The sequence below is a fragment of the Haliotis rubra genome, unplaced genomic scaffold, assembly GCF_003918875.1.
Source record: "Haliotis rubra isolate DU_JTF1 unplaced genomic scaffold, ASM391887v1 Scf867, whole genome shotgun sequence".
NCBI classification, from domain to species: domain Eukaryota; kingdom Metazoa; phylum Mollusca; class Gastropoda; order Lepetellida; family Haliotidae; genus Haliotis; species Haliotis rubra.
The window spans coordinates 1-72,020 of record NW_025767598.1 but is presented as its reverse complement, the minus strand read 5'-3'; the positions used below and the strand labels follow the sequence as shown (position 1 = coordinate 72,020).

The 72,020-nt window shown below is 43.1% G+C and overlaps 6 protein-coding genes across 7 annotated transcripts; 3 read left to right on the top strand and 3 right to left on the bottom strand.

The window, feature by feature from the left end:
- Window positions 1–1,337: 1,337 nt before the first annotated feature.
- On the bottom strand, window positions 1,338–6,277 carry LOC124263062 (N-sulphoglucosamine sulphohydrolase-like). The gene is made up of 7 exons (XM_046697676.1): window positions 6,144–6,277; window positions 5,203–5,335; window positions 4,809–4,942; window positions 4,554–4,704; window positions 4,034–4,269; window positions 3,564–3,739; window positions 1,338–2,095 (listed from the first exon to the last, which is right to left on the bottom strand). Exons 1-7 carry the CDS (start codon window positions 6,244–6,246, stop codon window positions 1,469–1,471), a joined length of 1,560 nt encoding a protein of 519 aa, XP_046553632.1. The 5' UTR covers window positions 6,247–6,277; the 3' UTR covers window positions 1,338–1,468.
- Window positions 6,278–24,202: 17,925 nt separating this feature from the next.
- On the bottom strand, window positions 24,203–30,251 carry LOC124263045 (N-sulphoglucosamine sulphohydrolase-like). The gene is made up of 7 exons (XM_046697660.1): window positions 30,104–30,251; window positions 28,710–28,842; window positions 27,757–27,890; window positions 27,501–27,651; window positions 26,594–26,829; window positions 25,873–26,048; window positions 24,203–24,967 (listed from the first exon to the last, which is right to left on the bottom strand). The coding sequence occupies exons 1-7, from the start codon at window positions 30,204–30,206 to the stop codon at window positions 24,326–24,328; spliced, it is 1,575 nt and encodes a 524-aa protein (XP_046553616.1). The 5' UTR covers window positions 30,207–30,251; the 3' UTR covers window positions 24,203–24,325.
- Window positions 30,252–34,059: 3,808 nt separating this feature from the next.
- LOC124263047 (interleukin 17-like protein) lies at window positions 34,060–34,659 on the bottom strand. The gene has a single exon (XM_046697663.1). It carries the CDS (start codon window positions 34,657–34,659, stop codon window positions 34,060–34,062), a length of 600 nt encoding a protein of 199 aa, XP_046553619.1.
- Window positions 34,660–41,173: 6,514 nt separating this feature from the next.
- LOC124263046 (interleukin 17-like protein) lies at window positions 41,174–41,911 on the top strand. The gene has a single exon (XM_046697662.1). The coding sequence runs from the start codon at window positions 41,174–41,176 to the stop codon at window positions 41,909–41,911; it is 738 nt and encodes a 245-aa protein (XP_046553618.1).
- Window positions 41,912–46,093: 4,182 nt separating this feature from the next.
- On the top strand, window positions 46,094–52,176 carry LOC124263061. Of its 2 annotated transcripts, none has more exons than XM_046697674.1 (4): window positions 46,094–46,146; window positions 46,378–46,488; window positions 47,671–47,704; window positions 48,727–52,176. In XM_046697674.1, the coding sequence occupies exons 3-4, from the start codon at window positions 47,686–47,688 to the stop codon at window positions 52,170–52,172; spliced, it is 3,465 nt and encodes a 1,154-aa protein (XP_046553630.1). In that variant the 5' UTR covers window positions 46,094–46,146; window positions 46,378–46,488; window positions 47,671–47,685; the 3' UTR covers window positions 52,173–52,176. The 2 variants fall into 2 exon arrangements, with proteins under 2 accessions (XP_046553630.1, XP_046553631.1); XM_046697675.1 differs by having other exon boundaries at window positions 46,113–46,203.
- Window positions 52,177–52,247: 71 nt separating this feature from the next.
- On the top strand, window positions 52,248–53,907 carry LOC124263052 (serine/threonine-protein phosphatase 6 regulatory ankyrin repeat subunit C-like). The gene has a single exon (XM_046697668.1). The coding sequence runs from the start codon at window positions 52,552–52,554 to the stop codon at window positions 53,467–53,469; it is 918 nt and encodes a 305-aa protein (XP_046553624.1). The 5' UTR covers window positions 52,248–52,551; the 3' UTR covers window positions 53,470–53,907.
- The last annotated feature ends 18,113 nt before the right edge of the window (window positions 53,908–72,020 follow it).

The window sequence follows — 72,020 nt, the reverse complement described above, 5'->3', positions numbered from 1 at the left end:
CGCCGGCAGTCACACATGTAACTGATCACGCCATCATACCTGTAATATGATTAACAACACTTACTGTAGTGTAACTTGAAAATATCAATATTTGGAGGTAGACATATAACACGATGTAGAACCACAGAGCATATACTTTTGTTTGTTCGTAATCGCGGAATGCTAAGTTCTGTTTAGTTGTATGTTGTGTGGCATGACGAAGATATAGTAGTTATTCGGTTAGGGCAGCGGGTGAAATCGATAGTGGAGTATATGTTTTTGACGCTGGAAGCGGTTCTGGTGGTAGACATAATACATCATGGAATATGCCTGTGTTCCCCGAGGCAGTCGTCACAGCTGACATACCAACTGGAGTAGAGGTATGTCGAGTTGAAATGATGTCCTTCATTTTACCGATGTCTTGATCGTGCAATGTGTCCTAAACAGAGAAAGGACTAATGCTCGATCACTTAAGGGTCTCAGTAATATAGACGGAATTTAGCGTGATTACGGCGACAATAACCACTTGTTTTCACTTCTCCATTAGGCATATTCCTGTCAAACTCACAGACCACCCTTCATATGGGGGCGCGGTGGACGAGCTGGGCGTGCCGTCTAAGGCGCCAGGCAAGTGTGATCCAGCGAGCTTGAGGTGCCGGAATCGAGCCCACCTATGACCGGGTGTAAAAACCTTTGAGTCAACTTTAATTTGTGTGCAGACTCTTTCAGTGTTGTCACAACCCCTATTGTACGGTACTCAACCCTGTGCACTTAAAAGAACACACCAATCTGTTGGTAAATGACCAGATGGTGGACACATGAATACGTGCAAACACCTAGTTGCGGGTACAGCAACGTGCAGTGAACTTGGACAGAGTACTGTGACTATGTGTCCCAGTCCACCCAGCTGTGAATGGGTACCTCGTAAGGATGGGAAAACTGCAATAACTCGGTGCGCCTATTGGCTGCAAGAGCTGTATGATCCCCAGGGAGTTGAGATTGACAATACGATTTGCCGTTTGAGATTGACATCATACGATCGAGGGAACAACAAAGCGCCTTTGAACAAATGAGCTGGATACTAGCGCTATATAAATATTAGCATAATAATATCATCTCTGCAGACTCAGTATTCGGGGCTGAATATTATACGTCCGCATCGCAATACATCTCTGTGACAGGCTCCCTTCATCAACACGGTTCATTTACACAACTGTTGGAGTGTGTAAAATAATCTATACCCCTGTTGATTTTATCTTTAATTCGAAAAACATAATCTAACCGTTTAACACTTACTTCAGATAGGTTTCTATTTAGTAGAGAAGGTTATCTCCCTTGCGTAAATTCAGTAGCACAAGTTACACCAAAAAACATTATTTATTGAAGTATGTCTCAGTAAGTGGATCACATCATACCAGCAGTATAATTCAGTTCCATTCTCGGCAACATGGATACAAACACAAGACATTGTTCCAGATCAACTTCCGGGTCATAGATTCTGAGTGCACGATCTCTCCCGACCAAACGCTTTAGCGCTATTAAACAACGTCATGCACGTCTGGCCTTCCAGCACCCCCGTCGGGGAACAGATCCAGGGATCGTTGGTGACGTTCAGCCAGGTGAGTAACGTTGTCTGCATCTTGGTGAACACACCCGAGTGCTCAGAAGTATAAGCCAGGTTGTTCAGCTCCATAGGGTCACTCTCAATGTTGAACAGTTCCCACTGGTCCCTGTAGTAGTAGTGTTCCAAATCTTTGAACCATCCTGTTTTCTGCCCAGCCATGGTCTTGTTGATGATTTCCAGGTAGGAAGGGGCCTGGTAACAGTCGGAAGCTATTGGGTACGGAGCCTCGAAGTTTAAGTTGTGGATGAGTTTCCACGTCATGGTGCGGAGAACCCTCATGGGATAGTACATGGTGACTTCGTGTAGATCGTGACTCGAGAAGACGTAGGTGAAGTTCTCAGCCGTGGTGTCGGGGTTGGCAGTCACTGGGAGGAGGGACTTGCCGGTCAGCTGCACCTTCTTGCCGAGCATGTTGTACTGAGGGTAGTTCACACCGAACCAGTCCAGTATGGTAGGCGTAAAGTCCATAGTGCTACCGAGGGCGTCAGATACCTTCAAGTATACATTCATACAAGTCACAGACCTATCTTCGCTGACACATTTCCATGCTGACTCCTTTGTGATGAGTAACGTTACTCTGATTACACAACTCCCTGTTAAGAGTCGGAAGATAATAGCATACACACCACCATATAACCAGGTGTACTTAAAGGAGAATACTAGACAATACAGTATCCCAGGACTCCCTGTGTAGAAGTGAGGAGATTCACACAGACCACCCCACCTTATAACCAGGTGTGCTTAAAGGAGAATACTAGACAATACAGTACCCCAGGACTCCCTGTGTAGAAGTGAGGAGATTCACACAGACCACCCACATAATAACCAGGTGTGCTTAACCTACTTACTGTGCGCAAGGACTCCCTGTGTAGATGTGAAGAGATCACTGCAGACCACCCATCCAATAACCAGGTGTGCTTAACCTACTTACTGTAACCCAAGGACTCTCTGTGTAGAAGTGGGGAGATTCACACAGACCACCCACATAATAACCAGGTGTGCTTAACCTACCTACTGTAACCCAAGGACTCCTGTGTAGAAGTGAGGAGATTCACACGGACCACCCCACCTAATAACCAGGTGTCCATAACCAACTTACAGTACCCCAGGACTCCCTGTGTAGAAGTGAGGAGATTCACACGGACCACCCCACCTAATAACCAGGTGTCCATAACCAACTTACAGTACCCCAGGACTCCCTGTGTAGAAGTGAGGAGATTCACACGGACCACCCCACCTAATAACCAGAGCCCTTATTCTCGAAACGTTCGTGGCCCTAAGAATTCTTAGCTTTGATCGTAGCCAATGTGTTAAGAATGGGCTTAAGAAGTTCGTAGGGCTACGAACGTTTCGAGAATAGCTAGCCAGGTGGCCATAACCAACTCCCTGTGTAGAAGTGAGGAGATTCACACGGACCACCCCACCTTATAACCAGGTGTCCATAACCAACTTACAGTGCCCCAGGACTCCCTGTGTAGAAGTGAGGAGATTCACACATACCACCCCACCTTATAACCAGATGTCCATAACCAACTAACAGTGCCCCAGGACTCCCTGTGTAGAGGCGAGGAGATTCACACAGACCACCCCACCTTATAACCAGGTGTCCATAACCAACTTACAGTGCCCCAGGACTCATTTTGTGTAGAGGAGAGGAGATTCACACAGACCACCCCACCTTATAACCAGGTGTCCATAACCAACTTACAGTGCCCCAGGACTCCCTGTGTAGAGGCGAGGAGATTCACACAGACCACCCCACCTTATAACCAGGTGTCCATAACCAACTTACAGTGCCCCAGGACTCCTTGTGTAGAGGCGAGGAGATTCCTATTGACCATCCCACCTAATGACCAGGGGTTCTTAGCCGACTTACAGTGCCCCAGGACTCCTTGTGTAGAGGCGAGGAGATTCCTATTGACCATCCCACCTAATGACCAGGGGTTCTTAGCCGACTTACAGTGCCCCAGGACTCCTTGTGTAGAGGCGAGGAGATCATCATTGGCTCGCCCATCCCCGGGTCATACAGATTGGTCTTGGCGCCAGGGAAGGGAATGCCGTTGTCAGCCGTGTAGAGGATGAGAGTGTCGTTCATGTGACCTGCTGCTTCCAACTCGCTCAAGAACAACCCAATACCTGACATAAGACGAATGGGTTTTTTATGAGCTTGAGCATGTTAAAGGGTTTTGAGCATCCTGGTTCTGACAGAACGACCATACATACAGTGGTGAAATGTGTGCAGAAAAGCTACCCAAGTAACTGGGATAATACATTCCTGCTGTACATCTATCTACATGAACACCTTGGTCCACCCTACTGTACGTGGTGTACAATAACATTTACTGTACATCTATCTACATGAACACCTTGGTCCATCCTTCTGTACCTGGTGTACAATCACATCCACTGTACATCTATCTATATAGGTACCTTGATCCATCCTACTGTACGTCGTGTACATATTAGCCAGGTCCTGCCTGGTGGTCAGCGTGTCCGGCAGGAAGTAGGGGACCTCAACATCTTCAGGCTTGTAGTAAGACGGTGTCCAGTCAGGAATGACCCCCATGCCAGGCTGCCTGTTCCCAAATCTCTCACAGAACTGCCCGTACAGGGGAATGTTGCTGCATCGGTGTGGGTCGTGAAACGCCAGATACAGGAAAAAAGGCCTTTCATAAAACAAAATATCAATCACTGTAATATCTGAACAAAACTGGAGGCCCGAAACGGATGACATGTATTTTTTCAACCAAACCTTCCGTAGGAAAAGATACCTCGGGTGAGATGACGTCACAATAAAAAAAACATTGCCCGCCACACAGCCACTGACTCTCTTTAGCCATATTGTTATGTGGCCATTTCACGTATTGGACAAGAGTCTGCAATGAAAAGAGTAACAGCAAGACCAGCAGCAGCAGCAGCAGTATCGGCATCATCACCATCAACATCTCACCTGTCATCATTCTGCTGGAGGAACTGTCTCACGTAGTTCCTCATGAAGGTGATGTTCCTCCCCACCTGATTCAGGTCATTGTTCTCCTCTGTCTGTTCATAGTCAAACTTGTACACTGTGTCCGGCGCCACGTGCTTCTTTCCAATGATACCTTAAATGTAGGTAAGCATTTACATACTCAGGTTATGCCTCTGGTACACATGTAGCATTTATAGGCAAGACCAGTGGTAAGTGAACGTCTAGAAATCTACTCACCCGTGCGTATTCCAGCTTTGTCAAGTATGACAGGTAAACTCTTGACACTGTCCATGGTGCTGAAGTGATGGGGCTCGTGTTGGAGTCCGTACATGCCGTTCTGATGTTGGGGCAACCCTGTCAGGAGCACAGATCTGAGGACAAAGCGCTTGGATGTACGTGTGTTAGTGTGAACATGTAATCTGTCCCTGTCAGCACATTCAGCAGGCAACGTGTATTCATATCCTGAAACAGTCGAAATGTTTTAAAACATCTCCAAGTGTTCGGGGCCATCCCACAGGTGCTGTATACGAACAAAAAGCGCCCCATGACAGACTTCAGACAAACACGTAATTACAGAGATATCGTCTTGCTGGCAACACATTATTGGGTGAATCTCCTGATGTCATCTTACCTGCTGGGCGAGCAGCTACTGACGGAGGTGTAGCCATGTTTGAAGACTACACTCCTGGCGGCCAGCTTGTCGAAGTTTGGCGTCTTGCAGGCCGTGTTGTTGTAGGCGCCCATCTGGAACCCGGCATCGTCACCTGGGGCACCGGTCAGTTATTTCAGGGTCAGAGGCCTTTAGTTCACTAATCAAATATGTAAATACACACACACAACAACAACAACAACAAAACACACAAACGCGCGCGCGCGCACACACACACACACACACACAACACAAAACAAAAACACAGAAACGCACACACACACACACACACACACAACAACAACAAAACAACAACAAACAACAACAACACAGAAACGCACACACATCCTACAACCCTCCAGACACCACCCCAATTATATTTAACTTCCTTTATCAAGTAAACTTTGAGTGAGGGAGAGAGAGAGAGAGAGAGAGAGAGAGAGAGAGAGAGAGAGAGAGAGAGAGAGAGAGAGAGAGAGAGAGAGAGAGAGAGAGAGAGAGAGAGAGAGAGAGAGAGAGAGAGAGATGATTACTAGTATCTGTATCTTAATAACATCCCCCAAATATCGCCACACTGGCTCCTAGCCTCAGCATTGAAATACAGTTTGCACATTCAGCTCGAGTGCATTTGTTTTGTGGGTGTATTTTTTGTGCGAACCTCGTAAATCGTAGCCGGTAGGTTATTGTCCAACTCACACACATTCAATCTCTTGAAGTACTGGGTTCATAATTCCTCGTAGCTTGTAGGGCATTAACACCTAATTACAAACAGCCATCCATGCAACACCATGCCCTACAATGTGTTCGGTCCGTGGCGTACACACCTCCTTGTATGTTAAAGGTGTAATCTGATCCAAGGACACAACACCCCCAACAGGAACACAGCCCACCCCGGGTGTATTTACCAATCAACGTGTACTCACCAAATATAAGGAGGACATTTCTCTTGGACTCGCTGTCGGTGACAATTGCGAGCAGTAAGCAAATTATAAGTAGCGTCATATGTAGAGCTCCCATCCCTGACATCCCTCTCACTCAGGTATCTGGTGATCTGGTTTTGCATAGTCAACACCGATAGATAGATAGATATAAACATAGATATGTGAAGGTCATGCAGCTGGATACACACTATCGAGTGACATCTCAAGGCCAGGTTAATGCGTATATTCAACCACTAAAACCCCACTGAAAGGGTCGTTTGGAGAATGAGGTGTTGATAATAACTATAATCATATATTCCCGATTAGCATTCACATTTATCAGATATTGATGGCATTAGCTTTGTCGATACATGTAGTCCACCGCATCTTCACACAGCTCATTTCCAGGGATACTTTGTCTCTCCTCTGTTTAACACTGTGTTTGTACAGGATAAATACACGACAATATATAGCAAATAGAATCAGATTTATTATGTTTGATAACAATGCATTTCTCATGAGATGGTTGCCATAGATGCATATTGACTTGAAAACTCCATATGCATGCTTTTACTATCCACAGAACTAACATTAGTTCTGACAGAGGTCAGTATCATGAAAACAAAAGTAAAGAATTCTAAAGTCAATCTGCCATGGTGAGTATCGAGTTCTAGATTCTAACAATCGAATGTCACACACAACGTCGAGAGAAAAAGATATTGCTGAGATATCACTAGAGTTGAATAAATATACACGGTTTAACTTTCTTTGGCTCTCACACAAACTGATGACAACTCAGAAGCAAAATATGCCAATATGTTTGCTAATACACTAGAAGGTTAATAAACTAAAGCGGGTGTTACAGTTGCACAAAACAAGACACTGCCGGATTAACTGTCGAGATCAACCCATGACAGTATTTGTTTCAGACTGACATCAACCACATATTGTTTAACATCAAGAAAACAACCTATTTGGACATATACCACTATCGTATCCAAACACATTCTGATGCTGAACGGGGCGGTAGGGTAGCCTAGTGGTTAAAGCGTTCGCTCGTCATGCCGAAGACCCGGGTTCGATGTCCCACATGGGTGCAATGTGTGAAGCCCATTTCTGGTGTCCCCCGCCGTGATATTGCTGGAACATTGCTAAAAGTGGCGTAAAAACATACTCCCTCACTCACTGATGCTAAACTAGGGTCCTTTTTCAAAAGGGGATGTGTGTGGCTGCATGCGTGCGCGCGCGTGTGTGGGTGTGGAGGCTGTGGGAGGGGGTAGAGGATCCATAAGTATCATACAGCTATCGCTTTCACTGATGTCCATGAATTGGCCCAGCTAAGAGAAGGTTCTACTAAGGAAGTATTGTTGTCTTGGGCCTCCTGTCTTTTTGTATATAGATGGTATTATATTGAAGCTTTAGCATTCAATGTCATCACCAAGCTAGTATATTTTGTAAGTTATGAATTGGTCTTATTCTCGGTATCATATTTGACTCATGGCTCAATAACATATCAACGAAAAGCATAAAGGGAGTTCTGTAAAAACGTCTGATGTCATCATTACATCATTCGATTGAACCTGGCCTCGAACACGCCACGCATTATTTCCAACGTCCGTATATTCTCCAAACATCGCGATTTCTTTACTCACTGACAGTATTACTTCAGCTCGATGGTTTCTCCAACCCAGTTAGTTCTGTATCCTGTCGGTATTTCTCGTTGTGACTGATTACATATCGGTCATGGCACTGACGATATCAAGTTCAAGGAGGCTGTACCTATTTTGTAAGCAATCATAAGATAAAAAAAATCTGGAGATCATCAAGGAATGAATAGAGGTCTAACTGTGTCCGTCAACAATACTTTCGTCCTCAATAACTGACTGATTATTTGCCCAAACGCAACATTGTGACGTCGGCAGTTTATAATTTCCGTGACAAATCTGCAAACAGGAACTAAATATGAAAAGTACACAATTTGGAGAAATGATTTACATTGCATTTGGTGAGAAATATATACGTGTTCGGTGTTTTTCATTCAAATCAACTTCTCTGTTGTGGTCCTGTTTCCAAACGCTAGCAAATATACTATTTTGATCTTGTCTAGTGTTCGATGTCATCGGCATATTTTTATTTGTTGTTTATCAGAGGAAATGCTCAAGGACAGGCCAGAACACCGGATGTGCCTTCAGATGTACAAAACATTGAGCTTGTAGACATAATATGCATGTGTTGCCGGAAGTGGTCGTGGTGGTAGACATAACACAATATAGAACTACAGAGAATATGCTTGTGTTGCCGGAAGAGGTCGTGGTGGTAGACATAACACAATATAGAACTACAGAGAATATGCTTGTGTTGCCGGAAGAGGTTGTGGCGGTAGACACACAATATAGAACTACAGAGAATATGCTTGTGTTGCCGGAAGAGGTTGTGGTGGTAGACATAACACAATATAGAACTACAGAGAATATGCTTGTGTTGCCGGAAGAGGTCGTGGTGGTAGACACACAATATAGAACTACAGAGAATATGCTTGTGTTGCCGGAAGAGGTTGTGGCGGTAGACACACAATATAGAACTACAGAGAATATGCTTGTGTTGCCGGAAGAGGTCGTGGTGGTAGACATACCAACTGGAGTATAGGTGTGTCGAGTTGAAATGCTCTCTCTGAGTCGAGTCGTCTTATAAAAATAACAAGACCAAAGCTCGTTTACTGACAGATCGTAGTAATATAGATGGAATATTGCTCTCTATCTGTACAACCAAATTACCGTTCTTTTAAAATGCCCATCTGTCTCACTGAAGTCAAATGTGCTTGCAGTGTCATGAACAATGCATGATTGGTATATTTCAGATGGGGTTTCAATTCCGTCATGAAGATGTTTGATGGGCATTTAGAAGTTATTAATCTATGCACCATGCATGCGGTAGAAAGACACCCTGATCCCTGTTGATTTCCGGTTTGGTGCGATGGATCCAGATGGCCTCCATCAATTTCTTTTCCCGCCAGTTGCTGATGTTGTATCATATTCTGTCATTCACCTGATGAAGGGACAAGAAGTAGCCCAGAAACGTCGTGTTGTAAATATCAAAGAAGTTGTAAATCCATACCATACTTTGTTGTGTCCGTCATGAAGGTTATCCTCCTTGTATAAACGAGCAACGCCTATTAAAGTCCAGTATATATATCTTTTATTGAAGTATATTTCAGTTAGTGGATAGCATGACAGCGTTTATTCAATGTTTCATTCAATTCTGTTTAACGTATTTAATAATGACGAGCAGCCTTAGTGATCAACTACAAACTTCCTGGTCTTAGATCACAAGGGTTCGAATCACTGTTTGGACAATAAGTTTGACACTAGCGATGCTAAAACCTGATCGAAAACCGGACAGTCCGACTATTTTAACGTGAGGTTCAATCAAACCCTACTTTTTTTCACGCAAAAAATTTGGTTGAGCTTGTAGGTCTTTCTTTTACCTTTCTTCTCATTGTATTCAATTTGTCTAACTGCATTTCATATTTAGAACATAAAGCTACTCCGTTTTCAATTTTGCGGTCCTTTATCGTTGATTTAAGACCGCTAATGTAATTAAAAAGCCGAACGCGTTAGCGTGAGGTTTATAAATTGAACATTTAGAGGTCTTAAATCAACGATAAAAGACCGCAAAACTGAAAACAGAGTAGCTTTATCTTCCCTCTAGCACGACTGATGAGCGTTTTAAAATTGGACTCTTTGGGGCGCAAGAACACAAGGCGTGGAAGGGCCTTTTTCTTGGAAATCGCTTGGAATCGTCCATTTGAGGGACAGGTTGTGTAATGAACAAAATAAGACAAAAAAATAAATAAATAAGACATTTTCAACAACATAAATGCTTTATTTCAGGAACCAATTGCAATATACTTGTATTTGTAACAAGTAGCAAAAGTAGATAAAAAAATACAGTTTATACTGTGAGCAAGTACAATTGTTTTAATTTTCTCAAGCAAATTATTAATCCCCCTGCTGTATGGTAATCGACTCGTCCCAGTTCAAGCCGTGAACTCGCTAAGTTATTTACGGAAGTAATTGTTGACAAACCGCGCTACTAATCCCAATTTGGAAAAGACCTGACATGCTTATATGTGGGAAACATGGACAGTGGAAGGACTGGGCATTACGACCGGGACGGAAGCGGGCAGGTTAGGACGTGTGGGCCGACGTATGTTGTCGACGTTATGCCCGCTAGATGTAGACCCGGTTTGAAGTGTGGCGGAATTCTGCCGCTTTTGCGCTGCTGACAATTTTCCTGCTTCGAAGTTTCTTCAGTGGGATTAGATTCAAGAATTTCGTCTTCAAACTATTCACTGTTTATTTCAAAAACTTCCAAGATGCTGCCGAGGAAGAAATTGCCGATGTCCGACATGTTTGTTTACAAACAAAAGGGTCAACGAATTCATTGTATTCATACTCGGTGAATCGGTGACTATAATTAGCGGTGTTGAAACTGCTGAAACTAGTTTGCATTATCACTATTGCCTTGATGACGCGAAGATGGGGCAGAAACTTTTTTGTGGAGGGTCACCTTTGGTATGAGTAGTGATTAGGAGTGAGTAAGTTTGGTTTTACGCCGCACTCAGCAATATTCCAGCTCACCGATGATATGTGTCAACCAAGACAGCGAGCCTGACCACCCGATCCCGTTAGTCGCCCCTTACGACAAGCATGGGTTACTGAAGGTTCATTCTAACCCGGACCTTCACAGGTCAGTGATTAGAAAGGCCAGTGACATCACTCATTCATAAACGTTGTAATGTGTATTATTGTGCAGCTACGAAGAGAACATATGAAATTTGAATCTATTCGACCATGAAATGGTGCGATTTTATGGTGTGTAAGAAACAGATTACTGTACTCGTGTCTGTCAGATACCATTTATCTTACAACGAGTTGTTTCAAAACGCTCGTTAAATACGTTTTGAAACAACTCGTTAAATACGTTTTGAAACAACTCGTTATAAAATAAATGGTATCTGGCAGACACTCGTTTAGTAAACTCTATGTATCCGACGTTAAAACGGTTGTGCATTATCCGTGTTGTTGAAGTGTCGAGGCGAACCACACAGTATTATGCAATATAACAGCAATCTCCAAACGTAAAGCTGATTATTTGCGTGAAACAGACACTAACTTGAAGCCTAAGATCGCGATCTTAAGGATTTACAATAATTGTAGCGCTAAGATTATTCTGTGCAAGTGGGCCCAGGTGTGGTTCCAATGCCCGTTTAGAAAGTCGGTTGTTGTATCCCTCGCAGGTGTTGTTTGTTCTGGGAGTCTCATGATGGAAGTGGCACCAAACAGAGATGGGATAATGTCCAGAGATCAATGCATCAGCAGTCACCTTCTACTCAATTCAATTCTTTATTTACCTTTAGATGTACAGCTAATCGGTTGTGATACATGAAAATATACATTCTTAGTACAGACAGGGTGGTTGGTTTCGTACAATATATAAACAAACAAAAGAAGAATATACAAACACATTTTACAGTAAAGTTAGTCTTAACTGTGAAGTCTTGAATAGGAATTTACCCAGATTACAGAGTTGCTTAACATTTTGGATACTCAAGAGCTGGACAAGTTTGAAAACTGATGGATTTTTCCAATAGTAAGGCTTAATGTACAATTTCCTTAAATCTTGATAAACAGGACATTTTAATACAAAATGGAATTCATCCTCTATATCTTTGGGACATGACAGACATGTTCTGTTGTTCATGTGAATATTATTATACCTTCCTGTTTCAACATATAAGTTATGTGAAGAAAGTCGAAATTTAGTCAAATATTTTGTATAAATTGCAGGAATTGAGTTTTGAAGATAATATTGCAAAGTATCAATAATATGTTTATACAATCTACACTTAGTGAAACTAGACAGTTGACTTCCAATAAACTGGAAAGCATGATCAATGAGTCTTTGTTTAATGACAGGCAGATAAGAGACATTCAATTCTTGCTTATACCATATATCACCAAAACCAAGAGTTGTCAATATATTCTTAACCTGTAAGGCCCAGTTCTGAACATTATTTGTTTCCACCTCATCAAGTAGATATTCATAACCCCACAAAGGATCCAACTTGACAATATTACAGAACAGTAGCGCAAAGGATAACGACCAAGTTCGGCATAAACCATACAATTACAAGTTGAATTTTTGACACCCAATAACCGTTTACAAAAGTACTCACAGTAGTAGATTAACTCTTTGTTTTGACAATTAATAAGCTGTGCCACCCTGGCCCACACCTTCTTAACGAGTTATCCCGGAGTGGTCCTTGAATTTGGCTGTTACGTAATAGACACGGGGGGGGGGGGCACTCTGGGAATACACCGTCCTGAGTACTATAGTTTTTATGGCTGAAAGCCAGTATCAGAGTATACATTTGCTACATATTGATCATCATGAGCATGATAACCCTGGTGATATCAGAATATACTGAACAGCAAAATAAACGCAAGTTTCGGAAAAATAATGAAATTGGATGAAGGTAAGCGCTCATGTTTATGGAACGTTCATGGTAAAGTGACGTAATGATCCCAGGTGAGATGATGTCATGCAATTTGACGTCCATACGAAACATTCGCACAAACACACCAACAGTGCAGCAAAACCATAATTTTAGCAAGTGCATCGACTGTTATGGATGAAAAGTGGAAAGTTACACGGAGGTAGCACTGCAACCGCTGTAGCTAGACAATTGGGCTGTCATCTTACCACCATTACACGACTTCCTCAACGTCATCAGCAAAGCGGGTTGCTGCTGATCGTCCGCGTACCGGACGGCAACGAGTGACAACTCATGCGCAAGATCGGTTCATCCGGGTCACTCATCTAAGGAACCGAACTGAAGCAGCAACAGTAACACCAGCCTTAGTTCTTGGGTCAAGGGGAGCAGTGCCAAGCAATGCGATTAGGCGTCGTCTTCGGGCTGCTGGAATCCACTGCCGAAGGCCATATGTTGTCAACAACGCCAGCGACGTTTGCAGCCCTCACACAGCAAGGGTGTCGATGGATTATCTGGCTCAGAACAACGTTAACGTCTCTTTCCCCGGATATGGCTCCCATTGAACATTCTGGGACGAAATTGGACGGAGGATTGCTGCAGGTAGACAGTCACTCACACTTGCACAATTGGAATAGAGATTGGTGTTTGAGCGGAACCAGTTGCATCAGGCATTCTTTCAGACTCTAGTGAACTCAATGAGGCCACGTTGCATGGCCTGTGTGCAAGCTCAAGGTGGCTATACGCGCTACTAAAGAGACTGTCACTTTTCGCGTTCAGGGGTATCTCCATTTGACTGTGATAAATTTGAACTTATTGCAATTCAATGTCAACAGCAACTTTTAACTGTTACATTGACAGTGTTTTCTATAGAATACTGTAAACGTATTATATTTCGCGCAGGTTTTATTTTCTCGCTTTTCGCGCAAAACATTTTAGCGCGAAAATTTATACACCGCGAATAAACTTGTCATTCATTCAGTCTAGCCACGCTCGCCCCTGAGTTGTTACCATAACACATCAAGTTTGAAGACAGAAATCTACGGGAATCTTAAAATGACGACTGATAGTAGCATAAAGAATCACACTTAACTGTCGCTGTAATGGATTTCCAAAAACATAATTAAATAATGAGCCAAATCCCATCGCCGAATTAGCGAAAACAGCAATGTGTGTTGTGGCCAGTAAATGATTAGACATAATTTGGGTTGTCTTCTATTCAAAAACTTGACAAAAAGCCAGACTTGCGTTTCTTTTGCTGTTCAGTATAGATCTGATAAATGTCAATAATCATATAATTAGGGCTCCTTGCCTCTAGGCAGGAGACCTATTGTAATCGTTCGATTATTATTATTATTATTATTAGGTCTTCAGACGAAAGTCTGGAAGACCTACTGTTATTATCCGAATATTCTTCTTCTTCTCCTTCTTATTATTATTTGTACAAATTTTGTGACAGCTCTCCTGAACTAACTACTTTATCGATTTTCATGAAACTTGCTGATATTGATACATAGTCGAAAAAATCCCGATTTCCGGCTTCCGCTAAGGGCAGAAAACCCAAAATGTCGAAATCTTTCAACCTCAATATCTCCATAACTATAAGAGATAAATGGACCAAATTTTCACTGAATGTAGACAACATCATTTTTCATTGATGCAACGCATAGCGGAAGTTGGCCGCCATGATAGATTTTCCGCCATTTTGATAAAAACTGAAATTTCGGTCGATTTTCGCGTGTTGACGGTGCCTGTGTTTAAAAATCTTCTCCTCCAGAACGGCATATAGTACATTCGTGTTCGATACGCCGTTGGAAAGTCAACACTCCGGACTACTTAAACCCTTCAAGGCATGTTGATATCTTGAATATTTTTTGAGTTATCGCCCTAGGATGTTGGTGAATGTTTCCAAGACGCATTTTCATAGGGTTCATAAAAATGTCACAGTTCTGCGAAAACACAATGGATTTCATTGTTCAAGGTACCAAACTGTAGATAATTGAATGGAAAACATTTCTTGCTTCACATTATTATTATGTAAAAATCAATAATTACGTCACAATTATGACACAAACATAAACTTTACGATTTTGTACATTTCCGCATGTTTTGACGGTGCCTGTGTTTAACAATCTTCTTCTCCAGAACGGCATAAAGTACAATCATGTTCGATATATCGTATTAAAGCCCACACTTCGGACTACTTAAACCCTTCAAGGCATGTCGATATCCTGACTAATGTCGGAGTTATTGCCCTTAGAAAGTTGGTCAATTTTGTCAAAACGCATTTTTTTATAGGGTTCACAGCTCTGCGAAAACACAATGGATTTCATTTTTCATGTACCAAACAGTAGATAATGGAATGGGGAACATTTTTGCTTCACATTATTGTTATGTAAAAGTCAATAATTACGCCACAATTACGCCACAAACACGAACATTCGGATTGTTCGCATTTTGTTAGTGGTGAGATAGCTGGTGAGATAGGTGAAGGAAGCGCCAGTAAAATCTAGCAACAATCCCCACTTCCTGGTTTTCCAGTGCCCATAGAAATAGTTCCAAAACAATTAGTGTTCTGAAATTGCCAGGTAGTGATCTATCCAGCAGTTTGTTTACCAGCCTGACTCTGAGAGGAATACGCTTGACTTTTTGACCACAACAAAATCTACAACATATACCAGTAATCTCTCTTTTAGTATGTGTCTGTATATATTGCTCAATTCCTTTGCTTTGTTTTACTGTGCCTTCCTGTTTCTTTTTCTGCAGTTTGTGACTTATCCGTTTGTGTCAGCAGCATTGAATCAATGCCAAATTAATCTCAAAAACACTGTAATGGACGCTCCAGCTGGCATCCAAAGAAACAGTTCAAGTAAAGGTAGCCACGGGGAGTGTATGGGGAAGTCTGAAGACCGTCAGTATTGCCCAGGAGGCAATCCTAGTTATTATTATTATTATTATTATTATTATTTATTATTCCGCCGATTTTTGTACCAATCATAACTCCTAAACCAATGTTTCGAATCGCTTACAAAAAATCAAACAGATGCACACCGAGGTGTAGATATTCCCTTAAAAATCTGTAGGCTCTAGGCCCAATAGCAAAGGGGAGATATTTCAAAATTAATTCCGAAATTTCAAAGTTTGACAGCAAATATCTCAAGAACTAATTGTTTCAACACTTCCAAATCTCTTGTACAGATGTACAATCGAATTCCCAATAATTTTGCCTGGACGGGTCAAGTCGCTAAAACGTACCGTTTGGCAGTTATTTTTGTTTTCAGTTTTTGGCCATGTTTTTCAGCATTTTTCTGAGTAGTTTGCTCCCAAAATGTGCAAATTCTGCACAAAAAGTGCCAGTGTGGTAGATTAAGATTTGTGATTTCAGAATACTAATTGTTTGGACCGTAGACCCAAGAACAACTGAGATACAGCCTTTTAAAGAGGGAACTATTTCTTCTCCGGAACTTCTTAAAAGGTACATCACCCCCGCGACCCCGGCTGTATTTGAAGGATCCGCTCGCCTGTCAAAATCGTGTTCTGGCTCCGTTTTGGACGATGATTTCTAGCCTTCAGATACAATAGATAGAACTAAAGCCAAGGAGTCGACATCGTTGCTTGCAACTATATTTATTTGGGGTTTGTTAGAATGTGCTTGAGATCAGAAGAGTTAGCATTATCGAGGTACTGTTTTAAAGCATTGGTAAATGGGGTTCTTTGTTTATTATATTTTGAGCAGTAAAAGATAGTGTGGGCTATTGTTTCAGGAACTTGGCAAGTGATACATTTGTCGTTTGGATGAAGGTTGATTTTGTGTAGATAGTGATTAACATTAAATTGAAATTTGCTAATCTTAGTCTGGTTATGGCAACATCAATTCGGCGTGTTTGGTGATAATGTATACATTTTGTATTTAGCGTTTGTTGAATTTGGTAGAGTGGATAATGTTTTCCTATTTTTTGCCAGTTATGATGGAATTTATTTATGATTATATTGTTAACTTTGTTTTTTAGGTCTGTTATGAAGTAAGATATTTTTACTTCGTTTTTGAGCGGAGTCCAAGTTTGGCAGCTTGGTCTGCCATTTCGTTGCCATGGACTATTTTGGTGGTATAGTATTCTTCTGTATATGTTATTTATTAGATCTGGTCTTTTTGTTGTAGAGTAATTTTTGAGAGCTTGTATGGAGCTTATTGAATACGTAAAAATGCAGATAGTGGTGTTTGTTTGGTCAGATGTTGTTTGCAAGGCCTGAAATATGGCTGCGAGTTCTGACGTGAAGAGACTGGAGTTTACTGGGAGATTATAGGATTGTTTGAGGCTTTTTGGGGGGTATGTAGATACCAAAACCAGTATTACAATTCTGGTCCTTGGATCCGTCAGTATAAATGTGAAGATTATCTTGTGGATTGTAAGTTTGTTGTATGAATTCTTACACTGTGAATTTATTAAGTATATTGTGTTCAGTACGTTTTGTGTTGGTCAGGATTTTTGGCAGTAATGCTGGAGGAAGAGATTTGTAGTATGGGTTTGTATTATATTCTGTAGTGTATAAATCAAGTTGTTGTTTAATTTCCTGTATTTTTTGTCTAAAAGGTTTTGGGTATTTGCCTTTGTTGATAATGAGTTTATTTGTATTTTTAAGAGATGTGTAGTGGTTTTCAGTTTTGTTTGTAATGGGGTTGTTAAGGGATCGAGTTACATATTTCATTGTACATCTTTCCCATTCGAGAGTGAGGTCTCGTTCCCCGCATTCTACCAATTTTTGCTTATAAGGGAAGGGATGTTCCTGGGAACGCTTCAGTTATACATTTAAGTGCTTGGAATTGAATGGAACTGAGTTTGTTTTTATGTGTTTGTGCCATATCTTGAAATATTTCGCAGCCATAGTGTAATTTAGATTTGATGAGTGATTTATATAATAGTAGTAATGTTTGTTTGTTGCTACCCCATATACTATGTGATAGGTATTTAATAATGTTGGGATCTGACTTGCATTTTTCTTGTATGAATTGAGTATTTTTGTTTGTTAATATTGAGCTGTACGTTTTGTTTTCTTCGATGTTGTGCTTTGAATACTACAGTTGTTGTTTTAGTGGTAGAGAGTTGGAACCCCCATTGGTTGGTCCAGTTTTCAATATGGTATAGTGCAGCTTCAATTTGTTTTTGTTCTTTGTGTATATTTCATATTTTCATTAACCCATATTGCTCCATCGTCGGCAAACTGGGATTTGTTTATGTTTTTACTGAGGTTGTTGTGGGGAATGGAGTACATTTAGTTTTATATATTTATCATAGTCATGTAATTTTCCATAACCAGCAGTTAACACGCTGATGGTCCGATGTGTAACCAACTTCTCGGTAGCATAAAGCAGATGTTGCCCTGCCATGGCTATTGTTATATTTTTTAAGGTAACGCCTATATTGCATCACCATGATCAGCCCCAAAATGGAAGAATAGATATGAATGTTATATTAAAATGATACATGCCAAATTAATAAACATAATAAATATATTCTTCTTTATCATTATTACATTTTTGAAAGCACACACATTGTTAAAAGTACATGGTTGAATTAATCAGTTATGTGTTTCCAGTGTATTAGATCTATTTATTATTAATTATAAATAATGGCAACTATTACTGGGCTTTCAGTAACGGGACCAACTCATCGAATAATACGTCATCAAATTTGCTCAAATGAAGATGCTAAAGATGCTATATTCATCCAATGTGGTCGTTCAGATCCAGGTTTTATGTGTACGATTTCGAGACAACAGCGAGCTGACACGAAATATCAACTCACATGTCGGTGTTGAAAATGGGATCTGTGTTATTGTTTACATTACGCCCATATATAACGATTTAGTGTCTCGAAACTGCATAAATAACATTTTCGTACACTAAAAGATTAACGGAAACTGTCGATGTTTACCGAAGAGAGGCCAGACGTTTGTTCAAAGCAGAGTCTAGTACTAATGCGAGGGTCAGTGGTCAAATGTGAAATGCAGTTAGACAAATTGAATACGATGAGCAGAAAGGTAGAAGACACAATTAGCATTGCGAGTATCATCCTGTGTGTATTTTATGTAACGAGTGTATAGTTTTCTAAAATACTCATCTCTTCCCCGATTTCGTTCCAATTTGAAAGATATGTTAATCATAGCATATAAAAACAATATGCTATTGCAAAAGTCTAGATTATTAACTTTAAATATTATTGTTCAAAAAGCGATTCGAACCCCAGTGATTCAACCACTAAAACCCCACTTAAAGGGTCGTTTGGAGAATGCGGTGTTGATAATAACTATAATCATATATTCCCGATTAGCATTCACATTTATCAGATATTGATGGCATTAGCTTTATCGATACATGTAGTCCACGGCATCTTCACACAGCTCATTTCCAGGGATACTTTGTCTCTCCTCTGTTTAACACTTTGTCTCTCCTCTGTTTCACACTGTGTTTGTACAGGATAAACATACGACTATGTATAGCAAATACAATGTTTGATAACAATGCATTTCTCATGAGATGGTTGCCATAGATGCACTTGACTTGAAAACACCATATGCATGCTTTTAATATCCACAGAACTAAAATTATTAACCACTATTTCAGAAAATTATAATTATTTGATAAAATAAATGAGGTCATTCCATGGCATTGTTCGGACGAAGCGTTGAAGGGACAGAGGTCAGTATCATGAAAACAAAAGTAAAAGAAATCTTTGAGAATTCTAAAGTCAATCTGCCGTAGTGGGTATCGAGTTCTAGATTCTAACAATCGAATGTCACACACAACGTCGAGAGAAAAAGATATTGCTGAGATATCACTAGATTTGAATAAATATACACGGTTTAACTTTCTTTGCCTCTCACACAAACTGATGACAACTCAGAAGCAAAATATGCCAATATGTTTGCAAATACACTAGAAGGTTAATAAACTAAAGCGGGTGTTACAGTTGCACAAAACAAGACACTGCCGGATTAACTGTCGAGATCAACCCATGACAGTATTTGTTTCAGACTGACATCAACCACATATTGTTTAACATCAAGAAAACAACCTATTTGGACATATACCACTATCGTATCCAAACACATTCTGATGCTAAAACTATGGTCCTTTTTAAATTAAGATGTGTGTGTGCGTGATTGTGTGAGTGACTGTGTGTGTGTGTGTGTGTGTGTGTGTGTGTGTGTGTGTGTGTGTAAGAGCGTGTGTGTGTGCGTGCGTGCGGGCGCATGTGTGGGTGTGGAGGCTCTGGGAGCGGGTAGTGTTAAAGCGTTCGCTCGTCATGCCGAAGACCCGGGTTCGATGTCCCACATGGGTGCAATGTGTGAAGCCCATTTCTGGTGTCCCCTGCCGTGATATTGCTGGAATATTGCTAAAAGTGACGTAAAACAATACTCACTCACTCACTGATGCTAAACTAGGGTCCTTTTTTAAAAGGGGATGTGTGTGGCTGCATGCGTGCGCGCGCGTGTGTGGGTGTGGAGGCTGTGGGAGGGGGTAGAGGATCCATAAGTATCATACAGTTATCGCTTTCATTGATGTCCATGAATTGGCCCAGGTAAGAGAAGGTTCTACTAAGGAAGTATTGTTGTCTTGTGCCTCCTGTCTTTTTGTATATAGATGGTATTATATTGAAGCTTTAGCATTCAATGTCATCACCAAGCTAGTATATTTTGTAAGTTATGAATTGGTCTTATTCTCGGTATCGTATTTGACTCATGGCTCAATAACATATCAACGAAAAGCATAAAGGAAGTTCTGTAAAAACGCCTGATGTCAACATTGCATCATTCGATTGAATATGGCCACGAACACGCCACGCATTATTTCCAACGTCCGTATATTCTCCAAACATCGTGATTTCTTTACTCACTGACTGTATTACTTCAGCGCGATGGTTTCTCCAACCCAGTTAGTTCTGTATCCTGTCGGTATTTCTCCTTGTGACTGATTACATATCGGTCATAGCACTGACGGATAGGCAGACAATAGGCCCACTCAGACAAAAAGCCCTCTGACAAAAAACCCTCGGCTAAATGCCCCCATGACAAAAATCCCTTGGAAACTTTCACTCATAGGATAAAACACCCTCGGTGTATATTTTGAGTTGACAGGTGATAACATGATGTTTTCTAAGCAATTCCTCCCACTGCTGACAGTGGTTACAGGTAAGTAGCATATGTGAAAACCATATGCTCCCAGGCTCCTCAGTGATCATGTTGTTATTTTAACAATGGAATGAAGTCTGTTTAATGTTGTTTCAGAGAATTGGCTTAAATTGGCCACTTGCTCCTATGTTTGATTTTATTGGACAGGGCAGTGAGCATGGTGTTTATTAAGACGGTTTTTAAATGTTGTTACTGAGACACGTTATAAAATTAAAACGTTAGAAATGTTTAAAACGAAAGGGTTTTTCGTCATGGGTCATTTAGCCTAGGGGTGTTTTGTCTGGGGTCTTTTTGTCTGAGAGGGCCTATTATCCTGTCGAGATCAAGTTCAAGGAGACTGTACCTATTTTGTCAGCGATCATGAGATAAGAATATATGGAGATCACCACGAATGAATAGAAGTCTGACCTTGTACGCCAACAATACTTTCGTCCTCAATAACTCACGTGATTCACAAAGATATAGTATTATATTCAACACGGAAGACAGTTCCGCAAGAACGTATTGTAATTAATACAGATTTATGAGAAACAAGCCAAAACTACCGCTTTGTATTTCACAGTAACGCTGAGGTCTTGACCACGGGGACCAAAAGCAAGTGTGACGTGGGCAGCTTATAATTTTCGTGACAATTCTTAAACAGGAACTTAATATGAAAAGTACAATATTGGGAGAAATGAATTACTCTGCCTACGTCATTGCATGTGTTGGGATATAAATACGTGTTCGGTGTTTTCCGAACACAAATCAACTTCTCTGTTGTGGTCCTGTTTCCAAACGCTAGCAAATAAACTATTTTGATCTTGTCTAGTGTTCGATGTCATCGGCATATTTTTATTTGTTGTTTATCAGAGGAAATGCTCAAGGACAGGCCAGAACACCGGATTGTGCCTTCAGATGTACAAAACATTGAGCTTGTAGACATATTATGCATGTGTTGCCGGAAGTGGTCGTGGTGGTAGACATAACACAATATAGAACTACAGAGAATATGCTTGTGTTGCCGGAAGAGGTCGTGGTGGTAGACATAACACAATATATAACTACAGAGAATATGCTTGTGTTGCCGGAAGAGGTCGTGGCGGTAGACATAACAATATAGAACTACAGAGAATATGCTTGTGTTGCCGGAAGAGGTTGTGGCGGTAGACACACAATATAGAACTACAGAGAATATGCTTGTGTTGCCGGAAGAGGTTGTGGCGGTAGACATAACACAATATAGAACTTCAGAGAATATGCTTGTGTTGCCGGAAGTGGTCATGTCGGTAGAACACAATATATAACTACAGAGAATATGCTTGTGTTGCCGGAAGAGGTTGTGTCGGTAGACATAACACAATATATAACTACAGAGAATATGCTTGTGTTGCCGGAAGTGTTCATGTCGGTAGACATAACACAATATAGAACTTCAGAGAATATGCTTGTGTTGCCGGAAGTGGTCATGTCGGTAGACATAACACAATATATAACTACAGAGAATATGCTTGTGAGTGAGTGGCAGAGTTTAAGTTTTACGCCGAACTCAGCAATATTGCAGGTATATGGCGGCGGCAATATATATGAAATATTGCTCTCTATCTGTACAACCTAATTACCGTTCTTTTAAAATGCCCATCTGTCTCACTGAAGTCACATGTGCTTGCAGTGTCATGAACAATGCACTATTCGTATATTTCAGATGGGGTTTCAATTCTGCGCACCAAGTAAGAAATCTGCATCAATGACATAGACCCTAAATTATCCGTTGACATCAATCTTGTACATCGTTGTTTTGAGACTTATTATTTCAATTGGCAGAACCAAATATACCAGCAAATACATGGCTTACCCATTGGCTCTCCTCTGTCACCTCTCATAACAGAGATCTACATGACTAACTTTGAAGAAGCTGCTCTCTCCACCTCCCCCATCAAACCCTTATGCTGGTACTGGAAGGTTGATGACACATTCACTATCCTGGAAAAGAGTCACGACCCCTCCATCCTGCTTGACCATCTGAACAAACAACACTAGCGTATCCAGTTCACCATTGAGACTGAGAAACTTCATCAGCCCCCTTTCCTAGACATCACCATCCAGAACTCCAACAATCAGCTCATCACTTCTGTCTACCGTAAGCCAACCCATACTGACCAATACATCCACCACCACTCCAACCACCATCCCCAGATCAAGACAGCCATCGTGTCTACGCTTGCAAGACGTGCCAAGAACATCTGCAGTCCCTAAAATCTACAACAAGAATTAGCTCACCTCAAATCTACCTTCATCACCCTCAATGGCTACCCGAGACACCTAGTAGAAACCACCATCAAGAAGACGTTAGAACATCAAGATCAACCACTTACTAAGCCTGAACCATCCCCTATTTGCACAAATATTCCCTATGTTGGATCCATCAGTCATCACATCAGTAGACTTCTAAAGTAAACTGCCAGCATTGACACTACCTTCTCTTCTGGCAAAACCCTCAAATCTTTAATAAAGCCAGTGGTAAAGGAAGCTGTGAAACTACCCCTAACCCAAGAGGATGTGTGTACAAACTGAAATGTACATGTGGCAGCACCTACATAGATGAAACAGGCAGGCCTGTATGTACTCGTATGAAAGAGCACAAATCATCGGTGAAAAACTCGGGCATGAAATCAGCGTTATCAGAACATGTCATCAGAAATCCCAGCCATACCATCAATTGGGATGACACTGACATTTTGGCCGTCAACATCAGCAATTGGCGTAAAAAGGAAATTGATGGAGGCCATCTGGATCCACCGCACCAAACCTGAAATCAACAGGGATCAGGGTGTTTTTCTACCGCATGCATGGTGCATAGATTAATGCTTTCAGTGTACATGATTTCCCTTGTTCCCCTAATCACTGTACATCGTTGTTTTGATGTGTGTTTTCATGCTTGCAAAGTGTTTTCCTATCCTATCATGTATACCCAATCCTTGTTTTCATAAGTGGCTTCCAATCAATGTATACCCAATCCTATCATGTATATCCAATCCTTTACACTGTATAAACATTCTGTACGTCCTTTGCATTAACATCTCTTTGAACTCTGTACATCTCATCTAAACACATCACTTAATCTCTGTACATCTCTATCTGTAATACTATCTCACTGGCTTCTTGTACATACTATATATTTTGCTTGTATCATATTCTGTCATTCACCTGATGAAGGGGCAAGAAGTAGCCCAGAAACGTCGTGTTGTAAATATTAAAGAAGTTGTAAATCCATACCATACGTTGTTGTGTTCATCATGAAGGTTATCCTCCTTGTATAAACGAGCAACGCCTATTAAAGTCCAGTATATATATCTTTTATTGAAGTATATTTCAGTTAGTGGATAGCATGACAGCGTTTATTCAATGTTTCATTCAATTCTGTTTTACGTATTTAACAATGACGAGCAGCCGATATGATCAACTACAAACTTCCTGGTCTTAGATCCTGACTGGACGACCTCTCCCGACCAAACGCTTTAGGGCTGTTAAACAACGTCATGCACGTCTCACCTTCCAACACCCCCGTCGGGGAACAGATCCAGGGGTCGTTGGTGACGTTCAGCCAGGTGAGTAACGTTGTCTGCATCTTGGTGAACACATCCGAGTGCTCAGAAGTATAAGCCAGGTTGTTCAGCTCCATAGGGTCACTCTCAATGTTGAACAGTTCCCACTGGTCCCTGTAGTAGTAGTGTTCCAGATCTTTGAACCACCCTGTTTTCAGCCCAGCCATAGTCTTGTTGATGATCTCCAGGTAGGAAGGGGCCTGGTAGCAATCACGGGCTATTGGGTACGGAGCCTCGAAGTTTAAGTTGTGGATGAGTTTCCACGTCATGGTGCGGAGGACCCTCATGGGATAGTACATGGTGACTTCGTGTAGATCGTGACTCGAGAAGACGTAGGTGAAGTTCTCAGCCGTGGTGTCGGGGTTGGCAGTCACTGGGAGGAGGGACTTGCCGGTCAGCTGCACCTTCTTGCCGAGCATGTTGTACTGAGGGTAGTTCACACCGAACCAGTCCAGTATGGTAGGCGTAAAGTCCATAGTGCTACCGAGGGCGTCAGATACCTTCAAGTAAATATTCAAACAGGTCACAGATCTATCTTTGCTGACACGTTTGCATTCTGTGTAGTATGCTTGAGGCTATAATGAGTGACTCATTGGTGATAAGCAATCTTTCTGTAACCCACAGACCATTATCATCACCATGCTAACATTTGCATTGCGCCGATATCCAGCTCAGCTGCTCAAAGGCGCTTTGTTTTTTCCTCGATCACTGGATGTCAATATCAACGGCACGTTGTATTATCAATCTCTATTCCCTGGGGATCATACAACTCTTGCAGCCACTAGGCGCACCGAATTAGTGTGGCTTTCCCATCCTTACGAGGTACCCATTCACAACTGGATGGACCGGGACACATAGTCACATTACTTTGTCCAAGTGCACAGCACGTCGCTGTACCCGCAACTAGGTGTTTGCATGTATTCATGTGGCCACAATCTGGTCATTTACCAACGGACTTGTGGGTTCTTTTAAGTGCACAGATTTGTGTACTGTACACTAGGGGCTGTGACAACACTGAAAGAGTCTGCACACAAAGTTGACTCCAAGGTTTTTACTCCCGGTCACAGCTCGCTGGATCAGTAGCCTTCCGCCTTACACAGTTCGCCAACCACGCCCACCCCAGCTAATAACCAGTTGTGCTTAACCGACTTACTGTGCCCCAGGACTCCCTGTGTAGAGGCGAGGAGGACCCTATTGACCACCCCACCTAATGACCAGGGGTTCTTAGCCGACTTACAGTGCCCCAGCACTCCCTGTGTAGAGGCGAGGAGGACCCTATTGACCACCCCACCTAATGACCAGGGGTTCTTAGCCGACTTACAGTGCCCCAGCACTCCCTGTGTAGAGGCGAAGAGATTCCTATTGACCACCCCACCTAATGACCAGGGGTTCTTAGCCGACTTACAGTGCCCCAGGACTCCTTGTGTAGAGGCGAGGAGATCATCATTGGCTCGCCCATCCCCGGGTCATACAGATTGGTCTTGGCGCCAGGGAAGGGAATGCCGTTGTCAGCCGTGTAGAGGATGAGAGTGTCGTTCATGTGACCTGCTGCTTCCAACTCGCTCAAGAACAACCCAATACCTGACATAAGACGAATGGGTTTTTTATGAGCTGAGGCATGTTAAAGGTTGTTCATCCTGGTTCTGAACGACCATACATACAATATGGGCAGATGAACTTGTCAAAGTCTGCATGCAGTGGTCACACACAACGTCTACACAAACAGCGATGAAATGTGTGCAGAAGAAATGACTAAAGTAGCTGGAATACGGATTACATTCCTTACCAAAAATATGTTTGTATCATACACATAGCAACGCACCGTTGTTAATTGTTTAATGTTGTCAACGGAGAATTAATGAGAAAGAGTTGAAGCGACTTTATCTAAACTCATTCTTGTCAACCGTCCATTCTACAGCAAAATCGTAAAATTCAATTTCACTATACTTTTCAGTGGATATGTGTTATACCTTAACACCAGACTATCTACAGACACACCTTGGTCCATCCTTCTGTACGTGGTGTACATAATCTGTTACTGTACATCTGTCTACATACACACCTTGGTCCACCCTACTGTACTTGGTGTACAGTCACATCTACTGTACATCTATCTATATAGGTACCTTGATCCATCCTACTGTACGTCGTGTACATATTAGCCAGGTCCTGCCTGGTGGTCAGCGTGTCCGGCAGGAAGTAGGGGACCTCAACATCTTCAGGCTTGTAGTAAGACGGTGTCCAGTCAGGGATGACCCCCATGCCAGGCTGCCTGTTCCCAAATCTCTCACAGAACTGCCCGTACAGGGGAATGTTGTTACATCGGTGTGGGTCGTGAAACGCCAGATACAGGAAAAAAGGCCTTTTATAAAAAATATCAAACACTGTAATATCTAAAAACCTTGAGGCCAAGGATGTCATGTATTTTATCATCCAAACCTTGCTTCCATTGGTGAGAGTGATTTTCCCCGGGAGAGAGTAATATCTGATAGGATATAGGCATGCATCACAATGTCTGACGTCAGCGGTTACCATAGTGCCACAATGAAATAATATAAAGTTGGTTACACCAATGGCCACCAAAAAAACACAAAAAAACAAGAGAGTCTTTTCTGTTTCTAAACTGAAAAAGTCGGAAGATTGGTTTTGGAAATTAAACAGTATTTCACATATGAGTTTGCAATGAAGAGAGAAATGCTTAATTGTTTTGATAGTAAGGAAAAATGACCTTTCTACAGGATTTTCTTTTTATGCTGAGAAAAATACATCTCTAGTGTCGTTGGACTGTGGTAGTCTGGCGTTAGAAGTATGTCATCAAATAATGATGTCAGTTAATGACAACAGATTGTAGGCTGGTTATTCAAAGTTACAATACAATGGATATTTATAAGGTATTCTCTAGCTGGTTTTCCGCAGTTTGTTTTGCCAACTTTCCCTGTATGACGTGGACCTGCAAGAACATATCCCATCAAGAAGAACAAAGTGTTTTACTCTTTATCATCATCACCATAATCACCATCATCAACATCGCACCTGTCATCCTTCTGCTGGAGGAACTGTCTCACGAAGTTCCTCATGAAGGTGATGTTCCTCCCAATCTCGTTCGGGTCATGGTTCTCCTCTGTCTGTTCATAGTCAAACTTGTACACTGTGTCCGGCCCCACGTGCTTCTTCCCAATGATACCTTAAATGTAGGTATACATCTACATACTCAGGATATGCCTCTGGTACACATGTACCTATTTATAGACAAGAACAGTGGTAAGTGAACGTCCAGTAATCTACTCACCCGTGCGTATTCCAGCTTTGTCAAGTATGACAGGTAAACTCTTGACACTGTCCATGGTGCTGAAGTGATGGGGCTCGTGTACAAGTCCGTACATGCCGTTCTGATGTTGGGGCAACCCTGTTAGGAGCACGGATCTGAGGACATACGTGTGTATGTGTGAACCTAGTATCTATAGTGACTCAACCCCAAATTACTAGAATCAGTACTTAACTGATAAAGTGCAACTCCAAATATATAACATTTCAAAGCGTGACTACTGTAAAGGACGTGTGTGCAAAGCTTCCGCCACCGGAGCCGTGCCATTTTATACTTGGTAATGGGGTACACAAGAAAATGTGATCTTGACTCCCACTGTGGCTGAGTCGGTTCGATCTCTTACTTTGTGTGCTGGCGATTAGGTGCCGTACTCTGATAGTGTGAGCCGTGAATCCGGGTTAGAATTGGTCTTAGCAACCCATGCTTGTCGTAAGAAGCAACTAACGGGATCGGGTGGTCAGGCTAGCTGACTTGGTTGACACACGTCATCATATCCCAAATGCGTAGATCGATGCTCATGCTGTTGATCCCTGGATTGTCTGGTCCAGACTCGCCATTTTGATGGAATATTGCTCAGTGCGGCGTTAAGCAACAATGGGACTCAATATAAAGAATATGCATATTACATTTCATACACCACATTCTTGAAGGTATTGTATGTTCATATCCAGGCAACAGTCCAACTGTTTTACGACCAAGACTAAACAGCTTCACATTGGCGGATCCAGAGAGAGGGGTAGGGGGTCAGGGTCCCCCCCTTCTTTGTAAATGACTTAAGACCACATTGCGGGTTCAGTGGGTTCGTGTTACACGCAAGTGCAAAGCGCCCTACAGCAGACTTCAGACGAGGAAATGGTTACACAGATATTGTCTTGCTGGCAACACATTATTGGTTGAGTCTCCTGATGTCACCTTACCTGCTGGGAGAACAGCTACTGACGGAGGTGTAGCCATGTTTGAAGACTACACTCCTGGCGGCCAGCTTGTCGAAGTTTGGCGTCTTGCAGGCCGTGTTGTTGTAGGCGCCCATCTGGAATCCGGCATCGTCACCTGGGGCACCGGTCAGTTATTACAGGGTGGCTGGGGCTTAGGGTTTTAATACACTTCTGTACTAAATACCTGACGTATATTCACATCCCCCAACCCATGCCCTTGTAATGGTCAGACAATCCTTCAACACAAAATGCAAAAGTACTTTATATCATGAAATGTTTATCTTCATTTATCAATGACCATCGCCAACTATGTGTCTTATTTTCTTGAATACCTTCTCCTGGAGAATGGAATGTTTCTTTAGTAACACCACATAAAATGCTCGTGCTGGGTAATAAATAGAAATGATTATTATTCTATATTCGATTTAATCCACTCATCACAGCAATTCTTCATTGAAAGTACATCTCTGTACAGCATCTTCCCAGAGTGTGTATCCATAAAGTATTAAACTTTTCCAGAGTGTGTTTGTGAGTATGTCTGTGTGCGTGTATCTGTGTATATGTATGTCTGTATGTCTGTGTGACTGTGTGTATCTGTGTCTATGTTTGTCTGTATGTCTGTGTGCGTGTATCTGTGTATATGTATGTCAGTGTGCCTGTGTGCGTGAATATGTATGTCTGTGTGTCTGTGTGCGTGTATCTGTGTATATGTATGTCTGTATGTCTGTGTGTCTGTGTGCGTGTATCTGTGCATATATATGTCTGTATGTCTGTGTGACTGTGTGTATCTGTGTCTATGTTTGTCTGTATGTCTGTGTGCGTGTATCTGTGTATATGTATGTCTGTGTGTCTGTGTGCGTGTGTCTGTGTGTCTGTGTGCGTGTATCTGTGTATATGTATGTCTGTATGTGTCTGTGTGCGTGTATCTGTGTATATGTATGTCTGTATGTCTGTGTCTGTGTGTCTGTGTGCGTGTATCTGTGTATATATATGTCTGTGTGTCTGTTTGAGTGTATGTGTGTATATGTATGTCTGTGTGTCTGTGTGCGTGTATCTGTGTGTCTGTGTCTACGTATGTCTGTGTGTCTGTGTTCGTGCGTGCGTACCACGCAGACGGTAGTTTTTTGTCAAACTCACATACAAGTTCGGACAATCTCTACCTCCTCAATTAATGCGTCAATATATCCTCGTAGCTTGTAGGGCAATGACACCTAATTACAAACAGCCATCCATGCAACACCATGCCCTACAATGTGTTCGGTCCGTGGCGTACACACCTCCTTGTATGTTAAAGGTGTAATCTGATCCAAGGACACAACACCCCCAACAGGAACACAGCCCACCCCGGGTGTATTTACCAATCAACGTGTACTCACCAAATATAAGGAGGACATTTCTCTTAGACTCGCTGACGGTGACAATGGCGAGCAGTAAGCAAATTATAAGTAGCGTCATATGTAGAGCTCCCATCCCTGACATCCCTCTGACTCAGGTATCTGGTGATCTGGTTCTGTATGGTTATCACAGAGGCATATGAAACATGAAGGTCGAGCAGCGTGATACACACTATCCACTCCTACAGGCATCTCAAGGCCAGGTCATGACGTACATGCACCCACGACTATCACTTGAAGGGTGAATGACCTGTTTAGAATAGTTTTTTATTTGTTGACAGTCGTTACTCCTTAGTTAGACAACTGTATTTCTGTAGGTTATATATGTTATGATAAGATATTTATATAGCGCACGTATTCACGCTACTAGTACATGCTTAATGCGCTTGAGTGTTCCCTTGATCAACGGATCAACTCAACTCCCTGATGAGTATCCAACTCATGCAGCCTCCTCCTCACAAGGTACCCATTTACAGCTGGGTGAACTGGGACACATAGTCACAGTATTTTGTCCAATGATACTGCACGTTACTATACCCGCAATTAGGAGTCTGCACGTGTTCGTGTGTCCACCATTTGATCACCACCCATCGGGTGAGTGGGTTCTTGTAAGAGCACAGGGTTGTGTACTGCACACTAGGGGTTGTGACAACACTGAAAGAGCTTGCAAGTAATGTTAGCTCCAAGGTTTTTACACCCGGTCACAAGTGGGGATCGATCCAGGCACCTTTCGTATTTTTTGCACTATTGCGCAACCTTTTGTGTGAATCTCAGTGTAAAACTACACATAAAAAGTAAGTGTAAAACGGAATACGCGGAATATCTTTCAGTAGCCAGGATCTAGCGTACCTTTATTGGGAGTTGCCTTCAAGAAGTTTTCAAAATCGTTATAATTTGTTATCCTTCTTTTTTGTTATATCCTTTTTTCCATATTATTTGTAGTAATAAATTGTCACTATTACTGTCGTTGACCGATTGAACATCGTGTGGTTGACGGATGCGTCGCGTCGCCATTTTAGAAGTAGACCGCACCGAATGGACAAATATTGTAGTAAATTCATGTTTCAGACAACTTTAATAATCTTTCGGGATAAATCATTATGATTTCTTCTGAATAATAAAAATAATCCATTGTCGTTATTACAAAATAAATGATTAAAACTGATGTGTCGTTCTAACGTCTTTGTCTGGCTGCACTGCGACCACTCTCCTACCCAGAGTTCAATGCGGCCAGCCTCTGCCACAGGCCAGAAAGATGTGACGTTTTTAGCACAGTCCATTCAATATAATGTACATACTTCTTAAATTTTGTTATGTTTGATGAGTCTACACATCTAATTAAACATCGTTGCTAAAATGGTTTAGTTTCACTGAGAATATATCGTGAAACGTGTACCACTATTTCGATTTGCGCAGCGATCCTTTGTTTACATGGGTTGTACGTCCCCACGTGCTGTCATCGAAGCTTTATGGAGAGCAAACGATGCAGCCAGTTTGAAATATGAATATGTATTGTCATAATATTTACGTTACAGTGTTAAACTGATATTAGATGTTATGCTAAGTCATCGCTGCGCCGGAGTGTGTACTGCGACCTACCACGTGCCAATCAGTCGGGGTTTCCTGGCATGAATTTAGTATAGACAAGTGATTGGCTGAAAATACCACACTCACACGAATTAAGCCAGCAGAAACACTTCAAATTCATATCGCAATATCAATATACTCATATGGTTAAAAATAACATGAAACACATAAGAATATAAATAAATAACATGCAGGAACTCAAGGGCTAGAATTATTTATTTTGACAAATGATTATTTTGATTAAATATGTATTCTGCCAAAATGGGAATGAAAGCATTTCAGTTCATTTCGTCTTCACTGATGGACATTTCACAGTAGCACGCATTCAGGTTACTCGTCTAGGTCGTCACTTTCAGAGCCATCAAAGTCCTCGTCTTCAGTGTCCGAATGGAAGATCTGGGCAATTTCTGGAGGTATAATGGAATCTGGAGTGTCCATATCTTCATCTTCTGAGTCAGACTCAACAAGTACGTCGGCGGCGTCCTGAATGATCTCAGCTCTTCGAAATCCGTTAACGATTGTTGACACACTGATCTTGTCCCATGCCTCTACAATCCACTTGCAAACTTCAGCATAAGTTGCTCTGCGTTGTCTTCCAGTCTTGGTGAAGGTGTGCTCTCCACTGCACATCCATCTCTCCCAAGAAGCTCTCAGGAGTGTCTTAAAACACCTATTCACACAAATATCCAGTGGCTGGAGCAGCTTGGTCATTCCACCGGGAATGACAAGAGGGATAGAGTTCACTGTCTTTAATTTTTGCTTAACCCCATCGGTGATGTGAGCCCTCATAGAATCCATACTAGTACTAGCTCGGAGCCTTAGACAGCTCGCCCACCTCGCCCTCACCTTATATACACGAGTATAAATATTTTGCGGCCATACGGCAACATGGCTAATGATGTGTTCAGTAAAGACTCACAATGACATATGTGGGGTGCAAATAAGATCACTTTTATTATACGTTTGATAGGAAAACAATGCATTTTTCATGAAATGGTTGCCATAGACAAATAAAGACTTGAATGCTTTTAAATCCTACTGGCATCATTAACTACTCTTCCGCAAAAGTACATTTGTGATAAGGCAACATTGTTTTATATATCTGCTTCTCCTCGCCGTAATTTGGCCGCCGACCTGAACATTTAAAAAAGTATTTTATTTCTGCCTACATGAACTCAAACTAAGTGCCAGGTGTTATTCTTCTTCTTTCTTTACCTTTCATTTAGCAATACAATATTATAATATATTAAAGACAAACAAAACACTTTGATGACCGATGTGTCTAACTTTGTGACAGGCACATCTGATTCAATCTACTTTTCTGTTGATGCTTTGATGCTACTTTGCTACTTTGCTCTGATGCTTTATCTTGTTATAGATTCAGAATCTGCAAATCTGACAACAAATGATTTTGCTTCATATATTTTAATTCCCGAGGTGTTTTGTATTTTTCCATGTGCAGATTTTGCTTTGCCAAACAGGACAGAAGCCAAGTTACAGGTGCTTTAATTTTTCTTTTCTGGTATAGATTTGAACAAATCAAGATATTATTCTTTTAGTTAAAAGGGCCGACCTACCGACCGACCGCCCCTAATTAAGATCTCAGTGGTTTCGTGCTGCCCAGTACACATGGCGTCACGCCTTGGCATTGTTGGGATGAAGTTTTGAAGGGACAGAGGCTATTATAACGAAAAGAATAGTAAAAGCAATCTTTCAAAAGTCTTGGTGAGGAGCGAGTTCTAGATTTTGACAATAGGAAATAATAATTATAATAACAATAAATAATGATAATAATCATGGATATTTATAGCACGCCACTATCCACCCACACAAAACATTGAGAGAATTATTTTTGCTGAGATAGAATTGAATAAATATACAATGCTTTACTTTCTTTGCCTCGCACAAACAGATAACAGCTAAGAAGAAAAAAACAAACAATTAGAGGGTAAATAAACTAAACGTGTTTTTTTGCACAAAACAAGCCTCTGCCAAATTACCTGTCAGGATTCCACAGACTGGCATCACCCAAGGTGTGTTAAAAATAGAAATGTACTGCAATTGTATTCAAACCCATTCTGATGCTAAAACTATGGTCTCTTATTCAATGAATACACTCCTGAACATCACATGACAGAAACGTGTTAAAAAGGTTACCTTTGAATGCAAATCGACTTTCAAAAACTTAGTAATAAAACACGTCTTATGTTTTGTCAGTATCTGACATACTAAACTCTCCCACTTCGATACGAAGTTTGAGAGCGTACAGCGAGCATACAGTTATCATGTTTGGTTCGTCTATATGGCACTGTCGCCATGACGACGTGACGCTGTCCACGTGGTACTGTCATCTAGCTGGCACAGCCCCAGCCGCCACAGTCGTTAGTTGTCGGGGACGTTCGCTTCTTGGTGCACGTGCAGCCCACATGGTGAGTCTTCAAGACTGGCTTGTACTTATAGAATCCATCTTGGCACCCTATCTCCTTCAGGACCCGGATGTTGGTTGACACTCGGGAACACTCGTTAACGTCGTTGCCGACACAAGCCGAACACTTGCAGACAGCCTGTGGGATGAAGGATGGGAAGTGTCCGGCGGGCAGCTCCGTGATGTTGTACCACCAGGGACAGATGGATCGGGAGAAGACTGGGGCGTTGGGGTCATCGCTCACCGAAGATGGGCACGATTGGCCTCCTGTCTGGCTGTCGTTCACCAGATGGTAGTTCAGCTCAGTGGCCATGGGCAGTTTGGAATTGTTGCCGGCCAGCTCAGACATTTGTAGATACATGGAAGCGTTGAGGTGTTGGTTGAGGTTCTCAAACAGGAGGCTGAGGTTGGCTGGAGGTTGGCAGTTGGCGACTTGTCTTCGTTCTCTGGTGTTGACGTTCTTCTGTGGAAGGCACCGAGCAGCGACTGCAGCACACAGGAACACGGCGAGGCGAAGAAGAAACATCCTTATCTTGTCGATGTTAGATGACAGAACAGTGTAGTTTTGGCAAGTTTGTACAAACAAGCAATACTTGTCTGGTCAAACACAGCACTGCCACACCACTTATATACATCCATTCTGGATTTTTCGAAAGACGATTCCGTGACTTAACGTTCAGAGAGGAAGCGGTAGAGACGTGTTCGAGTGACTGTCAATCAGGTTTAGCCGTGCCTCCAGTAAGCAATATTGAAGCGCTTCCTGTTTAAGCATTAGAGTGACTATTTTAGTGTTAGCTCTCACTGTAAAGTCTAGTTCAGTTCGTATACGTTTTATCTAAATAACATCTTCAGTGCAACTGGGGGTGGAGGGCGATGGGTGGTTGCGTTAGAAAGCCCACTGCTTTCATTGATGTCGATGAATTGACACATCTAAGAGAAGGTTTTACAACTGGTCGACCCTAGTTGTTCAAGCTGTGTTTCCTATCTGTTGATAAGATAAGTTGGGTTAAGCATGTATGATGTTTTACTGACACTGTTCTGGGTAATCAAGCGGGGGTCGTCTGATGATCAGTACATCATTCGATCGAATCTTCTTTCGAGGTCGTGTGAAGCCAATTTCTAGTGTCCCCCGCCGCGATATTGCTTGAATATTGCTAAAGGTGACGTAAAACCAACCTCACTCACTCTTCCCAGCGTCCATGTTGTTCCTATATGCTCAAAACATCGTGATTTCTATATTCAGTAACTGTATCAGTTCTGCTGCTTGTAGTCCCTAACCCGGTTAATGTGCTCTTTAAAAAAGGTAGGGACCTTCATTTTGATTGAAAATTTTGGAGCTCTATCGGAGTCAATCAATGTTGATATGATAATATTGAATATTTTGAGAGTGCACCACCACGCATTTCCTTTTGATCATAGTGCAATAATCGATTTTGAAAGATGATTGATGTGTGACGTGAAGTTTGCATGATTACGGTTTTCAAGCAAAATAAAAGGCTAGACACAGAAACTAACAACTGTGTGATGCAAGACGATTGTCAGAATTCATGGTCTACAGTAATTAATCGACCTTCTTGAAAAACGTCAAAACCGTGTATGGGGCTACTGCGTTGTGCACGTGCATCCCATGCATTGTGTTTAGGGGTGGTGATAAAGAAAAATGGTGGTGCGTTCATATGATGTCTGTCTTTGTTTGTTAATGCTTATACATTCTATCCAAATTGAAAGTTTAGGTTCCCCTACTTTTTCTTAAGAGTATAGTTATGTATCCTACGATATCTCCCCTCGTGACTGATTCCTAGAATATATGAAGGACCTCACAGCACTGACGATATCAATTTAAGTTCCAACAGACTGGACCTATTTGGTATACGGTAAACGGTATACCGCGGTATTAGTGGAACCGCGGTATTTTGCCTTCGGTTCAGTATACCGTATTGCAATCCAAAACTTCGGTATTTTCGGTTTTTGTACGGTCATTTTATTAACCTTTTTACACCTTTTCTAAAATCGTTTTGCCAAAATCTATGCATTTCTTTGCTATATGTCAAATTTCTACATTATGATCATATCTCATACCGAACCGAAGGCCTTGTACCGCAATACGTACCGCACTGTGGTAAGAGCGTACCGATTCACCCCTAGTATTTTGTCGTGTTGATGTCTGATTGCCATTACACCATTCGATCGAATGATCGAGAGCCTTCCTTTCCCTTCAAAGACAATAATTTCTTGTATTCCCAAAATATCGTACTTCCTATATTCAGTAACTGAATGAATTCTGAAAAAGTTTAGTACATAGTACAAAGTTGAGTAATTAGTACATTTCTCCTTGTGACGGATTTATTAGAACATATCAGGGAAATCATAGCACGGACTAAGTTCCAAAAGGCCGGACTAATTTTAGGGATAAAAAATATTGGTAGCACTGATGAAAATGGGAGCCTGTGTAGGTGAACATTACTTTCGTCGTCTATAACGCAACACACCAATTGGCTGAGGTCTCGTGACTCACAAAAGACGCTACATTCAACACGGAAGACAGTTCAGCACGAACGTATTGTAATTAATACAGGTTTAAGAGAAACAAGCCCAAACTACCGACTTGCATTTCTCAGTAACGCAGTGGTCTCGACCAGGGTGTGGGGTGGTAGCAAACACAATACTGTGACGAGGGCAGGTCTTTGATGAAGTTTTCGGAACTATATTTAAAACGTACAACATTCAAAGGCTTTTTGTTGCCTTCCTCTTTGAATGTTAGGCGGCATAGATATGTGATTGGTGTTGGTCATTCAAATCAACTTGACTATCCTTTTTGTACATAATTTCAAACGATAGCCAATAAATTATAGGGATCATGTCCAGTATTTGATGCCATTGACACCGTGCTTGTAGACATGTCTATATAAAACCCAAAAATGAATGCAAGTCCATTTACCTCTGGAAACAGAAGTCCCTAGGTTCATGTTCTAAGATTTGAAAGGGTGGATACGTTTTACAAGGTTTAAATAAGACATAACTGTGGTATATCGGCAGAATTTGTCCCTTGAATAAAAATGATAACGTGAATAAAATGTTTCTTAGACTACGTTGTCAGACAGACAGACAGATTTTATTCAGTAATAGGCCACTGGCCCAAAATACATTCATAAATATGATAACATGCGTTTTACCAGACTACGTTGTTCTTATGACAAACTGTGCATTTACCCACGAGGTAACTTGTGCCTCCCTAATTAAGGTACGTCAGGTGTAAGTTGAAATAGAAAATAGCATCAGACTATTTTTGGTCACTGGTATGTCAAATGTGGAAATGTCATCCGTGTGTTACCTTACATTTTCATCTTTAAGCTTTGGTTGCATTGAAAGCCTTTAATGTAGCAATATTGATGGGACAACCTGTCACCAATTGAGTGTGAGTAGGGTTTTACGCCGCTTTTAGTCATATTCCAGCAATATCACGGCGGGGTACACAAGAAATGGGCTTCACACATTGTACCCATGTGGGGAATCGAACCCGGGTCTTCCACGTGACAAGCCAACGCTTTAACCACTAGGCTATCCCACCGCCCCACATTTCAGCTAGCGTCCATATTACATGCAGAAAGAAATGACAGGTGTATATTTCATGTTATATATTGTGATAAACGTCATATTTAATGTTGATAAAACTCTCTCTCTCTCTGTCTCTCTCTGTCTCTCTCTCTCTCTCACACACACACACACACACACAGACACACACACACACATACATGCAAATAAATATAGATATTTGAGAACGCTTAAATATCCCTCGGAGTGTATTTGTTGTTTTTCACGAATGTATGCAGATATTGACACATAGCGTCATACAGGGAGGTGTAGAGAGAAGAAACTTACACTCGGCAAGTTGGGTTCACGCCTGCGGTTGTCGTTAAAACATATTGTGAAAAATGTCATTTTAGATGAAGCAAGTTTACATATGACAAACAGAATTGTTGTAATCGTATAACTTTGTGGTTTCAGTTGATACTAAAGGTCTGATTAGCTGTTTGTACATTCACCATTATTACTTATGAATGATTATAACATTAAACGTACAATCATAATGCAGAGAATGTTCAGGCTTCTACACATTCGCTAACAAAAGGCGCAGTGCAGAGTTTGTTGGTAGTACATTCGATGTGATAGCGCCAGTGGTAAGTGGGGATTGCTAGCCCAACGATCAGATTCTTAAAATTTATAAATATGCCCCAAAAGGAGACCCAATGAATTGGGAGATTAAGATTTGAACCCTCTGCCTCAGGGCTGATTAGAAGAGAATGGCAAATTTGTATGTGATTGAGTGAATGAGTTTAGTTTTACACCGCACACAGCATTATTCCAGCCATATGGCGGCGGCCCGTAAATAATCGATTCTGGACCAGACAGCCCAGTGATCAACAGCATGATCATCGATCTGCGCAATAGGGAACCGATGACATGGTGTATGTATGTATGATGTGTGCGTGCGTATGTGTGTGTGGTTTGTGTTTATGTGTTTTACTCAATGTTTCTTTGAATACTGATTACTGGAAATAGAAGACAGAAAATCGGGCATATCGCTGACATTTGCAGATATTCCCAAAGAGTCTCCCATATAATAACCTCCACAAAACCACTTTGTTCCTGTTCCTGCGATAACCCCCCACCCCTACACCAACCCTTCTTCTTGGCGTTCAGAAAGTGTTATGGTTGCACAGATAACGGAACGTGGCTGGGCCTGCAATTCCAGTTGTCTCTCACTGGGTTCTGTGTCCTATTTTGCGTTATTTCAGCCCGCGATCGCGTGTGCAATGTGGTTGAGGTTCATCGCAAGGCGCAGGTAACATGACATAATACATTGTTTTATAAATATGGCAAAACCAAAAGAATACCCCCAATCAATCTTTGAAACAAAATGATGTTTCGGTATTTCTTGGCAAAACCAAGTCGTGTCCGTTGCCTCCGTCCACAGAACAGCTAAATTCCTTAGTCGTGGGGTCGAATTTCAAGATTTGCACTGATTATAATCCCTTGCTTGTGAGCTGGGTGTCCTGGGTATAACCGTCGATGTATAACCGTCGTGGTAAACCCTAGACAACCCCACCCCCAATATCCGACACATCAACATATAACGGCGATCAAACCATTTGGACTAATTAACATTTAGCTTTGAACCAAGACTTCCCTACCATAAACCCATAAATCAACATGGTGATTGACAAGTAATACCGATTGTTGAGGTGGCCATTGACATCACTGATAATAGGGTTGCCAGCAGCACACCACTGCTGTCACAAAAACCCACATCTTAAACACTTTAATCTCAAATAAACGTATCACATACTTAATCGCCATGTCCATATTAGCATCTGACCGTGCACCACAGAGAGTGTAAAGTTGTTCTTTGTTCTGAAGTGTAACAATACCTGGCAATGTTCATCATGCGTGGAGTGAGCCTATACAATACGTCGATAGTCACAATGCCTCACTTCCTCATTCACACGTTTGTCAACGTCAACTAACGGTATTAAAACTGGCCTTACAGTACTTATCTGTGTTGTGATAGGAAGAATGTATACACACAATAGCATTCGTCCCGCGTGGTGCGTTGTTTTGCTGATACAATCACCTATTCGAACCTAAGACTTTTTTTTCTGTTCCATACAAATATGTCTCTTTTGAAAATTTTAATTGAACAAGGACATAAACAATCCTTAGTGGCAAATATTGGGGCTATTTTTCCATGAATCGTCAAATATACTCTGCAAAAAAGAAACGCATATGTGTATTTTCATTTAATCTGCTCACGGTTCCTCAGAACTGCGCATACAAATTGTAAAACCACTTTTTCTCTATGACACTTCCATGAAAGTTTAACACTTTGGAACGTAAACAAAGAAGCGTTTTTATTTTGCGCTGTGCGTTCTTTCCATGTACACAAACAAGCATTATTATGGTGAAATTATAACAAACACTAATTTTGAAAAAAAACCAAAAACACTTGAAATTTCATATATCAATATCACATATGCGTTTCTTTTTAAGGAGAGTATGTGCAAGTGTATTTCAACTTTGCTGAATAATTCTCACATAGCAATTCAGAAGAGAATAACAAACATAATCTTCACTTATAACGTGATGATGGAACGAATTAGCCGAGCAGTTATCTGGAAAATTTAATCCGATGAAATATGGCATTTTTATCAAACTATGTGCTCTATTGTAAACAAATGTAGAACCACACCCAGCGCCATCAGCACATTATAACTGACAAAATACTATTTCAATATTTGTCATTACCTATCAAAAGAAAGATATTGGCAATCTATATAAAAGGTCGATAAAGTAAAGAGTAAATCACTATGGTATTATTCGAGAAATTCCTCAGAATACGGTAATGTACGAACAGTTGTTCGACTCAGTGATGCTTGCCCGGTGCATAGACTGGCGGACTTTCAGAGGGAACCAGACTTATCACCTGTACTGGGTTCTGCTGACCTAAGGATTTTTAAACTCGCCGACAATATTGGACGACATCATCCATCCATTAATCATTTGCATTTTATACATCAGAAACGCATCACAACCGACCAAATATATATCAACAAATAGACCAGATGGATTCATCCATAAAACAACATAATGCGTCCCGGATAATCAAACGCCGATCTTGTTCTCATCTGTGGGGGACATTATACAGGTGACTGGAGTTTGATACACGAATCTCCACACCACAATACTTCCTTCTTCTCAAATAATAAACCCTAGAGGTGCTCACACGCAAAGGTGGCGTACCTAATATGAAAGGGCTTTATTTCCAAACAGGATTTTTATTTCGGACTTAAGTCAAATGGCGGAAGGTAAACAATTAAACCAGCATTGATATTAATAACAACAAACATATTATTCCGTTTTTATTTTGATTGTAAATGATAGACAACAGTAACAGCGACAAAGTGTTACATCGAAAATGCCATACTATTGGTAGGGTTTACCCCCTGGACACTGAAATACCGTTTTGCTCTTCCTCTTTCAAAATGTTGCCACAGAATTTTCTCTTTCGGAAAGTCCCGAATGGATGTATATATTGTAAGGTAGTGCTGTGTTTGACCAGACAGCTGTTCGGAATTGCCAACAAACCCACAGGTCTGTCATCTAACATCGACAAGATAAGGATGTTTCTTCTTCGCCTCGCCCTGTTCCTGTGTGCTGCAGTCGCTGCTCGGTGCCTTCCACGGAAGAACGTCAACACCAGAGAACGAAGACAAGTCGCCAACTGCCAACCTCCAGCCAACCTCAGCCTCCTGTTTGAGAACCTCAACCAACACCTCAACGCTTCCATGTATCTACAAATGTCTGAGCTGGCCGGCAACAATTCCAAACTGCCCATGGCCACTGAGCTGAACTACCATCTGGTGAACGACAGCCAGACAGGAGGCCAATCGTGCCCATCTTCGGTGAGCGATGACCCCAACGCCCCAGTTTTCTCCCGATCCATCTGTCCCTGGTGGTACAACATCACGGAGCTGCCCGCCGGACACTTCCCATCCTTCATCCCACAGGCTGTCTGCAAGTGTTCGGCTTGTGTCGGCAACGACGTTAACGAGTGTTCCCGAGTGTCAACCAACATCCGGGTCCTGCAGGAGATAGGGTGCCAAGATGGATTCTATAAGTACAAGCCAGTCTTGAAGACTCACCATGTGGGCTGCACGTGCACCAAGAAGCGAACGTCCCCGACAACTAACGACTGTGGCGGCTGGGGCTGCGCCAGCTAGATGACAGTACCACGTGGACAGCGTCACGTCGTCATGGCGACAGTGCCATATAGACGAACCAAACAAGATAACTGTATGCTCGCTGTACGCTCTTAGACTTCGTATCGAAGTGGGAGAGTTTAGTATGTCAGATACTGACAAAACATAAGACGTGATTAATAGCTAAGTTTTTAAAAGTCGTTTTATAATCAAACGTAACATTCTTATCATGTTCCTATCAAATGTTGATCTCCAAGAGACCATAGTTTTAGCGTCCAATTTTTTAAAGATTGTTTTGTATTCGAACGGAATCATTCCAATGAGGATTATGCCATTCCAGCTGAACTGACGCCCACGGGAGATATTGCTGTAAAATATTTGCATCACATTGCTTGTGAGATCGTTGTGTGGTGAAAGGTCGCAGTGATGTTACTAATCTCTCTACAGCGGTACCTTTTGCAATAACGACACTACTTATTACTGTTATAAACGGAAAATGAGTAAATACGTTGAATGAATTTCACCCTCGTGTGTTATATGTCAAATATACAAACTCATATGCTTTATCGACTAGTGTTGGTGTAATTGCTTATAATTTGGCTGAAGCATGTCACAGCTGAGTAAACATACCATAGTGTAGGATAAATATCCGTTTTGCAATAAAAAATCGCCCAATCGTTTATATCTAAGTGGTCATCTTTATACCATCTCACGTAAAATACGTTTAACAAGACAACTATCAGCTCTGTTTGTTTCAACTGAGAGCCAAGAGGGTGTCACTTTACAGGGCAGCCAGGGAAGCGGAAAAATTGAGTCGTTCAAGGAGCAAGTGATGTCTTATGTATTATGTAATTATTTTTGCATAGCCATGTCTTTTCACATCCACGCACCAGCAAAACATTCAGCAACCTAAGCATCAAACACATAGATCTTTCATGAGCTATTGTAACATTCACCCGTTGTTACAGGTAACTATATTATAACCACCTTGTTGTTACAAGTACTGTAATGTAACCACCCTATTGTGACAGTTACTGTAATGTTACCACCCTATTGTGACAGTTACTGAAATGTAACCACCTTGTTGTTACAGGTACTGTAATGTAACCATCCTATTGTTACAGTTACTGAAATGTAACCACCCTATTGTGACAGTTACTGTAACATTACCACCTATTGTGACAGTTACTGTAACATTACCACCCTATTGTGACAGTTACTCAAATGTAACCACCTTGTTGTTACAGGTACTCTATTGTAATGTAACCATCCTATTGTTACAGTTACTGAAATGTAACCACCCTATTGTGACAGTTACTGTAACATTACCACCTATTGTGACATTTACTCAAATGTAACCACCCTATTGTGACAGTTACTGAAATGTAACCACCCTATTATGGCAGTTACTGAAATGTAACCACCTATTATGGCAGTTACTGAAATGTAACCACCCTATTGTCGCAGTTAACTGTAATGTAACCACCCTATTGTTACAGTTACTGAAATGTAATCACCCTGTTATGGCAGTTACTAAAATGTAACCACCCTATTATGACAGTTACTGAAATGTAACCAACCTATTGTGACAGTTACTGAAATGTAACCACCCTATTATGACAGTTACTGAAATGTAACCACCCTATTATGGCAGTTACTGAAATGTAACCACCCTATTGTGGCAGTTACTGAAATGTAACCACCCTATTGTCGCAGTTAACTGTAATGTAACCACCCTATTATGGCAGTTACTGAAATGTAACCACCCTATTATGGCAGTTACTGAAATGTAACCACCCTATTGTGGCAGTTACTTAAATGTAACCACCCTATTGTCGCAGTTAACTGTAATGTAACCACCCTATTATGGCAGTAACTGAAATGTAACCACCCTATTGTGGCAGTTAACTGTAATGTAACCACCCTATTGTGACAGTTACTGAAATGTAACCACCCTATTGTGGCAGTTACTGAAATGTAACCACCCTAGTGTGACAGTTAACTGTAATGTAACCACGCTATTGTCGCAGTTAACTGTAATGCAAGCACTCTATTGTGGTAGTTAACTGTAATGTAACCACCTATTGTCACAGTTAACTGTAATGTAACCACGCCTATTGTCGCAGTTAACTGTAATGCAAGCACTCTATTGTGGTAGTTAACTGTAATGTAACCACCCTGTTCTGGCAGTTAACTGTTATGTAACCACGCTATTGTGACAGTTAACTGAAATGTAACCACCCTATTGTGGCAGTTAACTATAATGTAACCACGTTATTGTGACAGTTAACTGAAATGTAACCCCCAATTGTGGCAGTTAACTGTAACGTAACCACCCTGTTTTGACAGGTACTGAAATGTAACCAGCCTATTGTGACAGTTATTCAAATCTAACGGGAATCGAAATTCTGCAAGTAAATTTAGACTGAATGTATGAACGAATTTCGGGATCTTGTCAAACTACAAACAGTTCCTCGTATTTTTTGAGTCAAAACGTGTTTTGTTTCTGCAGGAGGCCATGCTAAATTTTAATGAACCCAGAACTTAGTCTCCAAATCGCACACTCTTTCTTTCACTAAACGTGAGCTGCGGTTAACACGAATTTCCATCAACATAGTCCAACTGAGTGATTCTTTGTTGGATGGATCAAATGGATCAATTTCCTATCAAGCAACAAATCCCACTGCTGTTACTGTTCATGTCACGTAAGGTTACGGTGAAACATGTTCAACAGACACCGCAAAAGCTACCTCCTTTCTCCAACACGTTATAATGACGTTGTCTGTAGTCTCTGCACGCCTATAGCCAAGTTGTAAACGGGTCTATGAGATGACTGAAATCTGCTTCCAAGAATGATTACGCCACATAACAGATTTACTGAATTAAACCGCTTGTTGTAACAACTGACACTTACTCAGGTATTAACGTGAGTCTTATAACCGTGATACGGGGGGGCATCCGTGGGCGTTGGCAACAACATCGTATGTCGACCCCATCTGCACCATCCCGATGGCTCTTTCTCTCCCTTCAGCTGTTAATCGTGGCATATTTCTCGTACTTGTGTATCAGATCATTTCTTCTGGGCTCTCTTTATACCCTATAGAATCATTCTGCATGTGAAATGGATGTAAATACTGTTTGAATATTGCTGCGTTTTAGTGATTGATATTGCTATGTGTAAAATGGAAATGGAAAAATTGTACTTTGCAAGCACAAATGTTAACAAAGATAATTGTAGATGTGACAATATCAAAGACACATTTTACTTGTTTTCACTAATGCAAATCAGCAGAAAATGTTTTAAAAGACAGAAACCATAGCAAAGATTATTTTACAATTATATAAACTCTAAAACAGTTGTTTCTTGTTTTAATGGTTGAAAAATGGTGACTTTAAATGGTTTATCATTGTCCCAAGGCAGAATTTTATTTCAACCTTTCTTTTGGACATCAAAATCACTATTATTGTTTTTATCGGCATGGACGAATATAGGACAATTTAACTCTTCTGAAAAAGATGCATTTCACCCAAATATGAATGCATTTCAGAATGTTTTTTCGTGATTTGTATAAAGCTTTGTTGTTAAGCTTCCTTGTAAACTAAAACCTTCTAAAATATCTTTGATAGTTTTTAAGTAATTCATAAAGGTAGGAGGGTAACGTTTCTTTTGGCGTTTAGTGTATGTTACACTGTTAAAACTAGACATATAACTGACAGTTCGGACAAACTCCAAAAATAAAGAGAATTGCAGAGGTGTATCAGTTCACACAAGATGTGGGCGGTGGGGTAGCCTAGTGGTTCAGGCGTTCGCTCGTATAACATGTACAATGTGTTAAGCCCATTTCTGGTGTTCCCAGCCGTGATATTGCTGGAATATTGCTAAAAGCGGCGTAAAACCAAACTCACTCACTCACTCACTCACACAAGATGTCGGCCTGGGAATAAAGGACTCATGTTGGAGTCAGGCCTTGTCAGTACAGACAGATTGAGGCATAGAGTCTGAATATGTATAATTTTAACAGAAACAAACAATTCCTTTTAAGTTGATTAAGAGCCCAGTGAGATGTGAGATTCAGAAGAAAGTTCGTTTTTAAGCATATGATAACAGACCCTGAAACCGAGGAAAGCTGGACTCGCTACATTTATGGCTTTAGCACTGCAGGAAGTGAAAATAATGAGGTTGAGTGATTGTGAGACAGACTACAGTACAGCGTGTAACACCGCCAGCCCAACCCGACAGACAGTCGCCTGAAGAGGTAACGCTTTGTTTAGCGATGGTGCTTGGGCTGCTGGGACATGGGGGCTTCTGGAAGGTTAAGTATACACGAATGTTCCAACAGTAAACATAATTAATGTGTGTATGGTCTCCGCTATTGTGGGTACAAATATGTTGTCTAACTGTATCATCCTTCTACCATATAGTAATGTAATGTATTATTAGACTATAAAAAGGACTATGTATATGTTGAGTTTTGATTCATACACAGGTTCACCATATGTTATGGAGCAGCTCCCTGCAGCACCTGCCCAGCTTCAAGACAAGGGCTGAATGTATCGGTTTCATGTCAACATGACCGCCACAACAGGGAAAACACGGGGTGAGTGTGTGGAGCGCAACATCTAGGCCACCTGTAGATAACACCTGTTGTTACAGGCATAGGCTGTCATACAGCCCCCGAAACAAATATATCTATGTCTAGAATATGTGGCAAGTCTAGATTTCCACCGTTTCGGTTTCTGAAAAGGAAGAAAGTCTCTGGGCTCCTTTTCGTTATATGTTATGTTGCTTTTTATGAACAGGTTTTTTTTCTGTAAAATATGTTCGGAGACTAGTCTATACCCGACACAGTGTGTCAGTAACCTGTTTCAAGTAGCTTAATGTCAGTAACCTGGTTTCAATATCGGTTTCATATCAATATGATGACACAACTGATCAGTGTATCGTGTTCCGTGGCAAATACGTAACGCCCACACCAGAGAATAACCAGTATCCATTATCTGTGAAACAGGTCGGCGTTAGCGACATAACCGTGACAGCCATATGTACAGGTCACGCAAATGGCACTGTCATGTCTACAACTGTAGACAGTTAGTTAATGAACCATTAGGTAAATATCAAGTCATTAGAGAATAATGAGTTGACATAACGACCTTGTAACGTCTGATTATGATTGTTATGGGAATAACGCTGCACACATAGTAGGTCTATAGTCTTGATACATTAATGCATCAATGCGCACATAAGTGCACAACACTCCATGTGGTCGTTAGAATCTAGGTTCAGTTGTAGAACAGACAGTGCCATTTGCGTGAGGGGGCATCCAGTTTGTTGGGGAGGTAGGGGGAGGGGTCTTCAAGTTTGTGCACGTACATGTACTAGGGGTATCGTTGAGGTGTACATGACATGGGGGGGGCACTTACTTTGTACATACATTTTTTGAGGGGAGGGGGTGCATTCACATTGTACATGCTTGCCCATAAAAATTTCCAACACCCCCTTGCCATAATTCATGACCAGTTTCTTATTGTGTGATAACAAATGGGCGAATAATGTTAATCTTATCCCGTCGGAGTAGTGTCGCTTGACCCCCACCACACGTGACCAGATGACAAATATCTGGTGCAGTCTCAGCCCTGAAACCTGGCAAAGCAGCCATTTTAGAAACAATTGTTTGATTCATTATATATCATCAAAGCCGATATGGGGTTTAATTAAAAAAAATCAATAAACTTAAGAATATGTGAAAGATGTAACTGTTAAACCTTTGTTTTGTTTTAAGGTTCCCCCCGGAGGTATGTTACAACAAATCCTAGGTAAGTAGTGTCACAGTAGACCACAATCACGCACCTGTCTCTACCACGCCACATGTTTACACACAACTGTAGATCTCCAATATGTATACAGTGAAGCCCCGTTAGTCCGGACTCCGATAATCCGGAAGTCTCGCCTCCCGGACGATTTCAGCTTGTTACCAATCTATGCCTATATAATTTGCCTCGATAATCCGGAAATTCGGTTTCCGGAACCGGACGGTAAGTAGCTGTCACCAATCAGTAAAATAAACAGTAAATTGCTTCACAGTCCGGACGCTGTTAAGTCGTGTTCACGAACTGTAACAACACTTCCCGGCGATGTTTACTTAACTGGCCTCAAACAATATACACTCGGTGTCATGGAGTTGACAAGATGAACTCTTGTTAACTTTTGAGAAATGTCAGTTAACGGTTGTTGTTTTAATTACACATAAAAGCTCCCGACTGAAGCTGTACATTTACAGTTTGATTGACACCTGTATATACTGTATATACTAAACGACCCTCGTGTAATACCACTTTTATTAAACGAGTTAATGATTTGTTATCAAACGAGCGAAAGCGAGTTTGATATAAATGTTTCACGAGTTTAATAAAAATGGTATTTCACGGAAGCGAGTTTAGTATTCTGTGTATTACTCTCCAAAATAAACTGATAGAAACTCAGCTTTCCGCGAGTCAAGCGAGGCCTAATGCCATTGTGACAGAGGTATTAGCATTGTGATGTCATAACCGTAAACCACTATAACGTCATCCGTCTAGCGGTATTACACTAGTGTAATATTGCAGTAACAATATTATACTGCAGTATCTTCCACGGGCGAGTAATAAATCTATATATAGCATAGTATTACTCATTTCGTGTAGATAGAGTGGGTTTCGAGTAACGCCAATTTGTAGAGTATCCCAGTTATATATATCTCTCTCTATCTCTCAAACGATCAAATGATCAAACTCTACGGCAGTAACCTCCACTCTCAGTAACAAAACACACAGTGTAACGTCTAGGGTGTTTCTTGCAGAGTCTACGAAGCAGTACATCACCCATTTCGACGCGGCAAAGCATGTTTCGACGTATGCTGAAAGGACGGCGATGCGGATATTGGAGCAGTCAGGGGCAATCTATATGACAGGAAAGTCCGGGTCTGGAAAAACTAGAATAGGATTAGCCATATTAGCAGCAATTTCAGAGAAGACAGACAGGATACCAATTATCCTCACCTCCGCGAAACAATGGAACTACATTCCACAGGGAAACGTCGGCAAAGACAGCTACACAATTATGATTGATGATATATTTGGATCTTGGAGCGTAGTGAATGCTAGGGTTGATGAATGGTCGAGGCGGTTTGATATCATGTGGCCCACTGTTGAGTCCGGGCAGGTGCTCCTGGTGTTAGTGTCAAGGAGTGGCATTGGGGCACATCACATGCCGTCTTTACAGAAATACAAAATCATACGGAATGCACACATGATAGATCTTGATGAAGGGCCGTATGCCTTGAGATACTTTGAAAAAGTAAAATTAGTCAGGAAGTATTGTGCAATGGAAATTGGTGCTTCACAAGAAGACATTGAGAAAATAGTGGGTGAAGACACTCCCCTTGGATTCCCTCAGTGCTGTATCTTCTTACATACAACCAGGCATACCCATGTTAAAGGACTTCAGTTTTTCAAAAGACCGTATGAGTTCATTGCAGAGGATGTGGAGGTCCTGAAAGAGACTGACCAACTGGGGTATTATGTCTTGTTGATGATAATCGTGATGAATAACAGTCTTGACATAAAACTCCTTAACAATCCCACAGCAGAATTCAATCGTTTACGAGAGAATATACGAAATGCATGCACATACTTCACCTCTAATCCTTCGTGTCAGAAACTAAAGGAAAAGGCCGACTTACTCTGTGGAAAGTATCTCTCTGAAACAGGTCAAAGGTATACTTTCCGTCATCAGTCTATACTGGAAGCTGTTGTACTCAATGCAGCTGAAGAAAACAAAGAACTGTTTCTCCGATATTGCCCAGTACAAACACTTCTCGAGTTTGTGTCTCTGCGTACTGATTGCAGTAACGTATCTTTGTGCATCAAACAGGAGGAATACAGAAGCTTGGTCTCTCGAGTCACAGATATAATACTATCTGAAAATTGCAGTTCAATCTTGTCTCATTCAGCTTTCCACCATCCTAGATTTCTTGAATGTTTATCAGATGAATGGAATGATGACGTCATACTTCAAATCTCAAGCTATGCTGCCACACCACACAATTTGACGTTAACAGTGGCTAATATGAAAATATTTCACATGTTTTCAGATCCGTTGTCTTTTTTCGGCTCACAATTTCGGGACGAAGAAGTTATATTCACATATAAATACGCAGTTTCTTTCTTTATAATGCAAAGGCTTCCAGTACTGGTGAAGCTAGTCCTACATGGTGTCGATCAACAGGAGGTAAAGGAAGAAGCGCTGAAGTGTGCTCTGTACATACAAGACCATGCTACCATTGACTTTCTTCTCCAGCAAGAGGTGACCATCTCACAAGAGTGCATGACGATAATTTGCTGCATCCGTGATGTAGATCAGAGTATAACCAACACAATATGCCACCACTTTGAAGATGAACATGAGGTTCTGTCCAGCCCAGAAAAACTCCTTTCATTGGCTGTTCAACATGGAAACATTAGAGCTGTACAATTTCTTGTCAAGAAGATGTCGGGATTGACAAACTGTGGTAAAATATATTTTCGGTGCCTGGAACAGTTGATGGTACAGTGTGACATGGGAAATAGAAGTGTGCCCCCTATCTCAAGCAATGCCATACCGGTTCTTGAAATCATGACAATACTTATGAGCGTACAGACACCGTCGTCTTACCATCACCTTCTGCTATCAGCCTCGGCCCATGATACAACACTAGCGCTTGAATGGTTGTTGAATCATACAGATGCGCCCGTGATTACTGCGGACATGGAGGAGGTAATGGAGATGGTTGCTACACATGGAATATCTGATAACTTGAGTATTCTCCTAAAGAAAGGAATACCTTTCAAAAAGACCATTTTACTTGGAGCGACAAAATCGCGATGTCAGAGTGGAGGGAAAATTGTCCTCTTATTAGAAGCATTTCGCAAAGCTGTTCACGCTGGATCACAGTTGCAAGGCAATGAAAATAGCGATCGCGGCACGTTTGGCGTCAACGTAGAAGATGAGAATAAAAATAATCCCCTTCACATAGCAGCTTTACGTGGAGATGCTGACAGTGTTGGAGTCCTTCTTGGGGCTGGTGCAGACATCAGTCATGTGAACAAAGATGGACTTACACCTTTACAGTGTGCGACCTTAGCAGGTAGTACAGAATGCGTAAAGTGTCTCTTACAGTCTGTAAAGAAGCGTCATACAGAATGCTCTGATAGCATTGAGCTTGTTAGTCCTGCTCATGTATGGCATGACGGGTCATTTAAGTCCTTCCCTTCACTGAATACGCTACGTTTTCTGTTGATGCCTAATTCAACTGGGAGTACGCCTAAAGCTCTCTTAGATCTGCTGCTTGGTCAGGCTATGTACTTAGAAACGACGGACGAATATGGTAGAACACCTATGTTTTACGCCTCAGCTTTGTCAGATCTGCCTCTAATCAAGCATTTATTAAGACTCGGAGCAAAGCTGGATGTACAGGACTGCAATGGTAGGACAGTTCTGCATGAGGCAGCAAGGCATGCTGATATTGAAACATTCATGTTGTTGTGTGAGAGTGGCTGTGAGATCGACGTGAAGACATCCACTAGTCAAACAGTTGTACATGAAGCTGCCGAGTCAAGGGACAATGTGAAGACACCCACTGGTCAAACAGTTGTACATGAAGCTGCGGAGTCAAGGGTCGATGTGAAGACACCCACTGGCCAAACAGTTGTACATGAAGCTGCCGAGTCAAGGGACGATGTGAAGACATCCACTGGTCAAACAGTTGTACATGAAGCTGCCGAGTCAAGGGACGATGTGAAGACACCCACCGGTCAAACAGTTGTACATGAAGCTGCCGAGTCAAGGGACGGTGTGAAGACATCCACTGGTCAAACAGTTGCACAAGAAGCTGCCGAGTCAAGGGTCGATGTGAAGACATCCACTGGTCAAACAGTTGTACATGAAGCTGCCGAGTCAAGGGACGATGTGAAGACATCCACTGGTCAAACAGTTGTACATGAAGCTGCCGAGTCAAGGGACGGTGTGAAGACATCCACTGGTCAAACAGTTGTACATGAAGCTGCCGAGTCAAGGGACGGTGTGAAGACATCCACTGGTCAAACAGTTGCACAAGAAGCTGCCGAGTCAAGGGTCGATGTGAAGACATCCACTGGTCAAACAGTTGTACATGAAGCTGCCGAGTCAAGGGACGATGTGAAGACATCCACTGGTCAAACAGTTGTACATGAAGCTGCCGAGTCAATCTGCTCCGTGTGGACGGTGTGAAGACATCCACTGGTCAAACAGTTGTACATGAAGCTGCCGAGTCAAGGGACGAAAGACATCTACCAGCCAAACAGTTGTACATGAAGCTGCCGAGTCAAGGGACGGTGTGAAGACATCCACTGGTCAAACAGTTGCACAAGAAGCTGCCGAGTCAAGGGTCGATGTGAAGACATCCACTGGTCAAACAGTTGTACATGAAGCTGCCGAGTCAAGGGACGATGTGAAGACATCCACTGGTCAAACAGTTGTACATGAAGCTGCCGAGTCAAGGGACGATGCTGCGGAGAAATTAAGATATCTGCTCCGTGTGAGAAATATTCCACTTTCCTGTGACAATGAAGGCAGATCTGCCTTGTTTAATGCTGTTCACACAGATGACATGGAAGTTGTAGAATATCTTGTTGCTAATGGCCTTAGCTTGGAAGTAAGTGACAAATCAGGAATGAACCTTTTGCATGAAGCATGCCTCCATGGGAGCATGGCCAGTTTTCAGTATTTGTTAACCTCGAAACTGCTGGATGTTAACGCAAAAGCCATGATCGCAGGAAATCATCACGGAAATACTCCACTACTTTTTGCGATCAGTAACAGTGCCCTGACAAACAGTGTGATGGCGACAGCTCTTATAGAACAGGGGGCCGATGTTCATGTAAGAAACAGCCTGGGCAGAACGCCTTTACATGAAGCAGTACAGATAGCGACAACAACAAAATTAAGTCCAAAACAAAAGAAACAGATGATGCTTGACCGGTCGATTAATCAATGGATTTCACAACAAAAACAAGATGTATTTAAACTGGTCCAGCTCATCTTAGACAAAGGCGTCGATATAAACAGTGCTGACAATGCAGGTGACACAGCACTGCATCTCAGTCTGTGGCCCCCAACGAGTACACAGATCACTCGGTTGTTGTTAGAAAAGGATGCATGCGTGCACGTTAAAGGACGTCGTGGTGAGACGCCACTTCACCGCGCAGTTCGGCTAAGATGTCTACAAAGTATTATCGAGCTGATGCTGAAGAAAGGGTCGGATCCTAATGCACGAGATGACCAAGGCAGAACATCTCTTCATTTGATAGTGGTATATTCCTACACTCAGATTGTGCAAGTCTTGGTTAAGCATGGGGCAGATCTACAAGTCCAAGACGAAGACGGAAACACAGTGCTACATCATGCTGCTCTCAACCCACGGGGTACACGAAGACTGATGGAGATACTAGTGGACGCAGGCGTGAACCCACACATTCTGAATAAGGAAGGGAAATCTGCTTTTGAACTACGGAAAGTAAATATTTAGATGGCCCTTCTCGACGGGCAGACATTGATAATGTGTCATTTATAAATAGGCGATTTATAAGTGTGACTGCGTAAAGTAACTCTGTCAACGAACCTGGCCTTCAGTATTGGTTCATCATTACTGCAGAGCTGACAGCTACCTGCACTAGGCATGTTTGCAAACCCTACAGGACTCGTCACCTCGTGCCTTTTTCCAGTCGTCTGTGGCCATATAGTGCTGTAGACAGTGACACCCATTAGGAGAACATGTTAGCTCAACTCATCTCATATATTTTCTCGGAATAGACACCCACGGTTGTAAAGGAGATACAACTATATACAATGTGAAATGTGCACAAATGACATGATAAATGAAAACAGGATGCATAGTTACTCATACGTTTTACTGTAGTACTGATGGTTTCAAATGAGAATGGTTAATTAAACAATACCTCAAATCTGGGAATGTTCTATTATAAGTCAATACGGTAAATGGCAATGAATACCCTGTAACTGCTGTTTATTATGTTAATACCCATCCCTAGGAACAGGTTGTTTAAGAAACTATCGTGTTGTTATTTGTTGATGGCCACCACTGTAGGTATGGGACAATTGCTTGTGTCACTGTTGATGGTCACAACTGTAGGTGAGGGACGATTGCTTGTGTCACTGTTGATGGACACAACTGTAGGTGAGGGACGATTGCTTGTGTCACTGTTGATGGTCACAGCGGTAGGTGAGGGACGATTGCTTGTGCCACTGATGATGGTCACAGCTGTAGGTGGGAGACGATTGCTTGTGTCACTGTTGATTGACACAACTGTAGGTATGGGACAATTGCTTGTGTCACTGTTGATGGTCACAGCGGAAGGTGAGAGACGATTCTTTGTGTCACTGTTGATGGTCACAAATGTAGGTGGGGTACGGTTGTTTGTGTCACTGTTGATGGACACAAATGTAGGTGGGGGACGATTATTTGTGTCACTGTTGATGGACACAACTGTAGGTGGGGGACGATTGCTTGTGTCACTGTTGATGGACACAACTGTAGGTGAGGGACAATTACTTGAGTCCCTGTTGACGGACACAACTGTAGGTGGGGACGATTGCTTGTGTCACTGTTGATGGACACAACTGTAGGTGAGCGACGATTGCTTGTGTCACTGTTGATCGACACAACTGGAGGGGAGGGACGATTGCTAGTGTCACTGTTGATGGACACAACTGTAGGTGAGGGACGATTGTTTGTGTCACTGTTGATGGTCACAACTGTAGGTGGGGACGATTGTTTGTGTCACTGTTGATGGACACAACTGTAGGTGGGGACGATTGTTTGTGTCACTGTTGATGGACACAACTGTAGGTGGGGACGATTGTTTGTGTCACTGTTGATGGACACAACTGTAGGTGGGGACGATTACTTGTGTCACTGTTGATGGACACAACTGTAGGTGGGGACGATTGTTTGTGTCACTGTTGATGGACACAACTGTAGGTGGGGACGATTGTTTGTGTCACTGTTGATGGACACAACTGTAGGTGAGGGACGATTGCTTGTGTCACTGTTGATGGTCATAACTGTAGGTGAGGGACGATTGTTTGTGTCACTGTTGATGGACACAACTGTAGGTGGGGACGATTGTTTGTGTCACTGTTGATGGTCACAACTGTAGGTGGGGACGATTGTTTGTATCACTGTTGATGGACACAACTGTAGGTGGGGACGATTGTTTGTGTCACTGTTGATGGTCACAACTGTAGGTGGGGACGATTGCTTGTGTCACTGTTGATGGACACAACTGTAGGTGGGGACGATTGCTTGTGTCACTGTTGATGGTCACAACTGTAGGTGAGGGACGATTGCTTGTGTCACTGTTGATGGTCATAACTGTAGGTGAGGGACGATTGTTTGTGTCACTGTTGATGGACACAACTGTAGGTGGGGACGATTGCTTGTGTCACTGTTGATGGTCACAACTGTAGGTCGGGGACGATTGCTTGTGTCACTGTTGATGGACACAACTGTAGGTGGGGACGATTGTTTGTGTCACTGTTGATGGACACAACTGTAGGTGGGGACGATTGTTTGTGTCACTGTTGATGGACACAACTGTAGGTGGGGACGATTGTTTGTGTCACTGTTGATGGTCACAACTGTAGGTGGGGACGATTGCTTGTGTCACTGTTGATGGACACAACTGTAGGTGGGGACGATTGTTTGTGTCACTGTTGATGGTCACAACTGTAGGTGGGGACGATTGCTTGTGTCACTGTTGATGGACACAACTGTAGGTGGGGGACGATTTGCTTGTGTCACTGTGGTTTGGTTGTGACGATTGCTTGTGTCACTGTTGATGGTCACAACTGTGGGTGGGGGACGATTGCTTGTGTCACTGTTGATGGACACAACTGTAGGTGGGGGACGATTGCTTGTGTCACTGTTGATGGTCATAACTGTAGGTTGGGGACGATTGTTTGTGTCACTGTTGATGGATACAACTGTAGGTGAGGACGATTGTTTGTGTCACTGTTGATGGTCATAACTGTGAGTGAGGGACTATTGTTAGTGTCACTGTTGATGGACACAACTGTAGGTGAGGGACGATTGTTTGTGTCACTGTTGATGGACACAACTGTAGGTGGGGACGATTGCTTGTGTCACTGTTGATGGTGATAACTGTAGGTGGGGACGATTGCTTGTGTCACTGTTGATGGACACAACTGTAGGTGAGGACGATTGCTTGTGTCAGTGATGATGGACACGACTGTAGGTTAGGACGATTGCTTGTGTTACTGTTGATGGATACAAACTGTAGGTAGGGGACGATCGCTTGTGTCACTGTTGATGGACACAACTGTAGGTGGGGGACGATTGCTTGTGTCACTGTTGGTGGGGGACGATTGTTTGTGTCACTGTTGATGGACATACCTGTCGGTGAGGACCGATTGCTTGTGTCACTGTTGATTGACACACATGTAGGTGGGTGACGATTGCTTGTGTCACTGTTGATGGACACAACTGTTGGTGGGGCACAATTGTTTGTGTCATTGTTGATGGACACAACTGTAGGTGAGGACCGATTGGTAGTGTCACTGTTGATGGTCACAACTGTAGGTGAGGACCGATTTCTTGTGTCACTGTTGATGGTCACAATTGTAGGTTGTGACGATAGCTTGTATCACTGTTGATTGTCACAGTTGTAGGTGGTGAACGATTGTTTGTGTCACTGTTGATGGACATAAATGTAGGTGGGCGACAATTGTTTCTGTCACAGTTGATGGTCACAACTGTGGGTGGGGGACGATTGCTTGTGTCACTGTTGATGGACACAACTGTAGGTGGGGGACGATTGCTTGTGTCACTGTTGATGGTCACAACTGTAGGTGAGGACGATTGCTTGTGTCACTGTTGATGGAAACAACTGTAGGTGAGGACGATTGCTTGTGTCACTGTTGATGGTCACAACTGTAGGTGGGGACGATTGTTAGTGTCACTGTTGATGGACACAACTGTAGGTGAGAACGATTGCTTGTGTCACTGTTGATGGTCACAACTGTAGGTGGGGACGATTGTTTGTGTCACTGTTGATGGACACAACTGTAGGTGGGGGACGATTGTTTGTGTCACTGTTGATGGTCACAACTGTAGGTGGGGACGATTGCTTGTGTCACTGTTGATGGTCATAACTGTAGGTAAGGGACGATTGCTTTTGTCACTGTTGATGGACACAGCTGTAGGTGGGGGACGGTTGCTTGTGTCACTGTTAATGGTCATAACTGTAGGTGAGTGACGATGGTGTGTCACTGTTGATGGACACAACTGTAGTCGGTGACGATTGCTTGTGTCACTGTTGATGGACACAACTGTATGTGGGGGACGATTGTTTGTATCACTGTTGATGGTCATAACTGTAGGTGGGGACGATTGCTTGTGTCACTGTTGATGGTCACAACTGTAGGTGGGGACGATTGTTTGTGTCACTGTTGATGGTCACAACTGTAGGTGAGGGACGATTGTTTGTAGTCACTGTTGATGGTCACAACTGTAGGTGGGGACGATTGTTTGTGTCACTGTTGATGGTCACAAACTGTAGGTGTGGGACGGGTCACTGTTGATGGTCACAACTGTAGGTGTTGTTTGTGTCACTGTTGATGGTCACAACTGTAGGTGGGGACGATTGTTTGTGTCACTGTTGATGGTCATAACTGTAGGTGGGGACGATTGTTTGTGTCACTGTTGATGGTCACAACTGTAGGTAAGGGGGACGATTGCTTGTGTCACTGTTGACGGACATAACTGTAGGTGGGGGACGATTGTTTGTGTGACTGTTGATGGTCACAACATTAGGTGGGGACGATTGCTTGTGTCACTGTTGATGGTCATAACTGTAGGTTTTGACGATTTTTTGCTTTACTGTTGATGGTCACAACGGTAGGTGAGGGACGATTGCTTGTGTCACTGTTGATGGTCATAACTGTAGGTGGGGACGATTGTTTGTATTACTGTTGATGGTCACAACTGTAGGTGGGGACGATTGTTTGTGTCACTGTTGATGGACACAACTGTAGGTCGGGGACGATTGTTTGTCTTACTGTTGATGGTCACAACGGTAGGTAAGGGACGATTGCTTGTGTCACTGTTGATGGTCATAACTGTAGGTGAGGGACGATTGCTTTTGTCACTGTTGATGGACACAGCTGTAGGTGGGGGACGGTTGCTTGTGTCACTGTTAATGGTCATAACTGTAGGTGAGGGACAATGGTGTGTCACTGTTGATGGTCACAACTGTAGGTGGGGGACGATTGTTTGTGTTACTGTTGATGGTCTCAACTGTAGGTGGGGGACGATTGTTTGTGTCACTGTTGATGGTCACAACTGTAGGTGGGGGACGATTGTTTGTGTCACTGTTGATGGTCACAACTGTAGGTGGGGGACGATTGTTTGTGTCACTGTTGATGGTCACAACTGTAGGTGAGGAACAATAGTTTGTGTCACTGTTGATGGTCATAAGTGTAGGTGGGGGACGATTGCTTGTGTCACTGTTGATGGACACAACTGTTGGTGGGTGACAATTGTTTTTGTCACTGTTGATGGACACAACTGTAGGTGAGGGACGATTGCTTTTGTCACTGTCCATGGTCACAACTGTAGGTGAGGGACGATTGTTAGTGTCACTGTTGATGGTCACAACTGTAGGTGAGGACGATTGCTTGTGTCACTGTTGATGGAAAGAACTGTAGGTGGGGACGATTGCTTGTGTCACTGTTGATGGAAACAACTGTAGGTGGGGACGATTGTTAGTGTCACTGTTGATGGACACAACTGTAGGTGAGGACGATTGCTTGTGTCACTGTTGATGGTCACAACTGTAGGTGGGGACGATTGTTGGTGTCACTGTTGATGGACACAACTGTAGGTGGGGACGATTGTTTGTGTTACTGTTGATGGTCACAACGGTAGGTAAGGGACGATTGCTTGTGTCACTGTTGATGGTCATAACTGTAGGTAAGGGACGATTGCTTTTGTCACTGTTGATGGACACAGCTGTAGGTGGGGGACGGTTGCTTGTGTCACTGTTAATGGTCATAACTGTAGGTGAGGACGATGGTGTGTCACTGTTGATGGACACAACTGTAGGTGGGTGACGATTGCTTGTGTCACTGTTGATGGTCACAACTGTAGGTGGGGGACGATTGTTTGTACTCACTGTTGATGGTCACTAACTGTGTAGGTGGGGAACGATTGTTTGTGTCACTGTTGATGGTCACAACTGTAGGTGGGGACGATTGCTTGTGTCACTGTTGATGGTCATAACTGTAGGTGGGGACGATTGTTTGTGTCACTGTTGATGGTCACAACTGTAGGTGGGGACGATTGCTTGTGTCACTGTTGATGGTCATAACTGTAGGTGGGGACGATTGCTTGTGTCACTGTTGATGGACACAACTGTAGGTGGGGGACGATTGTTTGTGTCACTGTTGATGGACACAACTGTAGGTGGGGACGATTGTTTGTGTTACTGTTGATGGTCACAACTGTAGGTGGGGACGATTGTTTGTGTCACTGTTGATGGTCACAACTGTAGGTGGGGACGATTGCTTGTGTCACTGTTGACGGACATAACTGTAGGTGGGGACGATTGTTTGTGTCACTGTTGATGGTCACAACTGTAGGTGAGGGACGATTGCTTTGTCGATTGTCACTGTTGATGGTCACAGCTGTAGGTGGGGGACGATTGCTTGTGTCCCTGTTGACGGACATAACTGTAGGTGAGGGACGATTGCTTGTGTCACTGTTGATGGTCATAACTGTAGTCGAGGGACGATTGCTTTTGTCACTGTTGATGGACACAGCTGTAGGTGGGGGACGGTTGCTTGTGTCACTGTTAATGGTCATAACTGTAGGTGAGGGACGATTGTGTGTCACTGTTGATGGTCACAACTGTAGGTGGGGGACGATTGTTTGTGTTACTGTTGATGGTCTCAACTGTAGGTGGGGGACGATTGTTTGCATCACTGTTGATGGTCACAACTGTAGGTGGGGGACGATTGTTTGTGTTACTGTTGATGGTCTCAACTGTAGGTGGGGGACGATTGTTTGTGTCACTGTTGATGGTCACAACTGTAGGTGAGGAACAATAGTTTGTGTCACTGTTGATGGTCATAACTGTAGGTGGGGACGATTGCTTGTGTCACTGTTGATGGTCACAACTGTAGGTGGGGACGATTGCTTGTGTCACTGTTGATGGACATAACTGTAGGTGGGGACGATTGTTTGTGTCACTGTTGATGATGGTCACAACTGTTGATGGATGGTCACAACTGTAGGTGAGGACGATTGTTTGTGTCACTGTTGATGGTCACAACTGTAGGTGGGGACGATTGTTTGTGTCACTGTTGATGGTCACAACTGTAGGTGGGGACGATTGCTTGTGTCACTGTTGATGGTCATAACTGTAGGTGAGGGACGATTGCTTTGTCACTGTTGATGGTCACAACTGTAGGTGGGGACGATTGCTTGTGTCACTGTTAATGGTCATAACTGTAGGTGAGGGACGATGATGTGTCACTGTTGATGGTCACAACTGTAGGTGGGGGACGATTGTTTGTGTCACTGTTGATGGTCTCAACTGTAGGTGGATGACGATTGTTTCTGTCACTGTTGATGGTCACAACTGTAGGTGGGGGGCGATTGTTTGTGTCACTGTTGATGGTCACACAACTGTAGGTGGGGACGATTGCTTGTGTCACTGTTGATGGTCACAACTGTAGGTGGGGGACGATTGCTTGTGTCACTGTTGATGGACATAACTGTAGGTGGGGACGATTGCTTGTGTCACTGTTGATGGTCATAACTGTAGGTTTTGACGATTTTTTGTGTTACTGTTGATGGTCACAACTGTAGGTGGGGACGATTGCTTGTGTCACTGTTGATGGTCATAACTGTAGGTGGGGACGATTGTTTGTATCACTGTTGATGGTCACAACTGTAGGTGGGGACGATTGTTTGTGTCACTGTTGATGGACACAACTGTAGGTGGGGACGATTGTTTGTGTCACTGTTGATGGTCACAACGGTAGGTAAGGGACGATTGCTTGTGTCACTGTTGATGGTCATAACTGTAGGTCGAGGGACGATTGCTTTTGTCACTGTTGATGGACACAGCTGTAGGTGGGGGACGGTTGCTTGTGTCACTGTTAATGGTCATAACTGTAGGTGAGGGACGATGGTTTGTGTCACTGTTGATGGTCACAACTGTAGGTGGGGACGATTGTTTGTGTTACTGTTGATGGTCTCAAACTGTAGGTGGGGACGATTGTTTGTATCACTGTTGATGGTCACAACTGTAGGTGGGGACGATTGTTTGTGTTACTGTTGATGGACACAACTGTAGGTGGGGACGATTGTTTGTGTACTGTTGATGGTCACAACTGTAGGTGGGGACGATTGTTTGTGTCACTATTGTTGATGGTCACAACTGTAGGTGGGGACGATTGCTTGTGTCACTGTTGATGGTCACAACTGTAGGTGGGGGACGATTGCTTGTGTCACTGTTGATGGACATAACTGTAGGTGGGGACGATTGCTTGTGTCACTGTTGATGGTCACAACTGTAGGTGGGGACGATTGCTTTGTGTCACTGTTGATGGTCACAACTGTAGGTGGGGACGATTGTTTGTGTCACTGTTGATGGACATAACTGTAGGTGGGGACGATTGTTTGTGTCACTGTTGATGGTCACAACTGTAGGTGGGGACGATTGTTTGTGTCACTGTTGATGGACACAACTGTAGGTGAGGACGATTGCTTGTGTCACTGTTGATGGACACAACTGTAGGTGGGGAACGATTGCTTGTGTCACTGTTGATGGTCATAACTGTAGGTGAGGGACGATGATGTGTCACTGTTGATGGTCACAACTGTAGGTGGGGGACGATTGTTTGTGTTACTGTTGATGGTCACAACTGTAGGTGGGGGACGATTGTTTGTATCACTGTTGATGGTCACAACTGTAGGTGGGGACGATTGCTTGTGTCACTGTTGATGGACACAACTGTAGGTGGGGACGATTGTTTGTGTCACTGTTGATGGACACAACTGTAGGTGGGGACGATTGTTTGTGTCACTGTTGATGGTCACAACTGTAGGTGGGGGACGATTGTTTGTGTCACTGTTGATGGTCACAACTGTAGGTGGGGACGATTGTTTGTGTCACTGTTGATGGTCACAACTGTAGGTGGGGACGATTGCTTTTGTCACTGTTGATGGACATAACTGTAGGTGGGGACGATTGTTTGTGTCACTGTTGATGGTCACAACTGTAGGTGGGGACGATTGCTTGTGTCACTGTTGATGGTCATAACTGTAGGTGGGGGACGATTGTTTGTATCACTGTTGATGGTCATAACTGTAGGTGGGGGACGATTGTTTGTGTCACTGTTGATGGTCACAACTGTAGGTGGGGACGATTGCTTGTGTCACTGTTGATGGACACAACTGTAGGTGGGGACGATTGCTTGTGTCACTGTTGATGGTCACAACTGTAGGTGGTGACGATTGCTTGTGTCACTGTTGATGGACATAACTGTAGGTGAGGGACGATTGTGTGTCACTGTTGATGGTCACAACTGTAGGTGAGGGACGATTGTGTGTCACTGTTGATGGTCACAACTGTAGGTGGGGACGATTGTTTGTGTCACTGTTGATGGTCACAACTGTAGGTGGGGGACGATTGTTTGTGTCACTGTTGATGGTCACAACTGTAGGTGGGGGACGATTGTTTGTGTTACTGTTGATGGTCTCAACTGTAGGTGGGGACGATTGTTTGTGTCACTGTTGATGGTCACAACTGTAGGTGAGGAACGATTGTTTGTGTCACTGTTGATGGACACAACTGTAGGTGGGTGACGATTGTTTGTGTCACTGTTGATGGACACAACTGTAGGTGAGGACGATTGCTTGTGTCACTGTTGATGGTCACAACTGTAGGTGGGGACGATTGCTTGTGTCACTGTTGATGGACATAACTGTAGGTGGGGACGATTGCTTGTGTCACTGTTGATGGTCACAACTGTAGGTGGGGACGATTGTTTGTGTTACTGTTGATGGTCACAACTGTAGGTAAGGACGATTGCTTGTGTCACTGTTGATGGTCATAACTGTAGGTGGAGGACGATTGTTTGTATCACTGTTGATGGTCACAACTGTAGGTGGGGACGATTGTTTGTGTCACTGTTGATGGACACAACTGTAGGTGGGGGACGATTGTTTGTGTCACTGTTGATGGTCACAACGGTAGGTAAGGGACGATTGCTTGTGTCACTGTTGATGGTCATAACTGTAGGTGAGGGACGATTGCTTTTGTCACTGTTGATGGACACAGCTGTAGGTGGGGGACGGTTGCTTGTGTCACTGTTAATGGTCATAACTGTAGGTGAGGGACGATGGTGTGTCACTGTTGATGGTCACAACTGTAGGTGGGGACGATTGTTTGTGTTACTGTTGATGGTCTCAACTGTAGGTGGGGGACGATTGTTTGTATCACTGTTGATGGTCACAACTGTAGGTGGGGGACGATTGTTTGTGTTACTGTTGATGGACACAACTGTAGGTGGGGGACGATTGTTTGTGTTACTGTTGATGGTCACAACTGTAGGTGGGGGACGATTGTTTGTGTCACTGTTGATGGTCACAACTGTAGGTGGGGGACGATTGCTTGTGTCACTGTTGATGGTCACAACTGTAGGTGGGGGACGATTGCTTGTGTCGCTGTTGACGGACATAACTGTAGGTGGGGGACGATTGCTTGTGTCACTGTTGATGGTCACAACATTAGGTGGGAACGATTGCTTGTCTCACTGTTGATGGTCATAACTGTAGGTGGGGCACGATTGTTTGTGTCACTGTTGATGGACATAACTGTAGGTGGGTGACGATTGTTTGTGTCACTGTTGATGGTCACAACTGTAGGTGGGGGACGATTGTTTGTGTCACTGTTGATGGACACAACTGTAGGTGAGGACGATTGCTTGTGTCACTGTTGATGGACACAGCTGTAGGTGGGGAACGGTTGCTTGTGTCACTGTTAATGGTCATAACTGTAGGTGAGGGACGATGATGTGTCACTGTTGATGGTCACAACTGTAGGTGGGGGACGATTGTTTGTGTTACTGTTGATGGTCTCAACCTTAGGTGGGGGACGATTGTTTGTATCACTGTTGATGGTCACAACTGTAGGTGGGGACGATTGCTTGTGTCACTGTTGATGGACACAACTGTAGGTGGGGGACGATTGTTTGTGTTACTGTTGATGGACACATCTGTAGGTGGGGACGATTGTTTGTATTACTGTTGATGGTCACAACTGTAGGTGGGGGACGATTGTTTGTGTCACTATTGAGGGTCACAACTGTAGGTGGGGACGATTGCTTGTGTCACTGTTGATGGTCACAACTGTAGGTGGGGACGATTGCTTTGTGTCACTGTTGATGGACATAACTGTAGGTGGGGGACGATTGCTTGTGTCACTGTTGATGGTCACAACATTAGGTGGGAACGATTGCTTGTCTCACTGTTGATGGTCATAACTGTAGGTGGGGCACGATTGTTTGTATCACTGTTGATGGCCATAACTGTAGGTGGGTGACGATTGTTTGTGTCACTGTTGATGGTCACAACTGTAGGTGGGGGACGATTGTTTGTGTCACTGTTGATGGACACAACTGTAGGTGAGGACGATTGCTTGTGTCACTGTTGATGGTCACAACTGTAGTCGGTGACGATTGCTTGTGTCAGTGTTGATGGACATAACTGTAGGTGAGGGACGATGGTGTGTCACTGTTGATGGTCACAACTGTAGGTGAGGGACGATGGTGTGTCACTGTTGATGGTCACAACTGTAGGTGGGGGACGATTGTTTGTGTTACTGTTGATGGTCTCAACTGTAGGTGGGGACGATTGTTTGTATCACTGTTGATGGTCACAACTGTAGGTGGGGGACGATTCTTTGTGTTACTGTTGATGGTCTCAACTGTAGGTGGGGGACGATTGTTTGTGTCACTGTTGATGGTCACAACTGTAGGTGCGAAACAATAGTTTGTGTCACTGTTGATTGACACAACTGTTGGTGGGTGACAATTGTTTTGTCACTGTTGATGGACACAACTGTAGGTGAGGGACGATTGCTTTTGTCACTGTTAATGGTCATAACTGTTGGTGAGGGACGATGGTGTGTCACTGTTGATGGTCACAACTGTAGGTGGGGGACGATTGTTGGTGTCACTGTTGATGGACACAACTGTAGGTGGGGACGATTGTTTGTGTTACTGTTGATGGTCACAACGGTAGGTAGGGGACGATTGCTTGTGTCACTGTTGATGGTCATAACTGTAGGTAAGGGACGATTGCTTTTGTCACTGTTGATGGACACAGCTGTAGGTGGGGGACGGTTGCTTGTGTCACTGTTAATGGTCATAACTGTAGGTGAGGGACGATGATGTGTCACTGTTGATGTTCACAACTGTAGGTGGGGGACGATTGTTTGTGTTACTGTTGATGGTCTCAACCTTAGGTGGATGACGATTGTTTCTATCACTGTTGATGGTCACAACTGTAGGTGGGGGACGATTGCTTGTGTCACTGTTAATGGACACAACTGTAGGTGGGGGACGATTGTTTGTGTTACTGTTGATGGACACATCTGTAGGTGGGGGACGATTGTTTGTATTACTGTTGATGGTCACAACTGTAGGTGGGGGACGATTGTTTGTGTCACTGTTGAGGGTCACAACTGTAGGTGGGGGACGATTGCTTGTGTCACTGTTGATGTTCACAACTGTAGGTGGGGGACGATTGCTTGTGTCACTGTTGACGGACATAACTGTAGGTGGGGGACGATTGTTTGTGTCACTGTTGATGGTCACAACATTAGGTGGGAACGATTGCTTGTCTCACTGTTGATGGTCATAACTGTAGGTGGGGACGATTGTTTGTATCACTGTTGATGGACATAACTGTAGGTGGGGGACGATTGTTTGTGTCACTGTTGATGGTCACAACTGTAGGTGGGGGACGATTGTTTGTGTCACTGTTGATGGTCACAACTGTAGGTGAGGACGATTGCTTGTGTCACTGTTGATGGACACAGCTGTAGGTGGGGGACGGTTGCTTGTGTCACTGTTGATGGACATAACTGTAGGTGGGGGACGATTGTTTGTATCACTGTTGATGGTCACAACTGTAGGTGGGGACGATTGTTTGTGTCACTGTTGATGGTCACAACTGTAGGTGGGGACGATTGCTTGTGTCACTGTTGATGGTCATAACTGTAGGTGAGGGACGATTGTTTGTGTCACTGTTGATGGTCACAACTGTAGGTGGGGGACGATTGTTTGTGTCACTGTTGATGGACACAACTGTAGGTGGGGGACGATTGTTTGTGTTACTGTTGATGGACACATCTGTAGGTTGGGGACGATTGTTTGTATAACTGTTGATGGTCACAACTGTAGGTCGGGGACGATTGCTTGTGTCCCTGTTGACGGACACAACTGTAGGTGGGGGACGATTGTTTGTGTCACTGTTGATGGTCACAACATTAGGTGGGGACGATTGCTTGTGTCACTGTTGATGGACATAACTGTAGGTGGGGGACGATTGTTTGTGTCACTGTTGATGGACACAACGGTAGGTGAGGGACGATTGCTTGTGTCACTGTTGATGGTCATAACTGTAGGTGAGGGACGATTGTTTGTGTCACTGTTGATGGACACAGCTGTAGGTGAGGGACGATTGTGTGTCAATGTTGATGGTCACAACTGTAGGTGGGGACGATTGTTTGTGTTACTGTTGACGGACATAACTGTAGGTGGGGGACGATTGTTTGTGTCACTGTTGATGGTCACAACAATATTTGGTGGGGACGATTGCTTGTGTCACTGTTGATTGTCATAACTGTAGGTTTTGACGATTTTTTGCTTTACTGTTGATGGTCACAACGGTAGGTAAGGGACGATTGCTTGTGTCACTCTTGATGGTCACAACTGTACGTGAGGGACAATTGTTTGTGTCACTGTTGATGGACACAACGGTAGGTAAGGGACGATTGCTTGTGTCACTGTTGATAGTCATAACTGTAGGTGAGGGACGATTGCTTGTGTCACTGTTGATGGACACAGCTGTAGGTGAGGGACGATTGTTGTGTCACTGTTGATGGTCACAACTGTAGGTGGGGACGATTGTTTGTGTTACTGTTGATGGACACAACTGTAGGTGGGGACGATTGTTTGTGTCCCTGTTGATGGACACAACTGTAGGTGGGGGACGATTGTTTGTGTCACTGTTGATGGTCACAACTGTAGGTGGGGACGATTGCTTGTGTCACTGTTGATGGACACAACTGTAGGTGGGGACGATTGTTTGTGTCACTGTTGATGGTCACAACTGTAGGTGGGGGGACGATTGCTTGTGTCACTGTTGATTGGTCATAACTGTAGGTTTTGACGATTTTTTGCTTTACTGTTGATGGTCACAACGGTAGGTAAGGGACGATTGCTTGTGTCACTCTTGATGGTCACAACTGTACGTGAGGGACAATTGTTTGTGTCACTGTTGATGGACACAACTGTGAGTGAGGGACTATTGTTAGTGTCACTGTTGATGGACACAACGGTAGGTAAGGGACGATTGCTTGTGTCACTGTTGATGGTCATAACTGTAGGTGAGGGACGATTGCTTGTGTCACTGTTGATGGACACAACTGTAGGTGAGGGACGATTGTTTGTGTCACTGTTGATGGTCACAACTGTAGGTGGGGACGATTGTTTGTGTTACTGTTGATGGTCACAACTGTAGGTGGGGACGATTGTTTGTGTCACTGTTGATGGTCACAACTGTAGGTGGGGACGATTGCTTGTGTCACTGTTGATGGTCACAACTGTAGGTGGGGACGATTGCTTGTGTCACTGTTGATGGTCACAACTGTAGGTGGGGACGATTGCTTGTGTCACTGTTGATGGTCACAACTGTAGGTGGGGACGATTGTTTGTGTCACTGTTGATGGTCACAACTGTAGGTGGGGACGATTGCTTGTGTCACTGTTGATGGTCACAACTGTAGGTGAGGACGATTGTTTGTCACTGTTGATGGTCACAACTGTAGGTGGGGACGATTGTTTGTGTCACTGTTGATGGTCACAACTGTAGGTGAGGACGATTGTTTGTGTCACTGTTGATGGTCACAACTGTAGGTGGGGACGATTGTTTGTGTTACTGTTGATGGTCACAACTGTAGGTGGGGACGATTGTTTGTGTCACTGTTGATGGTCACACAACTGTAGGTGGGGACGATTGTTTGTGTCACTGTTGATGGACACAACTGTAGGTGGGGGACGATTGTTTGTGTCACTGTTGATGGTCACAACTGTAGGTGAGGACGATTGCTTGTGTCACTGTTGATGGTCACAACTGTAGGTGAGGACGATTGCTTGTGTCACTGTTGATGGTCACAACTGTAGGTGAGGGACGATTGTTTGTGTCACTGTTGATGGACACAACTGTAGGTGAGGACGATTGTTTGTGTCACTGTTGATGGTCACAACTGTAGGTGGTGGACGATTGTTTGTGTCACTGTTGATGGACACAACTGTAGGTGGGGGACGATTGTTTGTGTCACTGTTGATGGTCACAACTGTAGGTGAGGGACGATTGCTTGTGTCACTGTTGATGGTCATAACTGTAGGTGGGGACGATTGCTTGTGTCACTGTTGATGGTCACAACTGTAGGTGGGGACGATTGTTTGTGTCACTGTTGATGGTCACAACTGTAGGTGAGGGACGATTGCTTGTGTCACTGTTGATGGTCACAACTGTAGGTGGGGGACGATTGTTTGTGTCACTGTTGATGGACACAACTGTAGGTGGGGACGATTGTTTGTGTCACTGTTGATGGTCACAACTGTAGGTGAGGACGATTGTTTGTGTGTCACTGTTGATGGTCACAACTGTAGGTGGGGACGATTGTTTTGTGTCACTGTTGATGGTCACAACTGTAGGTGAGGGACGATTGTTTGTGTCACTGTTGATGGACACAACTGTAGGTGAGGGACGATTGTTTGTGTCACTGTTGATGGACACAACTGTAGGTGGGGACGATTGTTTGTGTCACTGTTGATGGTCACAACTGTAGGTGAGGGACGATTGCTTGTGTCACTGTTGATGGACACAACTGTAGGTGGGGACGATTGTTTGTGTCACTGTTGATGGACACAACTGTAGGTGGGGACGATTGTTTGTGTCACTGTTGATGGTCACAACTGTAGGTGGGGACGATTGTTTGTGTCACTGTTGATGGTCACAACTGTAGGTGGGGACGATTGCTTGTGTCACTGTTGATGGTCACAACTGTAGGTGGGGGACGATTGCTTGTGTCACTGTTGATGGACACAACTGTAGGTGGGGACGATTGCTTGTGTCACTGTTGATGGTCATAACTGTAGGTGAGGGACGATTGTTTGTGTCACTGTTGATGGTCACAACTGTAGGTGGGGACGATTGCTTGTGTCACTGTTGATGGACACAACTGTAGGTGAGGGACGATTGTTGTGTCACTGTTGATGGTCACAACTGTAGGTGGGGACGATTGTTTGTGTCACTGTTGATGGTCACAACTGTAGGTGGGGGACGATTGTTTGTGTCACTGTTGATGGTCACAACTGTAGGTGGGGACGATTGTTTGTGTCACTGTTGATGGTCACAACTGTAGGTGGGGACGATTGTTTGTGTCACTGTTGATGGTCACAACTGTAGGTGAGGACGATTGTTTGTGTCACTGTTGATGGACACAACTGTAGGTGGGGACGATTGTTTGTGTCACTGTTGATGGACACAACTGTAGGTGAGGGACGATTGCTTGTGTCACTGTTGATGGTCACAACTGTAGGTGAGGACGATTGTTTGTGTCACTGTTGATGGTCACAACTGTAGGTGAGGGACGATTGTTAGTGTCACTGTTGATGGACACAACTGTAGGTGAGGACGATTGCTTGTGTCACTGTTGATGGTCACAACTGTAGGTGGGGACGATTGTTTGTGTCACTGTTGATGGTCACAACTGTAGGTGGGGACGATTGTTTGTGTCACTGTTGATGGTCACAACTGTAGGTGGGGACGATTGCTTGTGTCACTGTTGATGGACACAACTGTAGGTGGGGACGATTGCTTGTGTCACTGTTGATGGACACAACTGTAGGTGGGGACGATTGTTTGTGTCACTGTTGATGGTCACAACTGTAGGTGGGGACGATTGTTTGTGTCACTGTTGATGGACACAACTGTAGGTGGGGACGATTGTTTGTGTCACTGTTGATGGACACAACTGTAGGTGGGGGACGATTGCTTGTGTCACTGTTGATGGACACAACTGTAGGTGGGGACGATTGCTTGTGTCACTGTTGATGGACACAACTGTAGGTGGGGACGATTGCTTGTGTCACTGTTGATGGACACAACTGTAGGTGGGGACGATTGCTTGTGTCACTGTTGATGGTCACAACTGTAGGTGGGGACGATTGTTTGTGTCACTGTTGATGGTCACAACTGTAGGTGGGGACGATTGCTTGTGTCACTGTTGATGGTCACAACTGTAGGTGGGGACGATTGTTTGTGTCACTGTTGATGGACACAAACTGTAGGTGGGGACGATTGTTTGTGTCACTGTTGATGGTCACAACTGTAGGTGGGGACGATTGTTTGTGTCACTGTTGATGGTCACAACTGTAGGTGGGGACGATTGCTTGTGTCACTGTTGATGGTCACAACTGTAGGTGGGGACGATTGCTTGTGTCACTGTTGATGGTCACAACTGTAGGTGGGGACGATTGTTTGTGTCACTGTTGATGGTCACAACTGTAGGTGGGGACGATTGCTTGTGTCACTGTTGATGGTCACAACTGTAGGTGAGGGACGATTGTTTGTGTCACTGTTGATGGTCACAACTGTAGGTGGGGACGATTGTTTGTGTCACTGTTGATGGACACAACTGTAGGTGGGGACGATTGTTTGTGTCACTGTTGATGGACACAACTGTAGGTGAGGACGATTGCTTTGTGTCACTGTTGATGGACACAACTGTAGGTGGGGACGATTGCTTGTGTCACTGTTGATGGTCATAACTGTAGGTGAGGGACGATTGTTGTGTCACTGTTGATGGTCACAACTGTAGGTGGGGACGATTGTTTGTGTCACTGTTGATGGTCACAACTGTAGGTGGGGACGATTGCTTGTGTCACTGTTGATGGACACAACTGTAGGTGGGGACGATTGTTTGTGTCACTGTTGATGGACACAACTGTAGGTGGGGACGATTGTTTGTGTCACTGTTGATGGTCACAACTGTAGGTGGGGACGATTGTTTGTGTCACTGTTGATGGTCACAACTGTAGGTGGGGACGATTGCTTGTGTCACTGTTGATGGTCACAACTGTAGGTGGGGACGATTGCTTGTGTCACTGTTGATGGACACAAACTGTAGGTGGGGACGATTGTTTGTGTCACTGTTGATGGTCACAACTGTAGGTGGGGACGATTGTTTGTGTCACTGTTGATGGTCACAACTGTAGGTGGGGACGATTGTTTGTGTCACTGTTGATGGACACAACTGTAGGTGGGGACGATTGTTTGTGTCACTGTTGATGGTCACAACTGTAGGTGGGGACGATTGTTTGTGTCACTGTTGATGGACACAACTGTAGGTGAGGACGATTGCTTGTGTCACTGTTGATGGTCACAACTGTAGGTGGGGACGATTGCTTGTGTCACTGTTGATGGTCACAACTGTAGGTGAGGGACGATTGCTTGTGTCACTGTTGATGGTCACAACTGTAGGTGAGGGACGATTGTTTGTGTCACTGTTGATGGACACAACTGTAGGTGGGGACGATTGCTTGTGTCACTGTTGATGGTCACAACTGTAGGTGGGGACGATTGTTTGTGTCACTGTTGATGGTCACAACTGTAGGTGGGGACGATTGTTTGTGTCACTGTTGATGGTCACAACTGTAGGTGGGGACGATTGTT

Bases quoted from the DNA above. Each gene is read 5' to 3' on its own strand.
- LOC124263062 (XM_046697676.1), bottom strand. From the start codon at position 6,246: ATGTCAGGGATGGGAGCTCTACATATGACGCTACTTATAATTTGCTTA. The intron at 3,740-4,033 runs GTACCTATATAG...GTCTTATGTCAG, and splicing joins GTACAGTAGGATGGATCAAG to GTATTGGGTTGTTCTTGAGC. The intron at 2,096-3,563 runs GTAAGTCGGCTA...GTATACTTGAAG, and splicing joins ACAAGGAGTCCTGGGGCACT to GTATCTGACGCCCTCGGTAG.
- LOC124263045 (XM_046697660.1), bottom strand. From the start codon at position 30,206: ATGTCAGGGATGGGAGCTCTACATATGACGCTACTTATAATTTGCTTA. The intron at 26,830-27,500 runs GTGCGATGTTGA...TTTTTATAAAAG, and splicing joins CTCCAGCAGAAGGATGACAG to GCCTTTTTTCCTGTATCTGG. The intron at 24,968-25,872 runs GTAAGTCGGCTA...ATTTACTTGAAG, and splicing joins ACAAGGAGTCCTGGGGCACT to GTATCTGACGCCCTCGGTAG.
- LOC124263052 (XM_046697668.1), top strand. From the start codon at position 52,552: ATGGAAGTTGTAGAATATCTTGTTGCTAATGGCCTTAGCTTGGAAGTA.
- LOC124263046 (XM_046697662.1), top strand. From the start codon at position 41,174: ATGTTGCCACAGAATTTTCTCTTTCGGAAAGTCCCGAATGGATGTATA.
- LOC124263047 (XM_046697663.1), bottom strand. From the start codon at position 34,659: ATGTTTCTTCTTCGCCTCGCCGTGTTCCTGTGTGCTGCAGTCGCTGCT.